At 34.0% G+C, this 72,089-nt stretch overlaps 2 protein-coding genes across 2 annotated transcripts; one reads left to right on the top strand and one right to left on the bottom strand.

Moving 5' to 3' along the window:
* Nucleotides 1-19,344: 19,344 nt before the first annotated feature.
* Nucleotides 19,345-47,830, bottom strand: LOC149579848 (cullin-1-like). The gene is given in 7 exon segments (XM_089802624.1): nt 19,345-19,434; nt 19,542-19,775; nt 20,140-20,192; nt 20,195-20,267; nt 20,354-20,515; nt 20,615-20,734; nt 47,729-47,830. Coding segments are annotated over 7 exon segments (834 nt in total).
* A 117-nt stretch (nt 47,831-47,947) lies between these two features.
* On the top strand, nt 47,948-48,619 carry LOC149579847 (6-phosphogluconate dehydrogenase, decarboxylating 1-like). The gene has a single exon (XM_089802614.1). The coding sequence runs from the start codon at nt 47,948-47,950 to the stop codon at nt 48,617-48,619; it is 672 nt and encodes a 223-aa protein (XP_089658740.1).
* The last annotated feature ends 23,470 nt before the right edge of the window (nt 48,620-72,089 follow it).

Here is a 72,089-nt window from a genome sequence, read left to right as displayed (position 1 = left end):
CTAAACCTATCCTAGAAAAGTATGTGACAAGAAATCATTCACCTCAATAAATTGTTGTAGATAAAAGTGTTGGAGTGATGACAAGAAGTAAGTTAAAAGATAGAACTTGTTTGTTTGTTAAATTTGAGCCAAGAACAATGAAGACTACACTAGATAATGAGGACTAGATATATGATATGAATGAAGAGATTGATCATATTGAGAAAAATAATACCTGTACACTAGTTTCCAAACCTGCTGATAAGAATTTAGTTGGAACTAATGTAGTGCCTACCCCTAGTTTATAGTTATTATTGTCAAACTCTTTTAGGCCATCTTTATGATTATGTTTGATGTTTAGTGGTATTTGATTTTTAGATTGTTAAAGATTGTTTCATACTTAGTTGATTATATGATGAGATTATTTTGATACTAGTTATTTCATGTATGCATGATTATGCTTTGATGATGATTGTATATAGTAATTCCAGTTATTTCATGATGATAGTTAGATGGATTATTGGTATGTGTTTACTATGGATACTTACCCCATGCTTGCATGTGTATGGTGTACATGTATGTTTACTTTATGTGTGACATTTCCAATATGGTTGAGGGAGGAAGTCGTAGTCACCTACTAGTTGGAAGCTACATGATGCACCACTTCCTTCCATTGCCTATTTATTTTAGAATATATATGTGTATGTACATGCATAGATTTTATGTAGATTGTAGGTACCAAGTATCAACTTCCCTAAATTTTCAGAATGAGTGTACCCTATAGCAATATCCCAATAGTAAGAGAGGGGAGCTAACTCTTGAGTCTAAATCCTATCCTTAAGCTAATTATTCTAGAAAGTAGGACAAGTACTTGAGTTGTTTACCTTCCAAATTTGTCAAGTGATGTAAATTTGTGATTATAACCCTTGAGTTTGATCTAGTTTTCTGTACTTTTTTATGGGTTTTCATTTCAATCTTGTGGGTTTGTGATTATTTTCTATTATCATTAAATCAAATTAAAAGAATAATTAATGATTTAATTTAATGGAAATTTAATATTTAATTAATTGAGAAATTAACTAAATAAAAGAATTAAATTTAAAGATTTAGTTAAAGTATAATTTTGGGTGTAATAATATTTATTTTATTTAATAATAATATATTTATGAGTTCATTTATAAATAAATGCTAAATATTATTATTACTTAAGTTAATAAATATTTTTATCAAAAACGTCTCCAGAATTAATTAAAAAGAGAAAGAAAATTATTTAATAAAGATATTTGAATTAATTTGCAAAAGGTTTCACATGAAAATTAAGATATAATAAATAATAAAGGTAAAGGGCTTTTCACATGATTACACAATCAAAGCCCTAAATATGGGGGAAAACTCTTTATTAACAATTAAGAGTTCATTTCTCCATAATCGGGTTTTGGAGGAGCAATTTTTTGAGAAGGGTTTTAGAAGAAAGAGGATTACTTGCATGCTCTGTGCATTTATTGCATTAGCATTAAATTCAGGTAGAATCTTGTGCATTGTTCGCATAGTAGTTTTCCTTTCTTTGAATTCATGTCTTCTTTTTGTTTGGATAAATCTATTTTCAGAATTTTAAATTTGTTGAAACCCTTGTTGTGAAATTTATTGTTCTCTGTTCTTGAATATCTTTGTGAATGAATTAATTCAATTGAAGCCTTTGTTGTAAATTTTAATTGTTCTTCGTTCTAAGATTATCTATATATAAGAATTGAGAATTTAGAAACCCTCGTTCTATTAATTTAATAGAATGGTATTTTAAATCAGGTAGGGTTTTGGGGAAAAAATTGATTTATAAAAATAAGAAATTTGATTATTTATCTAAGTTTTCCCTATCGAGTTTAATTAACAATTTTTATAAAAATTATATATTAAAAAAATTAATATATGTGTATGTACATGCGTAGATTTTATGCAGATTGTAGGTACTGGGTATCAACTTCCTTGAATTGCTAGGATGAGCGTACCCTATTGCAATATCTCAATGGTAAGAGAGGGGAGATAGCTCTTGAGTTTGAATCCTATCCTTAAGCCAATTTTCCTAGAAAGTAGGACAAGTACCTGAGCTATTTACCTTTCAAATTTGTCAATTGACATAAATTCATGATTACCACAAAGCTCTAGTGATTAATGTAAGAGATACATCATGTTTTTATGATGACTACATTAAGGAAAATCTAATGAGTGAATGTGAGAATATTGCAAATGGATATGTTTTATATTGGAATTTGAAGTTGATAGTTAGACATCCTCCTTTTGAAGATGCTAACATTGACATTGACATTCATGATCATGTACTTAGCCGATTATGAGCATATTTTTTATTTAGTTACCACAGGTCTATATATATATGTATATATGTATATGTACATTAAAAGATCAATTTATATATTTAATTTTGAACTCTTAAAAAAAATGTACCTCTATTTTTATGTACATGTACATGAGATATTTTTGTTATCCAAGTCTTAGCAGATAATGCAGAAAATGTAGACTATTATCTTCTAAGATGTACAAAAGAAAAATAGAAGTTGCTAGAAGGAACTGTAGATGCTGATGGGAAATCATATCCAATTGGTTCAATTATCACTGAAGGCACATATTAGCAACAAATAAGGGAAGCTAAAAGTGGTATCAAATTTCTCGAATAAATGTTTGGAGAGAAAATTTTACATTACAGTAACCATGTTATAGTGACAAAGTTGCAATTTGAAGCAATATGAAGAAGAGGATGTCGTGTAAATCCAAAGTGGAAATTATCTATTGAAGAACATGAAAAAATTCTAGGGATGGTAAAAAATAGAGAGGGTCCTAACAATACAATGTTTGTGGAGCTCTAGAAGCTAAAAAATATAGCTCTCATACTTTCGTATTTAATTTACATTGGTTTTTGGATATACATGTTTTATAAATGTATACACTAAATTATGTTTGTTGTTATTTATGTTTTGATGATTCAAAGGTTAAAAGTTAAATTTATGCTTTGATCTATGTCTTTATGTATGTTCTTACATGTATCCCCAAGTATGATATCCTCTTAGGACCTTCCCTTAAGATAACCCCTTAATTCATGTATTTGGTAGATATGATATTATGATTATATGTTCTTATGTATGATTATATGTTCTTGTACTATATGATTATATGTTCACATACTATAAGATTATATGTTCTTATGTATGTTCTTAACCTATGCTTTGATCTATGTTCTTATGTATGTCTTAGGACCTCTCATTAAGACATCTCCTTAAGGCACCCCCTTAAGACATCCCCTTAGGAGCTCCCTTAAGAAATCCCCTTAGGAACTCTCCCTTAGGACCTCCCCTTAGGACCTCCCTTAAGACATCCCCTTAGGACCTCCCCTTAAGATATCCCATTAAGACATCCTTTTAGGATCTCCCCCCCTTTTTTTTGGCACAATATTTGAAAATCTATCCACAACAACAAAAATATAATCATTACCCCTATGTGTCTTGGTAGTTTTGAACATCACTTTTATGTGACACTAAACAAAAATTTGAGACAAATTTTCTCTCTTGAAAAGTAAGAGCTCCATGAGCCTGTGAATGCAATTGTGACTATTAGGATTGTTAGGTTTGAAGCAACTATCATGAGCCTGTGACTATCACTATAATTGTCATGAGCCTGCAACTGTGACTGGATCTTGACGAGTGTCATGAGTTGAGAGCCATGAAACTGTGGTTCTTCCATTGATGTGGGGCTAGTACCTAGTGCTATGAGGCCAGACTTGTGTTTTTTTTATTTGTTTGCAAGGCCAATCTACTCTTTTTATCAGGAGCTATGACTGTCATAGTCATGCCTACATGGGGCTAGTCCACTCTCACTTACACTCACTCTCTTGACGTGAGTTGTGATTGTTAGAGCCTACCCATCATGCCCTTATTGCCTGTAATACATGGGTGCCATAACACATGGGTCGGGGGATAAGGTAGCATTTGGTTCTTTGCATGAGAACCATTTGACAGAATGTTTGACTGGTGAATTGTGCCTCTATTTATTGTTGTGTGGAGGTATTTGGTGGAGGCATTTGGTGGCATTGTGATATGTGTTTGATAGAATGCTCAATCTATGGTAAAGCTGTGAATTTTTAGGAGCACCCTTCTTTATGAGCTATGGCACCATTATCTGATCTAATTGCACTCCAATAGCTCGCTAATCACTTGACTACAGTGGAGTCCACTAATTTTTTCCTACAAAATATTGTTTCTTAATTAGCTTCACTCTATAGTAAACTCGCAAAATGGTTGGCTTTGTTGGAATCCAAGAACCACACTCTACGAGATATGATACAATATCTAGTTGCTAAAAATAAAGGCCCGAAGGCTAATCTAGACCCCACTACCATGCAGCTTAGGGAGTTAGACACTATCAAAGAAAAATAATCGAAGATCATGGATAGACATTCTTCACTATTAACAAAAACCTAATTAAAGGTGAAGTCTTGGGATTCTTTATACAACTTTGCGGCTGAGGCTCCTCTTTGAGGTGTTGAGAAGTTAGTACAAGGGAAGATAGATGATGAACAGGTTAAGTAGACCCATGAACTAAACCTACAAGTCCATGGTCTCACCTCCATTGATGATCCCTCAACTATCAGATACTCTTTCCTCAAGGATTAGCTAGACATTTTAGACATCACTCTTGATAGGTGTTGGTTAGGCCTAAATGACACTCTCTTCACCTAGTTCCTCTCCCTCTCTGATAGGTTGTGGGCTCTTAAGTCAAAGAGAAAATTATTCTCTCTTTCTCCTAAGATCTACCTAGATTAGAACCTCACCCAATCACAAGTGGCAGAAATCAAGCAAGCTCATGCCCTTGTTATGGTAGCCAAACAAGAGGGTAAATATGTAGTCATCAAAAATCTTAAAGAAATAATCCATGACACCTTTCATATAGGTTGGGTTTTGAGGGTGGCCTCTAAGGCCAAATGATGGACTCAATGGTAGTTGAGCATAGGCTCTTTGTGCCTAAACTACTGGAATGGTAATGGTATCCTCTAGTCTATGCTTGGCTTAGTCAATGATGCTATTGGTTCTACCTACCTTCTTTTTATTACAGAGACACATGAGAGCCCCATGCATCCTCTTCCTATTATTTTTGGCTATCAATGGCTCTCCTCTTTTAGAGGTGAGGTCCGGTGCTCTGGTGGGGTTGCTTGTCTTATTCGAGACCACTTTTTTAGTACTATTTCCTTGGTTCACTCTAACAAGTATGGATTCATGTTGATTCACATTGATTGAGGGACCTTGCTCTATAGAGATACCCATATCATCATCTGCTACTTCCAACCAAAATCTTCGTATGATGCAGTTTATAGCGCTGAGGGTAGAGACCCCTATGAGGACCTTCCTGAGCACATTACCAAATTCTCTACCATGGGGAGCATCATCATTTTGGGAGACTTTAACGTGCAAACTAGAGACCTATAGGCTCTCCTCCATAATCATAGGGTTGATTCCATGTGTAGGACTACTTATGATATTAGTTTTGTGGGTCTACATTGGCTCTTTGAGGATCATTAGGGGCCCTTCACTAGGTATGGTAAAAATTTACTTCAGCTTTGTGAATCTTCTAACTTAGTGATTTTGAATGGGCTCTCTTTCTTTCTTGGCCTGAACTCTTCACTTTTTGGTAACATGGTGGTGGTGTTAGCATTGTGGACTATGTTCTCTCTATGACCTCCTTTATCCCTCTCATTTGTCACTTTACCATCTCTTGCCTTCCTCTAGCTGACTATGCCCTCCTTGGCATCACCCTTCGGGGACCCTTGACACCTCCTCTCCCTTGCTTATCCCTCAATGATCATAGGGTTGATCCCATGTGTACGACTACTTTTGATCCTAGTTTTTTGGGTCTACATCAGCTCTCCGGGGATTGTTAGGGGCCCTTCACTAGGTATGGTCAAGTTTTACTTTAACTTTGTAAATCTTCTAACTTAGTGATTTTGAATGGGCTCTCTTACTTTCTTGGATCTAAACTCTTCCCTTGTTGGCCACATGGTGGTGGTGCTAGCATTGTGGACAATGTTCTCTCTACAACCTCCTTCATCCCTCTTATTTGCTACTTTACCATATCTTGCCTTCCCTCCTTAGCATCAACCTTCAAGGACCCCAAACACCTCCCTTGCTTATTAGCTTCTTCTTGCCCCTCATCTTCTAGTAGCCTCCCCCCCCATGCCCACACTTCTTTTCACTTCACCGATGGTGATGCAGAGCTCTTCATCCATCAGCTCAGATGATTTCTTCCCTAGAACCCCTTCTCCAAATCTGGGGATGTCACCTCCATGTTCGATGCACTTGTGTCCACCTTGTGGGAGTCTGCCCTTCTCTACATTCCCCACTAATCCTCCTGACTCACCCCTTGCCCCACTCGTAGATCTTGCCCCATGAACCAGTGGTTCGATGAGGACTACAAATCCTTTTACTGCATGCTTCACTTTCTTCCACTCACTTCTTCCTCCTCTTCCTCTTAGTTGAGGCTCAACTATCACTGCTTTCTTTTCCATAAGAAATAGAAGTTCACTTTGCTATAGTGTAGATCTCTTTGTGCCACATTCTTCTAGTCTCCAAATCTTTTTTGGCACACCATGTTTCCTCACCACCCCCCACCCCACCCCACCCCACCCCACCCCACCCCACTTTGGACCTTCAATCCCTTGCCTCCCACACCTCTACCCTTTATGAAATTCTTTGCCAGCCCCCTCTGCATCTCATTCTTCTACCCACTCTTGTCACCTCTTCTCCTTTTTCCACATTTATGAGGTAGTTAGAATTATGAACAGTAGAAAAACTCCAGAGGAGGAAGGATTCCAAGCTAAATTCCTCAAGTTGGGTATCTCTATCCTGGGTCCCTTTCTTACAGTGCTCTTTAATCAAGTGGTTTATGTCAGCTTTCTCGACTCTTGGTCACAACATATTATCTATCCAATCCATAAATCTAGGCTAACTTCTAACCCTAGGAACTAGAGATTACTTTACCAATGAATCTTCACCATTTGACAATCCCGTCTCATGGGTCAATCGTCATTTGGTGAATTGCACATGTAACATAGGTCAACCATGTCACCAAATATTTATTAGATTTGGGTCCAACACCCATGGTAGTTGCCCATTAGTTATCACATGATTGGTCAAAAACATCAATCCTATCACCAATGTAATATACATTTTGGATACATCTATTTTAAACATTTTTCTATCCTTTGCATGTTCTTTCTTATTGGCCTTCATTATTTTGCCAATACTACAACCAAATAATTTTCCCTTGGGTTGGGTGTCACCTACCATTTTCTTGACGTGTGTCAACCACCAGCCCCATTTAGCCAATCGTTTCCTATTGTGGGCTTGCATAGGAAGGTTCATTTTTCCTACATTTTACATTTTCACTTGCTAATCCTACATAATTAGACAACCTAGATTGGACTATAAGATATTATTATTTTACACAATTCACTCTTTTCTAGTCTGGAGATTGGTATTTCTTATTGTTACCAAAGTTTCAGAGTGTTGAGTGCATTGCCCATTGACTCGTGGACAGTGGTTTTTGTAAAAGGCAAGTGATTTTTAATTTTTTTTAATGTGGGTAGTGGTACTGGTATTGGTTATTTTTTTAGTTTTACTATCTAGTGACCACTAGTGACTGAACATCTCACATGCTAAGATAGCCTATAGGTTTGCAAATTTTATTGGGTAGTATTGTAGACTATAGTACTATAGCAGTAGTAACTTTTTTATGAGAATGAATCATATTATTGTTATTATATGCAGCCTAAGTAGTCTACTGTCACTATTTACAGTCTTTGACTCATCACGATTTGAGTCTTTTGTTCAACAACTAAGCTAATTTATTTTTTTGTAGCCTTTATCAGTTTGAATGTCAAACAAGATGAGTTTCAATAGGATCCTTGAAAGCTAAGAGAGGCCACCATTACCAAAATGTAGAACTATATAGGCATATTTTGGTGGTGGAAATGTTGGCAACCTACAAAATTCACAAGTTATATCTCTAGTGCTTATTGAAAAAGGAGATTCGTCACAAGTTGGAGACCATATTGAAGAAGTTCAAGTTGGTGAACCTAATATCTCAATCAAGGATGAACTTGAACATGATTTGGAGGCACTTTCCCTAAGTAGGGAGTCACAAACTAATATTATAGAGTTGGAGTTAGTTAATGACCAATAGAGTGAGAAAACCAAAAGTGATTCCATAAATTATGTTCATGCATAAAAGGGCAAAAGAAAAATTGAATAAAAAAAGATTGATCTCACCGTGATCTTTCCAAAAGGAATTTTCAATTAGAATGGATGGAAAAGTACTATTTCATTGAACCAATGGCCAATCCAATTGATGGTGAGCCTCCTGTAGAATGCACATATAAGATTTGCACAAAGATAACAAAGAAGGAGAAGAGGTTGTAGCTTAAACTTGATACCATAAACAAAACATGTTGGTAAAGTCTACAAAAAGGAAACTATAGATGGAGTTGAAAAATCTATGCTAACTTGGAAAATAAAGGGCAATTGTTTGCATATCAAAAATGCCGAAATATACGAGTTACACAAGAAATTACAGGAGAAGCATTCTAGAGTAAAAGGTTCCATTGAAGATTTCATTAAGAAAGTAATGGAAGTGCAAAATATGAGAAAAGTAGTTCAATTAAGTGTGGTCTTTTATATTTTGAGTAGAGGACATCCTATGATAGACTACCCTTCAATTACTACCTTATTATGCTTTTTTAAAGTTTGAAACTATCTGAACAATCATTGCTCAATAAACAATAGGTGGGAATGGGCTAGATGTCTTGCATAGGTTGAAAAAAAAGATACAAAGGAAAAAATAAAACACTCAAATTTCATTGCATTGTCTCTAGATGAGGTTACAACAATTAATAATACTTCTTGGGTGTGCATGCATGTTTATACTATAAATGATCTTTTCCATAAACTCTTTCTACTATCTCTTGCTAAATTGAATTGTAGTGTGATAGCTGAAAATTTATATGATTTATTAAAGAGTTCTCTAATTGAAGGTGGAGGTTTGCATAACATGGAGATTGCCAAAAAGTTTGTGTGTGTTGGAGTAGATGGAGCTTCGGTTATGCAAGGTCATAAAGGCAGTCTTTGCAAAAAGATCAAGAATGATTTAGCACCCTACACTATTCCCATTCATTGCATGGACCATCGAATGAATATAGCTTTTGGAATTGTCAGTGATTTTGGTTGTGTAACTAAAGTGGAATCTCTAATAAAAAATATTTACCAATACTTTTTTTAAAGTCCAAAATGAGTCTAGGAATTTCAACACTTTTGTCAAGGACTCACTAATGGGAGGAAGCTTCTTAAAGACAATGATACTAGATGGATCTCTTTGGATGGACTAGTCCATCAAGTATTCTCTAAATATCTATCATTGCTTGGACTAATTCACTCTATGCAAGATAGATTCCCTCGACTATAATCAAGTCTAACTAATGTTAAGATACTCTCAGCTTTAGCAGCTATTCTCCCCATGCTACAGGACATGAGAAATATTATAAAAAAGGTTCAACAAAGAGCTATGTACATTACAGAATATAATAAACTACGTAAAATGACATGCAATAGCCTGGATACTCTATATCGATTACTACCATTAGATGAATCAAAGTTTGCAAAGTGGATAGAAATCATAGATTTGAATAATCCTGGAAACTTTTTATAAATTGGTGCCAATGATGAGGTATGTGTTAGGGTACATGGAGTTGACATACCAATATAGTACTATGTCTGGGTCAACCTTGAATCTAACCCTAATGAAACAGGAAGCGAAATAGAATCAGAACCAGAGAAGGTACTTTCATGTGTTACAAGTGAAGACTTCAAGAAGATCAAAGACTTTGTTCTTGACTCTATCAAGAGAGTTTGCTACAATATTTCATCAAAAATTAGATGCAAATTCCCTCCAGAGGAACTACTCAAAGAAATGTCTATTGTTTTTCCTCAATATCGGTCTCTAAATTGTCCGACTAATTTTTGAAGAAGGATGACGACTTTGATTCAACATTTTGCATACCTAAAGTAATTAATGAAGTAACTATAAATTGAATTTTAGATGAATCTCGACTGAGAGATCAATCATATTCTTTTGCAAACATAATGAGGGAATAATATGATCTTATGGAGAATCTAAATGAAGAGGGAGTAGTAACAAAGCTTTGGAAAAACCTTGGTGAGAGAAATCAGTTGAGAAATTCAATACTAGAATATTTCAAGCTTATAGATTTATGTTTGACAATGATATTGGCTTCAATGAAGGCTGAGAGAGTTTTCAGTACATTGGCCTTCCTAAAGTCAAAGGTTAGAAATTTTTTGAGGCTCTATAATTCTAGGTATGAGGTAGATAGTTTCCCTTATGATAGGGCTCTCAACATTTGGAAAAACAAATGTCAAAGAAGAGGAATGGCCAACATTTCAAACCCAAGTGGCAGTGGTAGTGGCAGTGGTTCATGTCTTGATATTGGAAGCAATAAAGATGATGTTGACTTTGGCATGCATACTAACACTGATAGTGAATCTGAAGAAAACACAATGAACAATGAAATGTTATATGCAATAAATGAGGAGAATTCTAATGATAGTGATGCTGAGCCAGTCTAGGTGAAGTGACATTTATAGCAGCTTCTCAACTTCAAGTTCTAAATTTTGTGTGAGTCTAGTAGTAGGCTAGTAGCTCTAATCTAAGACTCTATCTACTAATTAATTATGTTTGTAGAAGTTAATTTATAGCCTTCATTCACTATCCTTTTATAGATGCTTATTTTTTTTTTTTACATGTTGATGTTACAAACTTACATGTTGAGATTTTATTGAAACTAGTTTTTACTTTTAGAGTCTACAAATGTTGAGATTTTCATTGATTGTATTTTTTAAACATGTTGATATTTTCATTGATTCTAGTTTCTTTAAGAAATTGTAACATAAGTGTTGGTGTAAATAAGTATTTACTTATTACACTTACTCAAGTTTACTTAGGTTAGTGCATTATTTATTTATTTTGCATTAATTTATTTGTGAGACACTTAAAAGTTTGTGCACTCTTGTGTGTTGTCATGATGACATCATAGGGGTCCACACCTCTTTTAAACACATGTTGTCTATAACATAAGAATCTTCTACACACATATGACACTTTGTCATTCTTATCCATTCATCTAGAATGTTGGATAAGGTGATTAGTTGTCTTATCTTCTAGTTGTTTCTAGAGACATTCTAGGTGCTTCCTAAGAGGCCTTTATATACAGGCACTCCTAGTGTACTCTTAATTATGGCATATTGAATGCATTGTCATTCTAATCATACTCTCTCTCTTTTTCTGGTCTACTATGTGCTTGTGTTTGAGTTCTTAGTTCCTGGGTGAATTTTTCCCTTAGGCAAATTCTTACAATAATGCATTTAATAGAATTTGGAGTATGACTTGTCTGAGCTATTGCTAAAGTAGTTAAACAAAAAATTGGATAGTATCAGATCATCAAAGAATAATCCCTATAAATTTGGCTTCTTATTAACTTGTTTATTTTTCTATGTTCAAAAATTCTTTCCATCCAAAGGAACTATTGTGTGGAGAAAAGATATTCCAATTCTATATTAGATTAATGAGTTTATTGCTGACATGGGTGAAAACTTTGAGAAGGTTATGGATAATTATTTTGAAGATTTCAAGGAAAGAATGAATAACAGGTTCTAAATTCTACCAAAATTGGTTGAAGGCTACAAAGATGATGTATGCTTCATGGTTGATTGTGATAGAGTATACATTCAAGCAATTAGACCCCAAGTTAGATGGGTGAAACCTCTTCCTTATGAGGTCAATATTGACGAAACCAGGGACACTATTGAAGCACTAGTGAATGAGCTTGTAGATCCTAAGCTTCCTACATTTGGCACTTATGATGAAGCAAAGGCTAGAATTGAGCTTGAAATCAAGCTACCCCAAGCTATAAGCAAAGGCAAGAGGAATATAGCAAAATTGAAAATTGTAATTGGCCATCTAATGCTCACTGAAGGTAAAGGAGAGGATGGAGAAGAAGAAGAAGAAGAAGAAGAAGAAGAAGAAGGTGAAGAAAGAGAAGAACATGAATCTAGGAAAGAAGAGGAACCACCAAAGAAGAAAGGAAAGGTGTTTATCACCAAACCTCAGAAGAAGCCAATTGCAGTATTCTCAAGGAGAACCAGGAAAGACAAGAAGGAAACTATACTTTTCAAGCCTCCACTCACATTTGAAGAAAGGCTAAATCACTTAAGGATTGGAGTAGGTATCAGAAATTTTAAAGCTCTCAAATATGAAACTTGGACTCATACAGAACAAAAGGAGATTGAAGACTTGGTAATGGAAAAGTTAGGAAATTGGAAATTCTTTCCTGATCAATTTGCATCTCAAATTCCAGCAATACTTCTTGACAAAATAAAATTCAGATGGGAGAACACGGTACAAACTATGAAAGATATATTTGAGCAAAAATTGAAGGAATTAGTACCCAGTCTGACAGATGTAGAAGTCAAAAAGGCATTGAAAGACCATGACGGAAGAATGAATAAGATATTCAATACTTGCCTCATATTATTAAAAGACATTGAATCAGTTGTCAAAAATGCTACAAATGTTTGGAATGATGCATATAATCTCAGGAAGCCATCAGATGATCTTGTTGAAATTAAGGATGATGATAGCAGTGACAATGATGATTTTGATAACACTCCATCTATCATGGTTACACTAGGAGAGCTACATGCACTAATGGAAGAAAAAGAGGAAGAAGACAAGGAGGAAGAAGAACTTGAGGAAGAAAAAGATGAAGAAGATCTAGTAAAAATTGTAGTAGAAGTTATTGCATCCCTTCCTCATTCTCCACCAAAGACTGTTACATCTACTATGGAGATAGCTTCTGCAAGTGAGACTATGAGCACAATTTCCACATCAATTGCTCAATCTTCACCAGCCACCTCCCAACTCTAGGTATCTGAAATAGAAGTGCCAAGCACTTTATCTACTGAGCTTCATGTCACTTCTTCAACTACCGAGTTAGCTTCCTTAGCTCCTTCACCATCAATTTGTCCAATAGTAAGTTCTACAATTTTTTCTCCATCTATTCTAGTAAGTTCTACAATATTATTTTCATCAGCATTATCTGTATCCACTTCAACTCCAATCAATTCAAATACTACTATGGCAACTCTACCAAGTGTGACACCATTTTTGGGAAGTGTTTCAATTTTTGATCCAGTTAGCACTTCTATTGGCATTAAATCCTCAAGTCCTATCCCATTTTTCTCTACTAGCCCTTCTATCTCCACTATTGTGTCTATTCCAAAGGTCAAACTAGTAATCATAGAAGTCAAACAAAAGCATCCATTAAAAATTTTGATCATTGGAAAGGAAATTGAAGAAGACATTGACTTAGACCAAAGATTGACTTTAACACTACTACCATTGAAGAGATGAGGTTAGCTAGTCAACTCATAGAGATGAAAGCTATGTAAAAGCAGTTAAGGTCTGAAAGGGATAAGGAATACAAAATAATTGAGAATGGAAAAGATATAATTATAGAAGCTATAGGTGTTGAAGTAGATTCCACTCAACACATTTTGATTCAGTTAGAAGAGGTAGTACAAAAATTTAATGAAGATCCTTCCAGACAAGAGAAACTGATTGAAAAGGTTGAAAGAAAATTTGATGACAAGGTGCTAGAGCATATTGCTCAATAGATAGCAATCAAGCAAGTTAAATTGTCCACACTTTTGGGTAATTTTGAAAATTCTTTTAATAATGTAACATCACTTTTTGCCAAACTTTGTGATGTTTCTGGTTTTACTAAAGAAATAAAGGATAAGCTATATAAGATTGACTTTGATATGCAATCAAGTGCATCTAAGCTAAAAGTGGACTCCTCCTCCATAATCTCTCATCACACCAAAATTAGATATCTGGCAGACGTGCAAGCAGAACTATTGAGAGAGGAAGCAAGGATCTGGTCTACAGTAATAGACATCCAGAACATGATCCTTCCTATCATGGATACAATGCAAAAACATATTGCTCATTGCAAAACATTGATCCAAGATTAGAACTTCTCAATGGTTGATCACATGATTCAATTATCAGCAAAAGTTCAAATTGCTCTCTCCACCTATCAAATTTTGCAGCAGCCTTGGGATAGTACTTTTGCCACCCTCCTTAAGGTACATCAAGATTTTTTATCTCACTTTGGTGTAGCCATATAAACTATATATGTAGTCCTTTAGCATTATTGTCAAAAAGTGGGAGAGATTCAGCATAATAAATGAGGAGAGTTTTTAGTATAAGTGAAAGGTGGAGTTAGTACTCAATAGAATTAGCATGTGTACATAAGTATCTTTGTATATATGTCATCAAGAAGATATATAGAAATGTATATGCAGCAGTTCTACAAAGATCAATTTTGAAAAATCAAAATTCAGTGAGTCAGGTTATGTACATATGTTTTGGCTTATAAGTGTTTTGTCACTAATGCCAAAGGGGGAGATTGTTGGCATTAAGTTACTATTTCCATTAGTGACAACCCTTATCTATATCAGTATAGCTACCGAGCTCAGCACTCAGTTTCCTACACTCACCGAGCTTAGAAGTGTTCAATAGTTTACATCGAGCATCTCAGTATCCACCGAGTATCTGAGTGTCTACTGAATAGTCAGACTATGTCATGAGAATTTAGTGTAAACCAAGCATGGAAGTTATAATGTTTACCGATTAAAGCAAGGTAAACTAAACATAGAGTATCTACCAAGTAACACTATATCTATTGAGTAACACTACATCTACCGAGTCACCAGTGGTCACCAAGTTTAGAACTACGTCGAGTAATTAGTATGGATCGAGCCTTCACTTCTACTGATACTAGTACATTTGGGCTCATTTTTTGACCTTTATTAGTCAAAATTTTTACCCAATTTTTGACCAAACTTTGACCAAATTTGACCAACACATTGGTTGAAAATTTTTTGGTTGAAAATTTGACCAACCTACTAGTTGGTCAAAATTTCAACCAATATATTGGTCAAAAACTATTGAAATTGCCAACACATTTCCTGTCATTCATTGGTCAAACTTTCAACCAATGGTTGGTAGAAAACTGCAGGGCATTGGTCAAAATTTTGACCAATTCTTGGAAGGAAACTGCAGGGCATTGGTAGAAATTTTGACCAATGCTTGGTAGAAAACTATGGGGCATTGGTCAAAATTTTGACCAATGCTTGGTAGAAAATCGTAGGGTATTGGTCAAAATTTTGACCAATGCTTAGTAGAAAACTTCTAGGCATTTGTCAAAATCTCGACCAATGCTTGGTAGAAAACTGTTAGGCATTGGTCAAAATTTCAACCAATGCTTGGTCAAATTTTTTTGACGCTCATAGTTGTTGATGTCCACTTCAGCAATAGCCCTTCCTATGAAATTGCCGTCTAAAACCTTTCTAATGAGATAATGTGTTTTGAGCTCTTCAACAGTGGGATGGAACGTAAATCTAGTTGTGCCAGCTGGATTCATGTTCCATCCCACTAATGAAGAGCTCATAACACATTATCTCATTAAAAAGGTTTTGGACGACAATTTTACAGGAAGGGCCATTGTTGAAGTGGACCTCAACAACTGTGAGCCTTAAGGAGGGTTCAATTCCCTCCTTTATTATTCACTATGCATATAATCCCATACACCCATTTGATCTCAAATGATGATATGTACTGAATGTTGAGTGTTTGTGCTGAGTGCTCCAAAACATCCATTTCATGCCTTCATCTATACATAATGTCTTTCTAGTTTCTTTCTACTCGCACGCCCATTTCATTTCATATGATCATCTGAAAATTGTGTCACTCTAAGCTCTCAACTATTTCCTCTTGATTTATTGGACTCGCTAAGTTGGCTCGCCAACTTGCCTCACCAAGTTGACTATTCAAGTATGCTTTCCAAGTTGACTCTTTGAGTTCGGTCATCAAGTCACCCCACCAAAGTGCCTCATCAAGGTCAATCTTTAGGTCAGCTCATTGAGCTCACTCACCAAGTTAGCTCACCATATCGTGTCTCTAAGTGGCCTTGCTAAGTTGGCTCACCAACTTGCCCCACCAAGTTGCCACTTTAAGCCCACTTACCATGTTAGATCATCAAGCCGGCTCCCCAAGTCAGCTCACCAAGCTAACAATTGAAGTATGCTCACCAAGTCGACTCTCTAAGTTTGCTCACCAAGTCTGCCCCCTAGGCCAACTCTCTAGGTCAGCTAACCAAGTCACCCCCACTTGCCCCACCAACTCACTACTTTAAATCAACTCACCATGTCATCTTGCCAAGCTGACAATTCAAGTATGCTCACCAAGTTGACTCTTTATGTTCGCTCACCAAGTTCACCTCCTAAGTTAGCTCACCAAGTCACCCCCACCCAGTCACCTCAACGATTTGACTCTTTGAGTCGGCTCACCCAGTGGTTTTACCACCTTGCCTCAACAAGTTGGCTCATTATGTGTGGTTTCCATGTTGCCCCACTGAGTTGCTTCTCTAAGCCCACTCACCATGTCAACTCACTTGTTCAGGTCACCAAGTCAATTGTTCAAGTATGCTCACCAAGTGGGCTCACCAAGTCACCCCACCAAGTCATGTCAACAAGTTGATTATTCAAGTATATGCTCACCAAGTTGACTCTAAGTTTTCTCATCAAGTCACCTCGCTGAGTCGCCTCAATGAGTTGACTTCTTAAGTTTGCTCACCAAGTTAGCTCTCCAAGTTTTCTCACCAAGTCAACTCACCATCTCATCTCACCAAGTGGGGCTCTCTACGTAGGCTCACCAATCTACCCCACCAAGTCACCTCTTTAAGCCCACTGACAATGTCGGCTTGCTAGGTCTATTCCCAAAGTTGACTCACCGAGTCAACTGTTCAAGTATGCTCACCAAGTTGCCTCACCAAGTTGACTCTTTAAGTTCGCTCACCAAGTCCACTCACCATGTCAGCTTGCCTAGTCAGCTCACCAAGTCACCCCTCCAAGTCGCTTGAAGCAAAGAAAAATTTGGTGTCATTCAAACTTACCATATTTGAAGGGATATAGTGGCTGAAAGTGCATATTAGATTCATGGCACTGAATATGATGGATGGAAATTGCATATCAAACCTGTGTAGGATAATATCAGTCTTTTTGTTACAAATCATACTTCATATCATACCTTAAAGTGGTCATTTACTAGTCCCAAAGTGGTCTACAAAATCCTGCAATAGTTAGCTAACATCTAGATGTGATACATGTTGATTATATGGCATTAAAACCTATGGATTGAATTATTACAGTTTGATTTGTGACTGATAATAGGTCTATAATCTCTCTTTTCAGTTTTAGCAGTAAACAATAAACTCATATTTTGCCATATCATTTAGCTGTACATGTGTTGATTCATTGCATAGTCATTTCCTTTAATCATTTGTAATGTGTTATCATAAACAAGCATCAGAGTGAGCTCATTCTCATGAAGAGGGAACATGAATACCAGAAATATCATTAGAACCATTTTCATTGGAGCTAATAAACAAGCACATTAAGCTCTAAACTTTGTTTGTGTTCCTCAAGTTAAATGCTTGCAAAACCAACCTTCAATAACACCATTTTTAATGTCCATGGCACTGTCCTCACTATCCTTACCAACATAATCATTTTTCAAGGGTGTAACTTACTTTTCATTTCATCCTCATGTGCACTTGCTTGCAATAGGGTGAATAGTGACACAACATTCCTCAACAGAATAAAAGCCTTGGATTACACATCCAGTAGATGCTAAGTTTTAACTTTTTATTCTTTGATTGAAATTTTGCTTCAGTACCATTATGACCTTTTCACACCTTCATAACCATTGTTTCTTCATGGCACATTCCTCACTTTCCTTACTAGCATAATCATTTTTCATGGGTGGAACTTTTCATTTCATCCTCGTGTGCACCTGCTTTCAATAGGGTGAACAATGACACAACATTCCTAAACAGAATAAAAGCCTTTGAGTGCACATCCAGTAGATACTAAGTTTTTACGTTTTATTCTTTGATTGAAATTTTGCTTCAATACCATTGTGACCTTTTCACACCTTCATCCCAATGAAAATGAGGATCCTCTCTTTTGGCTTTCACGGTGTGTACTATGTTAGTTTTAGTTGTAGCTTGGCAACATTTTGAAGTCTCAAGGGCTGTCAGATGGAAATCTTGAGCAAGTCAAGGCCCTAGTGGTAGGTATTCAGTTAAGATCAATTAGTTCAAATTTGATCTCAACTCAAAGGTATTCAATTGAGAATCGAGATCAATTAGTTTAAACTTGATCTCAACTCAAAGGTAATAGTTAGAGCAAGCCCATGAAGTTGTATGAGTATCGATAAGAGTAGAGTAAAACAAATATCACTTTAGGTCTGAAAAAGTTGAGTTTTTTGACACTTAGTCAAGTTTCCACATCTACTATAGATGGAGCCAAAGAAGAGCTTGATTAATGCCCTCCTCTTGAGGCTCCAAACCCAAATTTTTCACAATTTCCTCAGTCTTGATACAACAACCAAACACTTGTAAATTCTAAAAACCGTTATGTGTTCAAGCATCATCATTGTTAGTATTCACTTAGCAAAAGATGTCCCTCTATTCACAAATTCATTTCCTATAAAGAGTGAATAGAGAAAGGAATAGTGGGTGATTGATGAACAAACATAGTGATGCTCTTAAACAATGTTGTATGGTAAATTTCAAAATGATATCTAGGATGTGACCAAGCCTCCTTCATGATGCTCTAGATTTTGCTATTCGAATATTGCCAATTTTTTAAATGCAAGGTAAATACCATTCAATCAACTTTGATTACTATATTATCCATATTAAAAGCTCTGATCATTTGGAGGACAAGAAGCGGAGCTTCAACACCTATTTTTCTGGGACAAAGTACTTTTGTTGCTTCTATCAACAATTTAACACCTTATCAAAAGAACCACAAATGACATAGCCAATACAATATTCCAAGTCTCCTCTAAGATGTTCCTAATTTCTTTAACACTAGGTGACTACCATTGGCATTGATCACCTTTTCTTACCATATTATCCATATTACAACTTTACTACTATAAAATGACATCTAATCAATAAAAATTTAGAGCCAGTACTTTAAATGAAGTTAAATCAGTCTAGGAGTAAATGCCAGTACTTTAAAATGAAGTTAAATCAGTCCAGGAGTTAGAGTAGCAACACCTTGGAAAAAGATTCATGAGAAAACATATTAGCATTGATCTTTAGCTAACTCATAATTTATTGATTAGAATTGCATAACATCTATCTTTATCCACATCTTCAATCACTTTTTTTTTCTCATCCACTAGTGGGAGTGGAATCTGCAATCAGGTAGAAACCAATTCCTATGTGATCTCCACATGCATTAATTTTTGTTAAAAACAAACAGGCAAGATAGTATACAACTTTTGTATATCAGAGTTCATACCTTGATTCTCCTCATCTTATTAGTGAATTTTGAATTGACATCAAAGACATCTATTTGTGCCACCATTTTTGTATTTGGCTCTTTATTGAGAATTTTATGTTTCACAGATGAAAGAGAATGTAGAAATCTAACAATATCTTCATTGGTCAAATTCAATTGAGTCTTCACTTCTGAGTAACTTAGCCTTTCAGATGCATTGAATAACAAGAATGCTAATGCTTGCGTATCATAAACATAGAGTAAGTTACACAAGGAAAAAGAAGTGAATTCCAGATATATCAAGGAAACTGACACTGATAAATGTGATGTATTCACTTTGCATATTTATGGTTTCTTGAACACATCAATTTTAGTTTTCCTTTAAACAGATAGCATAAGTAGAAAATGAATCAAATTATCAATGTATGGTCATTAACAATTAATGACATTAACCATTGCTTTAACTTATCCTACCCAACTAATTCTTAACAGAAACTGGAAGAAGAAATTCCCAATAATGATTAGTAGAAAATGACCTCTAATGTCATTTTATATGAATCAAGGAATCTAACTGTCAGCCAGTAATCAACCAAAAAAGCAATTACTTGGTAAGTAGTAACAACAAGTTCATAGGCTTAGGGTAAAACTTCCCATTAATATTACAAGTACCAGAGATTATATCCATATAAGCTTTCTATGCTTTGTCTTTGTCTGATAGAACTGCTTGAACACCTCTACGCATCTTACCTGCATTAAGTAGAAAAGGTCAAAATGTTAAACTACTTCAGAAATTGGAAAATTTAAAAAGTATACTATATACAAAATGGGCATACCATTTCGGCTGGCAGGTTAAGATCAAACGATTTGTAACTCGGCCAAAACCCAATTGTCAAAACTATCACAGTCAAGTCTATGCCAGGATGTGCTTGAGAATTTTCATTAAGATAATCATCAAAATGCCCTTGGTTCTCCTTTGCTAATGTTAGATCTGTGACCTACATACAAGCACAGAGATTTTTACACAATTTACAATTAGATTAACTTCATTGATAAGAATCAAACTGAGTTTTTTATTTATGTATGATGCAGCATACCATTCCCTCCATTTTAGAAGTAAACTGACCACCACACCGTTGCTTCAGCTTTGTCAATATGCTTCTTTCATGATCATCATTTGCACTTTTATCAAACAAAAGTCTCTGTGCAAGCTTCTTCTTGCAATTTTGACAAATATTAATTATATATCACAACACATAACAAGACAAAGTCCTAAATTTTAAAATAGCATTATATGGATGAAGATTGTCATTCACATCATGAATTCCAGATGTGTAAAGTTGCATAGCTGCACACAAAGACAGCTTGAAAAGACTCTTTGTGTATGGTTTGCATTAATAAATATTCACATATACATAGATATTAATGCATAGATAATAAGCTCAGCTATCCCAAACTATCTATCAGAGTATGACATATGAATTCAGTGTCTTCCATCCATGAAGGACTATCAATAGAGACATGTTACTAAAAGAAAGAAAATAACACACTATTTTGCAAATATTGATTTGTTCAAAAGAGAATAGCAATACACTCATACAACCACAAGCCAACCCACATATTGGCCACACTGTTTGACAAGAACCAATAATTAGCAAAACATTTACCAATTCATTAACAAAAAATAGTAATATACCCATTGGAAAGTTGATAAGTTTCTACACAATATAGTGTGTAATACTAATCAATAAAATGTTTGTATTTTGAAACTTTGCCGGATTAAAATTAAAGATTTTTTTAAAAATTGTTATTTGACCTACCAATTCTCTTATTTGTCAAATTGTTGACCTAAAATAAGCCAGCTTAGCTATGATACAATTACTATCATAATGAGCATAGAATTGAAAACGAATTAGGGCCAATTCCCTATCATAATGCTTCTCTCTGTCTATCCCCTTCTTCATGTGGAATTACAACTTCTTGCTAGTCCATGCTTGAAACAAAAGAATTTCCATTTTGAATTCCCTCAATGTGTTTTCGTTCATCTACTCTATTCTCAACCTAGCTAATTTCTTGTGTGTTAATATGAGACTCGTCTTGAGTTCTTTTTGTTCCTCTCGTAAAATTGGATTCATCACTAGAACCATTAAATGGATGATTTTTGGAGACATTGGTATCATTTATGTCTTGACCCCTTGTGGTAATATTTAATCTATTTCAAAAACCTTCCCTGATGATTAGGCATACATACTCATGAGATTTACTAAGACTTATCGGGATAAGATGCAAGCAAAGAGTGTGATATATGATTCTTTGTTTCTCTATGCACATCAAATTTTTTTTTTTTTAAAACTGGATAATTGGTTTAAATGAAAAAAATGTCACTACAGTCTAAACCTAGCATGTCAATTTGTTTATGAAAACTCAATTTTATAACATCTAGTGTGCCAGAAACAGAGTCTATAGACTATGGAAACTTAGTCACATCATTTTATAAATGAAAAGTGCTAAAAGCCTCTACATCAAAAGGAGAGTTCCTGTATCAAAAAAATAAAAGATAAATTAAACACAAAATCATTGCTTATATCAGTACAGGCACTCACAATAAGCCAATCAACTACGATGGCAATCAACTCAAAATAATAAGGTAAATAATATGTTGGAAAATTAAAGTCAATAGTGGGGCATACCGCAAAGCAGAAATAGTCCCACGGAGCCTTAGCTAGCCTAACTCCCCTACTGCTGTCGAGGACCTCTATTCTTCATTCAAGGCTCTACCATGCAAAGATCTTCCTCTGAGTAAAGACTGCAACAAAGAATTAAAAAATTATCTTATTGTGGTATTGTAAAAGAGTGCTATCAATGAGAGGGAAAAAAAAAATGTTGATTCAATAGAGTGCTATTATGGCCCTACTAAATAATAATCAAAGAGCATTCTACAAAGTGTGAATTTAATACAATGGTTGAAACTAAAGCCTTCAAAAGCATATATCAGCTGCTTCCAATGCCATACAAAATTAGACTCATAAATCCCATTGGATCAGATCTACAAAAAATTTCCCATAGAAAGTGAATGTATCATGATGATAAAGGCATTTGTTCATAGCCATTTAGGATGTCAGTAGCTTTACCCGAGACTGGAAATTGGAAACATGATAGCAGGTACTTAACTACCAAAGAATATAAGCATATCACACCAAGTCAAGCTAGGAAGAATAAAGCAGTCCCCAAACCTTGGGTACAATATATACTGCTTTGCAAGCCACTATATATATCACAAATATTTTCACATCATCTCTATCTTAATTCTATTTCAAAAAATATCCATTTTTGCAAAGCTTTAGTTTCCAATCTAAATTAATATTAAGGTGTGAAAAAATTCATTTGACACAGTCAAATTCTCAAGCAATTAGGTCTCCAATCTATAGCAGAGTCCTGAGTATAGCAGGAACATGGCTAGACTGAGAACATGCCCATACCCTAGCGAACCCACACCCAGTAACTTAAATCAACCGCTAAAAAGCATGAAAGTCACAGGCTTTGCGACAAACATTTTCACACACTAGCAGCTTGTGTGAAGTTTGGTTATGAAAATGCCTTGTTTATGGATATGCTCTAGCACCAGTACCTGTTGATAGAGGTAATTCATTGGATTGCAATTGAACTCTTAATATAATAGTTAATTGTGTCTTCATTGTATGCTATGTTTGTTTCTCAATTCTATTTTGCATAACTGTGGCAGAGAATCTACGGATTTAAACAGATTCATGTTTATGAAAGTGAGCTCAGAAGCTTTTAGATTCCAAGAATTTGCAATAAGATCTTACTCCTTATTGTGACACGGCCACTGTTGATCTACTCTCTGTAACCTTAATTGGAACTAATACGACACCATACATGAGGTTCTTCTCACATTGAGATGTTTTCTTGATGAAAGCTATATATGAGAGAGCACATTTTTTTAGTGTGAAAAAATTTGTGACAAATACAACCACTGAGGTAATGATGGATATCTTATAATTCTTGCTCAAATAAGAGGATGATAATTATAAATTATGAGAATCATTGGTGTTTTTTTCTATCAATTTTTGGAGTGAGGAAAAAGTAATTGCAATTATAAAGGTATTTTTTTTAACCAACGTAATGGAAAAAGCTCATTTTAATGTTCACAATGGTGTTTGTCCTCTCCGTCTAGTTTCACATGGTTACCAAAATATAAAAAAGAGCAATTTATTTTAATGCATATTTTAAATTAAATATAAAGAGGAAAAATTAGAATCTAATCTTGATGTAGTGATGATTCTATGGTGGTGACTTCAACAATTGAGAATGTTGAATATCATCAGCAGCTTGTCTTCCATACACACCAATGATGTCAATCATGGTGTCGTGAAGACTTGGTTTGCTATGAATAGCCACAAGGGAGAAACAACAAAAGTCCAGAATGCAGATGAATTTACTTGGCACAATGCATCATATGCTCTACTATGAAGCAACTACAAGATGTGCAAACACATAGCTATTAGCTATTTCTCTAGATATGATCATAAGAAGTTTTCAAGATGTAGAACATTGTTATGAAAAAAAAGTCAACTATAAGAATTTACAAGGAAAATTTATCAAAAAATATTTCAAGAGACAAGTTGGATGTGAATTCCTCCGATCTTGTGACTTTATGATTTGTCCATTTTTTAGGTATATTATATTATTAATTTTGGAAATGATTGAAATGATCATAAGAAAATTTGTTGGAATAAGATATGGAACTGGTAAAGACTGTCCTCAATCATTATTTTTTCATTGATGTCAAACTTACTACTTGCAGGGATGACAATTGCTTTAGTGATCCAAATACTATCAATTAGTTGATTGTCAAGGTGGAGGCAATCAATAAGATGTAACTAGAAAACCTAGAGAAAGGTTGAAGTTATGATGTTGTAATGAAGTACAAGGATCAGTTAAGCCATTGATGAAACAGTGTATTGGATGACATACTAAAAGATACAAAGAATGAGCACACTGAAACATATCAAAGATCTAAGATTTTAGCTAAGTCTTTTGTAAAGCTCAAACTAAGTTCATTAGAGAGAAGGAGCCAAGCAAGCTAGTAAGAGCCGAGCAAATTCCTAGTGAAAGTGTCACGCAAGTCTAGATGCTGAGCAAAACCAAGTGCTGAGCAGAATCAAGTGCAGAGCAGAATCAAGTGCCTAGCAGAATCAAGTGCCGAGCAAAATCAAGTGCCAAGTAGAATTAAGTGCTAAGTAGAATCAAGTGCCAAGAAAAATCAAGTGCTGAGCAGAATCAAGTGCCAAGCAGAACCAAGTGCTGAGCAAGTATAGGTGCCGAGTAACACAGAGGTGCCGAGCACCAGTAACTCAATAACGCTGAGTTGCTGCATTATTTTGGAAATCGAAGATTCGTCAGATCTAAGCTGACAAAGTTGTTATCTAGAAATTTGTGAATTAAAAGGAAGATAAGAATGATGAGTTGGTGGCACAGAACACCATGTAGAACATTTTTAAGATACAACTGGCGAAGTTTCTAGAAGAGAACAAGATATGGGTTAGATACATTGTATCCTACCTAATCCATTTTGAAACCCTAAGATTGGAAAGGAAAAATTGAGCGGCAAAAGGAAAATCAGACTTCTATATAAGAAGACATAAGTTAATGAAAAAAAGTGGAAAAAAGGGGATAGTGAGAGAGAGAGTCGTGGTCAAGCATAAAAGCATGAAGTGTTGTAGAATGTGCTAAGGAGAAGAAAGCACAGGAACCCTATTTAAATAGATGACCACAAGAATGATTTCATTGGCAGAATGAGTAATAAGACTCAAGGAGATGAAGCTTGAGAGGAAAACATGCAGTCAGAGCTGAAGTGATTGACGCCAAGCATAACGATTGAACTAAAAAAGTGATCTAAAATCTGCAAAGTATGTTGTAAGTTATGTCAGATCAAAAGACCATTATCGTTACTTTCTAGCAATTGTAACAATAAGATAAATCCTATGGACTTAGGTTAGTTTAACAACCATTAGATAAATCCTTTAACAGGGTGACATTCCAAGTGAATGTTCTAAAGACCTTTAACCAGGCCCATTCCTAACAGTTTGGTGAAATCCTCTAACAAGGTCACATTTAATAGTGTGTTGTAAGCCTTTAATAGGGCAGGCTTTTAACAGGGCATCTCTTCAGAAGAGTGAGAATCAAGTAGCATATTACTAGTGGTTTTTTCCAAATTGGGTTTCCACATAAATCATTGTGTCATGTGTTGATCTTGAATGTTTTATCTTTGCATGTTGATTTACAGTAATTTGCTTATATGACCGATTTAAGTTTGAAAAGATGAAAAGGGTATGGATTCATTAAAAAGGTATTAATAGGGCATTTGGACCTTGAATAACTGATTCACCCCCCCCCCCCCCCCCCCCCCCCCCCCCAGTTATTCTAAAAGAATTCTAACAATTGGTATCAGAGCCTAACTACTGATTCAGTTTAAAGGGACTACTAGCAGAAAAAATCAAAATGCCAAAGAGAGAAGTTCCCAAGCTCAACAAAGACAACTTTGTTTCATGGAAAAGTTCAATGAAGCTACATCTTGGATCCATAAGAGATTATGCCCAAAATTCAATTGTCACTGAACATGTAGATCCAAAAAGTGTTCCTAGTGCTAAAGACATGAAAAACAAGCAAGAACACAACCAGACAATGCTAAAAATTGCCTCTGCACTCAACTATGCTGAATTTGATGATATCAAAGGATGTGACATTGCATTCAAAATGTGGAAAGCCCTATCAGACATCTATGGAGGAGATCAAAATGTACAAAGAGCAAAAAGAGAAAGTCTCAGAGGAAAATTTGATGACATGAAAATGGAAGAAAATGAGAATGTTGCTTAGTATGGTGCAAGAATAAAGGAAGTGGTAAGTGCAATAAGATGCTTGAATGGTCAACTGGATGAAGATACTATTAATAGTAAGTTCTTAAGAACCTTGCTCCCTATCTATGCTATTAGAGTATCAACAATACAAGAGCTAAGATGTATACCAAGAAATAATCTAAGCTTTGAAGGTATAATAGGTAGACTCACTGCATTTGAGTTATCTAACTTTGACAACTACAAACCTGAAAATGCTGAATCTGCTTTTAAGGCCAAGTTATCACTAAAAGATGTCGAACAGGTGAAATCAAGGAAAGGAAGAAAAATGAAGTATGTATCTAGTGACAGTAGCATTGATGAGGAAGATGTGGAACAATTGGAAGCATTACTCGCTAGAAGATTTCACAGGGGCAAAGGAAAATTCAAAGGTAAGATGCCTATCATTTGTTTCAATTGCAATGAAGTAGGTCATATTGTTGCAAGATGTCCATAGAAAAAGGATTTCAAGGAAGGAAACAAATACAAGAACAGAAGAGATGATGAGAAGAGAGATTACAAAGAAAAAGGTAAGAAGTGTTATATTGTTGAAGAAAATGTTGATGACAATGATGATGAAGTTGTTTATGTAGCCATGAAGGACCAATCTGATGAAGAACAAGCCACAACACTGGTGACATGTATAAACAAGAATGACAGATGGATCATAGACAGTGGATGCTCACATCACATGACAGGAGACAAAAGTAAGTTTGTTAACTTTACTCAGTATGATGGAAATAGTGTTAGATTTGGTAATGATGCTCCATGTCAAATCAAAGGAAAAGGTTCCATTAAGCTCACAGAACAAATTTCTTGTAACAATACATACTATGTTGAAGGATTAAACTACAATTTACTGAGTGTCTCACAATTAGGCAATGTAGGTTGCAAAGTGGAATTTGAAAACAAAATTGCAAAAATCTATGACAATGATGGTAAATTGATAGGAAAAGGAGAACAAACAAAGAGTAATTTGTTTTACCTTGATATGGATGATGTTTCTTGTCTACTTGCAAAATTTGATGATGAATGGTTATAGCATAGAAGATTATGTCATGTCAACTTTGACAATCTAGTCAACATCAGTAGAATGAAGAAATTTAGAGGTTTACCAAAATTAAAGAAGCCTGATAATATCATGTGCAAACAATGTCAGCTAGGAAAGATGAAAAAATCAAGTTTTAAAAGCAAAAAGTATACATCTAAAGAGATACTTGAGTTAGTTCACACTGACTTATGTGGTCCAATGGAAATAAAAAGCTATAGAGGAGACAAATACATAATGTTATTTGTTGATGACTATTCCAAGATGATGACTGTTATGTTCTTAAAACAAAAATCTGATGCTTTTCAAATGTTTAAGTGGTATGTGGCTAGAGTTGAAAAGGAAACTGGAAAAAGCTTGAAATGCCTAAGATCAGATAGAGGTGGTGAATTTACATCAAATGAATTTGAGATATTCTATAATGACAATTGAATCAAAAGACAAACATCAGCTCCTAGAACTCCCCCACAGAATGGAATTGCTGAAAGAAGAAACGGATCTATAATTGACTGTGTCAAAACATTAATGATGGAAAAGAATGTTGCTCTAAAATACTAGAGAGAAGTTGTAAGCGTAGCTGTTCATAGATTGAACCGAGTACAAGTCAAGAAAGGTACAAATACAACACCTTTTGAATTATGGTATGGTTACTCACCAAATGTAAAAAATTTCAAAGTGTTTGGTTGCACATATTTTATCCTTAAAGATGTTAGAAATGGAAAATTTGATGCAAAAAGTGATGAAGGTATATTTCTTGGTTGCTCCACTAGAAGTAAGGCATATAAGTGTTTGAATATTAACACTAACAAAATTGTGGAAAGTGCAAATATAAATTTTGATGAGCACACAGAAGTCTAAGTTGAAATACCAAAGAAAATGGAAGAATACAGAACCTTTGTATATTTTTATGAAGGAATGACTGCTGATGAGGATGATGTCAATCAAATTGAAAATCAACAAGTGTCGGTTTCAGCCAATTCACAACCAGTGAATGCCAAGTTGCATTCAGAAGTCAAGTCACAGAATGAAGAAAATGCACAATCTGATTCTAAAGACAACATACATGATGAAGAACAACCTGACATTGAAGTGCATAGTGATCCTGAATCTGAAAGACCAAACATGGAAACAAGGACAGAGCCAAGATTATCCAAATATGTGAAAAGAAATCACCCTGCTGAACAAATAATTGGTGACAAAGATGCAAGACCAATGACAAGGAACAGACTAAGTCTTGAATCATGTCTGATTAGCCAATCTGAACTCAAGACAGTACATGGCACATTACAAGATGATGACTGGTGTAAAGCTATGGAAGAAGAAATTGATCAAATAAGAAAAAATAAAACCTGGAGTTTGGTTCCCAGACCAAATAGCAAGAATGTGATTGGAACCAAATGGGTATTCAGAAACAAACTAGATGAGAATGGTGAGATTACCAGAAACAAAGCTAGACTAGTATGTAAGGGTTACGCTCAAGAAGAAGGAATAGACTATGGAGAAACATTCGCTCCTGTTGCTAGAATGGAAGGAGTAAGAACTTTACTTGCATATGCTGCCTACAAAGATTTTAAAGTCTATCAGATGGATGTAAAATCTGCCTTCTTAAATGGTATACTAGAAGAAGAAGTCTACATTGAACAACTAGAAGGATTTGCTGATAAAAACAATAGAGATATGGTGTGTAAGTTACACAAAGAACTCTATGGTTTGAAACAAGCACCTAGAGGATGGTATGAGAGACTTCACAAGTATCTAGTGCAAATTAGATTTGAAAGAATTGATGATAATAGCAACATGTACATCAAAGATGAAGAAAGTAAAGATATTATTGTATCTGAAATTTTTGTGGATGACATAGTATTTGGTGGTAAGGAAGTACTTTGCAAAGGCTTTTCTAACAAAATGAAACATGAATTTGAGATGTCTATGTTTGAAGAAATCAAATTTTTTGTTGGATTGCAAGTACATCAACTCAAACATGGAATATTTATTACACAATCAAAATACATCAAAGAAATTCTTAAAACATTTGGATTGGAGGAATCCAAACCAGTTAGCACACCAATGGCCATAGGAAATAAGCTATCCAAAAATGATGAGTTAGCTAAAGTCAATCAAACAATGTACAGATCCATGATTGGAAAACTACAATATGTTGTACATAGTAGACAAGACATATCATTAGCAGTTGGAATAGTGGCTAGGTTCTCTGCTAATCCTAAAGAAAATCATCTCATAGCAGTAAAAAGAATAATGAGATATCTCAAAGGGACTGATGACTTTGGTCTATACTACAAAAAGAATGGAAAATTTGAACTCAATGCATATAGAGATGCAGACTGGGGAGGAAACATTGATGACAGAAAAAGCACAAGTGGAGGTGCATTATTTTTAGGCAAAAGGCTAGTTACCTGGACTAGCAAGAAACAAACATGTATATCCCAGTCCACTGCAGAATCAGAATATGTGGTAGATATAGTCAATTGTACAAACATTGTATGGCTCACACATCTATTGAATGGAATGAAAGAAGAAGTAATAAAACTGGTGATATTGTATTGTGATAATACAAGTGCTATAAACATATCCAAAAATCCAGTGATGCATGCAAAAGCCAAGCATATTCCAATCAAGTATCATTATGTCGGAGAATTGGTAGAAGACAGACAAGTGAAGTTGGAATACATTCACACAAAGGAACAAACTGCAGATATCTTCACCAAACCATTGCCCAAGGATGCCTATGAATATCTTAGAGGCAATTTGGGGGTTATACCCCTAAGTCAAGAAGTTTAAGGCAACAAGGAAGCTGCCTTGCATCAACAGGAATAAATCATTGAAATATTAACAAGTTGATGCAAAGGATGACAGCAGGAACAAAAACTCCAAATCAGTCACAAGCATGGTGACAGAGGGATAAAAACAACAATAAGCCAAAGCTTATATTTTGCATGATAAAGATGCTACATCTTTGGCATTTATGTCAAAGATGGAGAAATATGCAAAAAATTGATCAATGCAAAGAAAGAGGGAGATATATATGAAAGAGGGAGATATATGTGATCAGTAGTGAAAATGCAGCAAGCCAACGTATACAATCTTGGTTGTAACTGAATTGATTACTTGTTTAGTTTGGTTTTCCATCAATGCCAAAGAGGGAGATTGTTGGAAATGATTGAAATGATCATAAGAAAATTTGTTGGAATAAGATATGGAACTGGTAAAGAATGTCCTCAATCATTGTTTTGTCATTGATGTCAAACTTGCTACTTGCAGGGATGACAATTGCTTTAGTGATCCAAATACTATCAATTAGTTGATTTTCAAGGTGGAGGCAATCAATAAGATGTAACTAGAAAACCTAGAGAAAGGTTGAAGTTATGATTTTGTAATGAAGTATAAGGATCAGTTAAGCCATTGATGAAACAGTGTATTGGATGACATACTAAAAGATACAAAGAATGAGCACACTGAAACATATCAAAGATCTAAAGTTTTAGCTAAGTCTTTTGTAAAGCTCAAACTAAGTTCATTAGAGAGAAGGAGCCGAGCAAGCTAGTAAGAGCCAAGCAAATTCCTAGTTAAAGTGTCGAGCAAGTCCAAATGTCGAGCAAAACCAAGTGCCGAGCAGAATCAAGTGCCGAGCAGAATCAAGTGCCGAGTAGAATCAAGTGCCGAGTAGAATCAAGTGTCGAGCAAAACCAAGTGCCGAGCAGAATAAAGTGCCGAGAAAAATCAAGTACCGAGTAGAATCAAGTGCCAAGAAGAATCAAGTGCCGAGCAGAACCAAGTGCCAAGAAGGTATAGGTGCCGAGCAACACAGAGGTGACGAGCACCAGTAACTCAATAATGCTGAGTTGCTGCATTATTTTGGAAATCGAAGATTCGTCAAATCTAAGCTGACAAAGTTGTTATCTAGAAATCTGTGAATTAAAAAGGAAGATAAGAATGATGAGTTGGTGGCACAGAACACCATGTAGAAAATTTTTAAGATACAACTAGCGAAGTTTCTAGAAGAGAACAAGATATGGGGTAGATACATTGTATCCTACCTAATCCATTTTGAAACCCTAAGATTGGAAAGGAAAAATTGAGTGGCAAAAGGCAAATTAGACTTCTATATAAGAATACATAAGTTAATGAAAAAAAGTGGAAAAAAGGGGATAGTGAGAGAGAGAGTCGTGGTCAAGCATAAAAGCATGAAGTGTTGTAGAATGTGCTAAGGAGAAGAAAGCACAGGAACTCTATTTAAATAGACGACCACAAGAATGATTGCATTGGTAGAATGAGTAATAAGACTCTAGGAGATGAAGCTTGAGAGGAAAACAAGCAGTTAGAGCTGAAGTGATTGAAGCCAAGCATAAGGATTGAACTGAAAAAGTGATCTGAAATCTGCAAAGTATGTTGTAAGTAATGTCAGATCAAAGGACCATTATCGTTACTTTCTAGCAATTGTAACAGTAAGATAAATCCTATGGACTTAGGTTGGTTTAACAGCCATTAGATAAATCCTTTAACAGGGTGACATTCCAAGTGAATGTTCTAAAGACCTTTAACCAGGCCCATTCCTAACAGTTTGGTGAAATCCTCTAACAAGATCACATTTAACAGTGTGTTGTAAGCCTTTAACAGGGCAGACTTTTAACAGGGCATCACTTCAGAAGAGTGAGAATAAAGTAGCATGTTACTGGTGGTTTTTCCCAAATTGGGTTTCCACGTAAATCATTGTGTCATGTGTTGATCTTGAATGTTTTATCTTTGCATGTTGATTTATAGTAATTTGCTTATATGACTGATTTAAGTTTGAATAGACGAAAAGGGTATGGATTCATTAAAAAGGTATTAATAGGGCATTTGGACCTTGAATAACTGATTCACCTCCCCCATCTCAGTTATTCTAAAAGAATTCTAACAATTAAGTATACCTTCATACCAAAAAAGAAAAAGAAAAGGAGAATTTAAGTTCACTATCTTCCAAGAAAGGGGCTATTTACAGACCTCTGTTTGAAGGCCAACCCAACCACCCAAGTCCATTGCTCCACCATTTGAAAGAGGACCTGTTGATGTCATGGGACTCCCATGCTCTAGTCTATCATGGTCTCCATATCCCTAGTTAGTGAATAGGGTATAGAGTCATACAATCTCTATTGCAAACAAAAATAGTAGGGTGTAAGATTGATCTTGTTGTAGTGATATGAAAACCAAAATAAAAAAAGGACAATTGAGTTTTTTTTTTTAAAATATCTAACAATAACCTTGCAGTTTCACAATAACAGAAACATCACTTTGAACTAACTAATAAGTTTGAAAAAATTAAACTCTAACCTAATTTGCAAAAAAAAATAGTAGTAAGAAGATTGATCTTCTTGTAGTGATAACTAATATAAAAACCAGAACCAAAAAAAGAGAATTGAGTTTTTAAACAAATTAAATAGATCAATAACCTTGCAGTTTCACAATATCAGAAACATCACTTTGAAACTTGACATGATGGGACCTTGCCTCCTTGGAGTCATATTTTTTAATATAAATGTTATCATGGATTACTTGTTCAAGATGGATGTTGATTAGGATTTTGTTTCCATGGGTTGGTAGAGTTGGACTTACACTCATAACCTTGTTTTATGTACTACTCATGATGGTTTCACCATATGCATGTGACCTCACCTTTTTTATTGGTGTTCTACAATAGATTTGGGTGGGACTACTATATAGCTTTTTATTGTCAGTAATCTTTCAACTCTAAATTTTAATCTTTATACTATGCAGATGAGGTGGAATTGCAATAAAATGCTCCTTTAGATTAATTATAAAATACTCGTTTCTAGTCAATGACTTCACTTACAAAATAATATCTTTTAAGTATTTGTATAACTCAACTTTTAACCTTAATTATTAACCAACAATGTTATTGTTCAAATACTTCACTATTCTTGATATTGAGTATACAAGATGACATTGATAGATTTCTCAATTGTAAGATACAATATGGTCTTAAACTCCTTACATTCACTTCCTTGACTTGACATTATAATTCTATATTCAACATGTGGTTTGCAGGTGTACATGGTAGATATAATCCAATAATGTTCCCTATCCCAGTTATATGCTATTTGGGATTCACTTCTCTATATGCTTCTCTTGATATAATTAATATCCTCATATTTATCCTCTTTAAGTCACCTTGTTTGATTAAATCACTTTTTCTAAAATATAGGTAATTCACAATTGGTGTTTCCACTGTGAGTAGATATCATTACCTCTTTTTTTTTTTTCAAGTATAGGTTTTCTTTGTAAAGAATGATATATGATTCTTCTTGTAACTGCTTGTTATCTATAAATAATGCTCTGAGTTCATAATACTCCAGTTCCCTATTCTCTATTCTTTGAGAGCATTGTGTCTGATGTTGTTGAAGCCAAGGTCCAAGGAAAAAACTAGTTATCCTCCATCAAGAGCCTATGTTCAAACTTTATGAGCTTCATTATGCCCTATGTCCCCCTCTAACCACCAATGTTCTCTCCATCACCAACCAAAAACCTAAACTTTCTCCCTCAATGTGTTGTCCTTTAGAGTCTAAGATCTAAAACTCTATAGCTACTCCCAATGTGAGCTGTATTTCTTCTAGTGACTCCTATATCCTGGATACATCAAGTGCTAAAAATTGAAGAGAGGCCTTGTAAGCCAAAGAAACATGCCTAGACAAAAAAGCCAAGAAAATGGTCCTTGACCTTGACTATGATAGTGATGAGGACACTCAACAAAAATAAACATGTTGCTTGAGTAGGTTGGCTAAGGAAAGGGGTAGAAAAGATATCGAAGACTTGGCTAAAAAAGAGGAGACATTGTGGAAAGTGAAAGCAAAAATTTTGTTAAGAGTGAATCGGATGACTCTTCCTATAAAGAAAACCAAAGCCCCATGAGGGACCCTTCCCTAAACCCTTCTATTAATCCCCCTCGCCTCACCAGCCCATGTAGAATACCTTCTACTCCAAACCCCCTACAATCCCCCACAATGTCTCCCCTGTTGAACCTAAGCAATGTTGCAGTTGATAGTTTTAGCAAAGGAGAGACTAGTGGTCACTTCATGAAATGTTGCAAACCTTCTTCTTCTCACTTATACAACCCAAGCATCATGCACCAACCTTGGCACAAGGTGATCAAGCAACCCCAACCTTCCTAACATCCAAGGGAACACAAAAAAACATCAACACACCCTAAACAAATCAGGTATATGGCAGACCTACTATTAGCAGTCATAAGGTAAATTGTAGCACTTGACTCTTATACCATACACACAACCAAGAATGCAATTGGATCCTCCAGGACTCCCAAGCACCAAGGATAGTTTGGAAAAACTCCTATATGACCAAAATAAGGTGTAACAAAGGTTAGAAACCCTGCCAACCACTTACCAAGCAAACTGCTACAACCAACCAAACAAGCACTTAGGTTTCTTACCACTATTTTCCACCAATAACTCAAAATGTTTACAAAGGACTAGGAAAAAAAAAGAAAAATTCAAAAACCCTTTTCAAAGTGCCAAAAGACTCCAAAGTTTCAAAACCTAACTCCACTCCAGGATACCCTAACCTTAATCTTGCACACAGGCCTAATTAGAAACTTTAGGCTTGGTCTACAATGAAAAGGTTAAAAATATGGGTGCATGGATCAATTCTTCAACTTTAGTGTGTCCTCCTGGTCAAATTTAAGATGCCTTGCATCCACACCAAGTCCCAAATTCCTTTTATCACTCTAACTCATCAAATTGCAAAAACAAGGTCTAATACATGGGTCTTATTAGACCAAGGGCTTTCTCTTAAAAATTCTTGCTGCAATCTCCTGCCTCCAAGATTTTGGCATTTGATAATACAATGCCCTAGTTTACTCCATACCAAATTGGAGAAAATTCAAAAATTGGGAATTCAAACTAGGGCCATTCCTTTGGCCAAAACCCTTGTTTTGAGGGTTTCACAAGCAGCAAGGAAGAAAAATATATAACTTGCAAATGAAATCAGATCTCTCCTTGAAACCAACGCCAAAACTTCATAAAATTTAACCTCCAACTTTTCAATGCAAAATAGCCACCATACAACCTTCAGGAGTCCATATAGTATGGAAAAATAGTCAACAAGGCCCAAAAATAGCAGATTTTATTAGTTTAAAAGAAAGTACGATGGTTAATAAACCAATACCCTACAACCAAAATTTTGAAGGAACAATAACGTACAATTAGACTTCTTGATGTATAAATTGGATCTTTAAAAAATCAATTTCCTTTGGGGAAAGTACTTATTTGGTTTTGAATACTAATGTCGTGGAGTTCGTTTCAAATCATATAGTGTCTTTTCAAGTGACATACCATGTGTTCCTTTTCTTTTCTAACAAAATTGGGTTTTTAGATCTTCATTTATGGATGTATTTCATATCTATTTGGTGGATATTCCAACTATGATTGGAAACAAGCACTGTCAACATTCTAATCATAATTATCTTTGCAACTAGAGCAAAGATTCCTCAATCTTCAATTTGTTGCTCTTTAGCTACTAATCTTGCTTTGTGCTTGTCAATTAAAACATTATTTTTAAACTTGATCTTAATACTTTTTATAATCAATGGCTTTCTTTCCAATGTCTATCTCTCGACTCAACACATTTTTTCATTTTTCTTTCCTTCTTGCTTCATCATAAATACTTGGTTCACAAGCACTTATGATGTTCTTCTTGCTAGGATTATGAAGTGGACAATGACTTTCAATCTAGATAATCAATTTCTTCTCTTCCTTCTATAGATTCAATGGGACTTTCAGAGTTTGGCTCAACTTTTTTGGGTAAGTGTGATGATATGTAGTGCACTATAAATTTTCTCTTCAATGAAAGGATTAGCACCTCTAATTTTCAAATGGCGATCAACCAGAACTAGTTGACAATCTAACCTTAAAAATACATTTTATGCCAAATTCCAATCACAGTTAAAGACATTTAGCTATTGGAAAATGGCAAGATTATGTCTTATTTCAGATATGCAATAAAATGGGCAAGAAATGTGGAAGAACGTTATGTTTTTATCCACCAAAACATGAGTAAAATTGTATAAACTGAATGTATTTTTAAAAATAATGTCAATTCCCTTCAAAAGAAATATTTTGCATGCAACTTACTTGCTGAAGATGTTTCAAGTTCAGCAACTCTTTAATCACAAGATCCACAATAGTTGGAAGCTTTGACCTATCTGTCAACTGTGGCTTAGCCTGCAATGACAAAAAATTCATTAGTATATGCATCTCAACATTTAAAAAATACATCAAGCAATTTAGGTCAATTCCAATCTGTAAATTAAGTGGCATTTGTTTCTTCTTTAACATATTCAACAATCAAATACAAGGTTTTTTAGTTTGGACTCTACCCTGATGAGCATTCCCTTACAATCAAATTTACTTAATTTGGCATTGTAGTTTGCATCAAGGAGAACATTTGATGATTTCAAATCACAGTGAATGTTAGATGGATCACAGTGCTCATGCAAATGCTTCAGCGCTCTGTAATATTTAGGGCATAATGACTTTAGATTCTGTTGCACTATCTTTATTTTTACAAAAGAGAAACACAGAGAATCTACTCTTGGCTCAAATCATTATCACTATTGGCTCAAACCATTTTCACTAAAACTAAATGAATAGGCATCAGAAAAGAGATAAAACAATGCCAAAAAAAAGGATGCTCTATTTAGAAGTTTTAATAGCCCATAACCACTTTAGGAGGCTTACTGAACCTATTTAGAATTGAAAGTGAATAAAAATGGGATAAGGTTAGGAATTGAAAGAGAATAATAAATGAGTATAGAATCTCACTTGAAAACAAATATAACTAAATATTTAATGTGATGAAGAAGACTAGAAAAGAAAATGCCAATGAATAGAGCAAATCAGGATGTAATGATCATCTGGACAAAAATACAATCAACCCATTACTCTTCCCATCAAAATAAATTCTGAACAAACCCTTGTAACCACTTCTCACTATTTTTGTTAACACCACAATGAACAAGAAAATTGACTGTGTGGAAAACAAGAAAACTCTTTGATAGGAATCTGTCTCGAGACAAAAAAAAAAAAAACCAAAGCTATTATGTATTTTCCACAGCTGCATATATTTGTTATAAGTATTTTTTGTTGCATCAAAAATCACATGAGTAGGACAATTCTAATCAAAGATTTTAAATAGACCTAGCCTATAAACACAATTTCAACAACTGAGCTAACATCAAGAGGAAAAACAAGAGACATATAGCTATAGAACCTAGCATAGCTCACAAGCAAGCATGTGCCCTCATCAACAATCCTGTCAGCATTCTTCCCCAAAGATGGAGATGAATCTTTGATCAACCATTTCTATTAGAATGATATTGTAGTATTTACCCATAATGGTCATTTAAGTCACCTAATGCATAGTTTGGAATATCATTATTGAGAACTATTGTTGAGGGCAAAAAAAAAAAGGGTAAATATATAAAGGGAACAAAATGATCAAATATCAAATATTATAGGTAGCCACACATAAATCCCATATCACATTTTCATTGTATGTTATGGGAAGTAGTATTTGTGGATCATTTTAGACCTATGACATGCAAAGTGTCGATTTTATGTTAGTTTGAGCTTCACTTGGTTTCAAGAATACTATAATATTCTCTACTTATAAAGGCCAACCACGTGAAGGTGGAAGCTCATCTAGCCTCACCCCCTTCCCCTAACATCAATCTAAAGTACCCATTATCATCTAATTACATACTTCATTCATTCATTCATCCATTTATGAACTATAACATTCAATCAATACAATCACATAGCATTCATTAATATGATATAAAATTCATTAATACACAATACTAATCAAAACTTCATTAACACATAACAATATTCATTAACATAAAATAAAAATATGTATTAATACGCATCATTATACATAATTACTTAAAACAAAGTTCTTTCATTATCCAACAAGGTTTATCAAAGAATATTTTAAAAACATCATTTCTTTTTTTTGTTTTTCTGAGCTCTCTTAAGAAAACCGTTCATAGGAGCATCCATATCTACTTCATTCTCCTCCTCTTCTAGCATGTATAATGTCAAATTACAATGGCTCCTTCTCTTTGGAGGAGCAGGAGGTTGCTGCACTAAAGGGTGCTCTATTGCAAGAACAAGTGAATGGGATAAATTGACATACTCTTTTTATTTTTCTAACTATTACAAGTTTGTAATTAAGTACGAGTACAACATAAAATGCATTTTTCTTACATGACAATGCCACATCATGTACATTAACATTTTGATCTGCCACTGTGTCAACATGTTGAACACTTGGAACATGGTCCACTCCTACAGCATAATGTTCAACATGCTCTAAAATATTCAAAAATAGGATACACATCAAATTCCAATTGAAGATGTTAAATTGTATTCATAATTGCATAATTAATTTCCAATAGCAAATTAATACCTCCAACACTATAATGCACATCGTGGCCTTCTTCACAAGCAAATTTTGTGGTAGGATATGAAGGTTGTAGTAAAATGTTATGCACATTGTTATGTAGTCAATTTACGTTTAAAACTAATACCAAAAAAAAATCTTGTCAACTATTTAATTTCATTTACTTTTCATCTGACCAATTTACCTATGAGATATCATTTGGTGCACTAGATTCTTGGGCAAGGCTTACAGATTCTTCACATAGGCGTGCAACCACAACTTTATAGCCTTCCTTCAAGGCAATTTTTTTAGTTTCATCTAACCTCCACATTGAAATTTGTGCCCTATGTTTTTTGCTTGACAACGTCAGTTTTCCATGTATGGTTTCATTAAACAAAACTTGTTGCAACATTATATTTAAATAATAATAAAAATTCATTGCTCTACTTACAAGTCGAGACTGCAGATTCATATAGCCACCAGACCCAAGTTTGTTCTGGCCAACCTTTTCTATTCTTGCTTTTATAGCCACGGATGTGTCCTTCAATCTATGAACAATTTCAAACATCATAGATTATATATCTATAAATATCAATAATTAGTGCATGCTTGCAATGTACTTAATACTATAATGACATACCTCTTTTTGCCCTATGTTGCTTCATTATCTCTATATTCACATATCCTTTTCTCCTTTGCATCTTCTATTATTTCATTCCACTCCATCGGTGGAATCATAGGAGGACGATCATGCTTTGGGTTATCCTTAAGAGCCCTTCTATATTGATTGCTCACAGTCTTTATATGCTTTGCTGCTCTTTTCAGAAGTAGGCCAATGTCAAAAATGTTTTTCCCAAATTTTTCCTCAATAGATGCAATCAGCTGATTTTTTAATTCCACAGCTTGTAAATTCCACCTTTTAAAAAATAAATAGATTGTTAGATCAATAACTTTAATACATTAGAATAAATAGAAGAAAAGAAAAATTATGTAGCAATGATATGAAACTATGTACCTTTTACGTATGGTGGGTCCAAATAGTCTCAATGTCATATGAAAAAGATGTTCAAAGAAAGCATTATTACCTACAAAAACATAAAGGATTTATCAGTCCAAAATGAGTAATGTAAAAGTAAACTAAATTTACACTTTAAATAATATCAATTTTAAAGCACTTGGAAGCTTTCGTTCTTTTAATGGAAACATAGTTTTCTTATTCAACAACAATGTCCCTTCATACGAACCAGTACTAATGACATGAACTACTCCAGAAAATGGATCAGCTTCAGTAGTACTGGTCTCTGTTGGTCTATCAACTGAAACATCATAACAATTAATGTATGGGTATATAATTGAAACATCATAACTGAAACCTCCATGTCTATGTCCATGTCTCTCTATGTATATATATATATATATATATATATATATATATATATATAGATATATATATGTATGTATGTATTTATGCATGGTGTGTGTATGCATGTGTTTGTGTGTATGCAGGCTTCTGTAGACATTATTTAAGCACTAATATGCTACTTCATTGTTCATCAACTTGTAGAAAGACATTACAAAATATAGAAAAACAAGGTTTTACCAGTTCTACTAGGCATAGACGATGATGTTTGCATGGTCTTTGTTGCCAACAATGCAGCAAACAATAGTGGACCGCCAACCAAAGGAGGAGTTCGCACTTCATCATGAGCTGAAGAATAGAATATTGTTAGCAAAGACATTTGCAATGGATAAAGATCAAATGGGATACTAGCGAGAAATGTCCACACAAAAAAAGTTAAGTGTTATAATGTTGATCAAAACAAACAAAGTGTTACTTACATGAAGGTACTACGAAACAACCCTGACTATGTTCAGCATGTGATGTCGCAAGTGGCACATATGTCTATACAAGAACACATAAAATCAGAGATCATGATCCATACGATACTATAAAATATTAATATCTATTGAACTTCTATTACTACTTTAGTTGAATTACTGCTTACCTTCAAAGATTGGATTCTACGGTCCAATTCTATTCTCAATGCCTCTTTCTCCTCACTTCTATCACCCTTGATGATAATGTTAACAAGTTCATCAGTGTATCTTTGCGTAATTTTTTGGGTGATGAATACAGGGTTAGTACTAAGGCCAATGTCATGTAGATATGACGCTCGTATTTCAGATTGCATTTGATCAGCGATCATTGTAGCTTTTTCCTATCATTTGTGACATCAAATATTTGTATACTTTCATCAAAATAACTCCAAAGCCATAAAAAAAAGAACATAATAATATGAAATTTGTTTTTATATTAACATTAAAATTTACAATAATCAATGTTTACCTCTATTGAAGGTGTCAGAGATGGTGCATCCATATCGCCCTGTGAAAAAAATTAGTAAGTCTTACAAATTAGCAGCAAAATTAATGTAATAGACTTACCAAAAAAAAATATTTATAATAAAGTAGATTGTATATGTAAATCAATTGTTTTAAGTTAAAAATTTAGCGTAACTAATGTTTATATCTAAAAAAAATTTGACATGTTCTACTTAACGTTTATATGTGCACATATGGTTTAGAAAGAAATTTTTGGTCATACAAGACCCCATCATAGTTGACATTGATCCTACTTGGACATTTCATTGACCATCATGATCTTCATCCATGTCATCATTATCATCATCACCATCATTGTACTTGTCACTTTGATCATCATCATCACCACCACCATCTTCATCACCATCATCATCCTCTTGATCACTATCATCATCATGACCATCATCGCCATGATCATCACCATCTTCATCACCATGATCATGATCATGATCATGATCATCATCATCATCACCATTATCATTAGCATGACCAAAATCATCACCATCTTCTTCTTCTTCATCACTAAGTAACTATCGTTCTTGATAATCATTTACTTCCTCTTGTGCTTCTTCAATATCTTCTTCTTTTATCACATTATACTTTACCGGCCTTCCTCTTGGGTCATGTTTAACAACAAATGACCAACCTGGTTTGTGTGGAACACCAAAGTAAAACACTTGCTCGCATTGGCTTGGAAGAACATAGGGCTCATCTTCGACTAGCTCAAATGAACTTGTATTAATCATAGTAAATCCACTATCATGTTCAGTAACAGTTTTATCGGTATCATTTCGATTCAGTCATAACCTAAACCATTTGATGAAAAATAGAACTATTTTGAATGAATTAAAGTTGCACTCAATTATATCATCCAAAATGCCATAGTATCAATTTTCAGATTGTTGAGGATGTATGTCAGTTCTAGATGAAATACTGGTGACCACGAAGATAGCACTTATCCTGAAATCACACATTTTCTTGATTTCATCTAACTTTTTTGTGCAAAATTTATAGCCATGGTAGTACATAGCTTTTTGGTGTTTGACCTACAATTATTCAAACATGTCAAGAATCTTATCATTGATCTGTGAGTTGATATTAAACTTATGTCTCATGATTAGTAATCTTATGCATTCCTTTGTATCTGTTAAGCCATATATTAGATCAAGTACCATTGGCGTAACATTGGGATCTCCATTACGATGAGCTTCTTTAACCAACAATGCAACACCATCCCATGTTAATGAGCGACCATTTTCTTGAGACTATTCAATCCATACTGGCATCCAATCAAGATTATTTGCAATATACAAGTGTAGTGCATCCCACTCGCGACCAACTATAAAGAAAACAATTACACTAGTTAGAAACAACTTATATATATTGATGATGGATAAGAATTGTTAAATTATAAAAAAAACTTATAATTACCTCTCACCCTCCTCAATCTACCTTTCCCCGTTAGGTACTCCCCTTTGAATTTCTCATTACAGTTGGGATCCCAAATGCAATCTACATGGATACCTGCTGCAAACTTTGAAAGATATTCATTGATATACACCATGGTCTAGTATATCATATATCCCTCTATCATAGAACCCTCAAGACGTGCTCTTTGTCAAACCAATCCCTTCATAAATTTCAAGTCTCTCTCAACCATCCACATTGATCTAGCTTGTACAGGTTTACACAATTCAATCTCTTCAACTTGATGTATGAGGTAGTGTTCTTGAGCATTGAAAAACATTGGAGGTAAACGCTTTTGCATTTCACCCATAAGCTGTGAAATTTTTCTCTTCCTATATTTTATATCTTTTTTATCAATTTTTTAAGATGATAACCACCTAAAAGAGATTCAACATGCAAAAACACATAAAGGAGATTTCAAATAAAATTATACAATAGATTTCAGATAAAAAGCTATAGATCTAAGAAAAAACACTTCTAACCTCATGTATTTTCCAAGATCATGTATAACTTGTTTAATACTGTTGTCAAACTGTTCTGGAAGGGATAGAGGTAGGATAAAATGCAATCATTAAAAAATGATCATTTCAATATATTATTAAATAATACAATTGGTACTACATTCAATCTTACAAATATACTATAAATAGAAAACATGACTTACTTTCAGGAAGGTATGCCAATCATGTGTTTTCAACCCTGGCCCAAAATCACCTTTCTTTGATAGAAGAGTGCTTATATTTGCAAAAAATCTCATTGGAAATTTTGTTTTTTTTATGACGCCTTTTAATGCTTCACTTTGTTGCTCCGTTAATAACCAAGGAAGGGTACTTATATTTATGCGGTCTCCATTCCCATTTGATTCTATGAAAACTTTTAGTGCATGATTGGATTCATGAATATCAGTACAAATTTTAGTAATTTGTCCTCCATCATGCCTTCCATCCAACATTTTCCATAGTGTCTCTGTTACATTCTTTCCAATATGCATAGCATCAAAAAAATGTGTGATTGAGAGATCCTTGTAGTATGGTAACCTACTAAATTGAGTAGGATAACTTTTCATTCCTCTAGGAAGTTGGTCATTGATGCCTTGACAACCTTCACAAGCATCAATTACAACATTAGTAAATATAAGACAATATTAAAATTCAAATTGTAAACTTTGGACGTCAAATTGGACATTACCTTGACAATTTAATCGATCGTATTTCGACTTCCATAAATGAGGTGTCATTCTTTGTGGCCTTGATGATGTCTCATCTTTCCCATTGAAAAGATGTTTTCCAGAAATTTGATACCTATGATTATTGTGGAGAAAGTGTCTAAATTCATCAAACACTTGCTTTCCTAAACTTCTCGAATGATGACATTTCATCTTTGGATCACAAATTGGACATGCAAATTTTCTCTTTGTTTGAAGACCTAAAACATCATGTATAATTTGATCGTGTACAATTATCATGTGCAACTTAAGCATTCGATAGTAATATGTAAGCACTATAACAGACCAAAAATATGTGATCTTAACAATATAACATACCGCAAAAATGAGTTAGCCTAGGGGCATCATGTATTGTCCATACAAGCATTGCATGGAATTGAAATTGTCGATGTCCTATCGATCTAGAGATGTCATGCATAGTGATGCCATTCCATAACTTCAACAACTCGTCAATTAGGGATTCAATATACACGTTCATATCTTTAACTTGGTATTTACCTAGCAATTGAATGAACATAAATATTACGTGATTATTATAACCATTTTCATGCAATATTTATAAATTAAATTTAGATAACTATAAAATAAAAAAATACCTAGCACAATCATTGACAACATTATGTGCTCCCTCTTTATGGACATCCAAGGAGGAATGTTATTGTTAATAACAAAAATAGGCCATACTGAGTAAATAGATCTCATATCTCTTTAAATGCAGAACCATGTTTCTTCTATCTCTTTAAATGCAGAACCATTAGCAGGCATTTGCATAATGTCATCCTGACTTCGATTGCGTGCATGATAATCTAAAAATTAATTCAAGGTAGTGCACCTGAATAACCGTTCAAGACTGGAATAATGAGAATGTACTAAAGAACCTTGTGAGGCAATTTTTTTGTTATTTGATCTGACCGATATCTATTAACATGACAATCAGGGCATTCTGTTGCAAATTTATGTTTTTTATGATATAGAATGTGATCATTGGGACATGCATGTATTGTCTAATACTTCATTACAATTTGATTCATAATGTTAGATAATTCTTGGTACAAACGAGGCAAAATGTTTGATGGTGGTAACAAAAACTCACTAATTAACCTACAACAACAAATATGCATTGTTAATATAATGAATAGTAATTGTATGCTAACATTGAAGATGACAAAAATGACATACCTTAGCATACGTGACATTGCTACATTGGATATACTATTCATAACTTTTAAGTTCACCAACAACACTATAGTCGATAGTAGAGTTGTTTGGGAGCCTTCGTATAAGGGCTCGTGTGCCTTCTCAAGTAAGGGTATATCAAGACCATCTTCATCATTATTATCAAATTCGCTAGTACCATCATTGTGAGCCTCTTCATCACCAGCCCCAATACCATCTTCTTCAATCATGTCCTCTGGCACATTATCATCTTCTTCCATGGGAGTGTTATCCTCAGCTTGGATATTCACACCTCCATGTTCCTCCAGTAGGAAATCCACACTAAGTAATGGACAAAAATTGTGGCCCCCTTCAACATGACCATATTGCCTACAATGACTCTAGGCTGTTGTGATTAGAATTCTTTGATTCTTTAAGCCCTTACACTATTTGCAAGGACAATAACATTTATCAGGTTTTCTTTGAAACTGAGCCCACAATGCAGCCATTGTCTCATTATTTGTGTTCTGGGTTCATATTGTCAGGCATGGTCTTTCTTCATAAGAAAATATACTTGCAAATAAATTGGACATGTTGTAGTTAATGTTTATATCTGCACATGTTGATCTTTATAGTTAGTATATGATCCCTGAGTCTTGTTAGCCCAAAATCATGATTGAATATGAAATTCTAATATTAACCTTATATAGATACAAAGAAAGATTTATAGTTGCTCTACTAGAGTCCCAAAGATCAAGTGCTGATTTTGGTCATCTAGTGTTCACTGTAGTAGCTTTTTACCTATGTGCAAGAAGAAATAAGGTTTGTTTGTACTTGCATATTTCAAGCTTGTTATTAGTCCAATAATAATCCTTTGATTTGTAGTCAATATGAATGAAGGATACAACCTAGGAGCAATTTTTTTCTCTTTTTTCTTTTTCTTTTGGGTGAACAAGTTAAACAAAATTCAAACCCTTACTATTATGTTGCTTTTTATCATGACACATATGACAATGCTATAGTAATGGCCTCAATTTAGTCTTCTCTAAACTTTGGTTTCTTGTTTATCCATATACCCATCCTAGGTTCTGGAACTTGCTATGCAAAAACCTAACTTATTTATCTAGATGCGGTTAAAAGTTGATAGGATGAAACTGATTGAGATATGTGGTACATCAGACTTTGAGTTTTCAAATATGAGTGTTCTTTTTGGGTGCATAGAAATCTTGAAGGTTTTGTAATATTATTCACATTGTCAATTTGCAGATGCTAACTAAATCAAACAAGGAAACCCTCTTGATAATTGTTTGGGCTAGGTTGCAACATCTATGAATGATCTCTATTTTGATGTTGTGGGAATTGCCAAAGAAAAGAAGGATCCAAAATCTATGAAAAACAATAGAGGTGTGTTTTCTTTAGAGACTATTTTTTTTATGTGATGACATTGATTTTTTAAACTTTGCATATTTTTTATATGGCAAGTTCTTTTCATTAATTATGGTCAAGTTTAGACTAGGTTCATTCTTGTTACTTAATAGATACATTCTTATATTTTTGTGGTTGCGTGGTGCTAAAAAGTTTGAAAGATTATTTCAGGCTTGTTTACATTGTAGTGATTGTGGCCTTTACAAATTTCTCCTATATAAAATTTATATGGGTTGGCATATCTCAGATCCTTTTTGTTGATGATTTCAAAGTGCATTTTACTCTTATGTCTTAAATTGGTTTGACAGACCAGCTGCATAATCATTTTTCTATTCTTTACATGGTTCAATTTATTTTCACACCATCTTTAACTATTTCTTAGGTTCACATTGATTTCATATGGAAAAATGGAACAAAAGCTTGGTCTAAATTTTGGTTGTTACGATGTAGGCAACTAAGTGTATTGGGTGTGTATGGACAGAACTTTTGGATGCATTGCCAAGCAAGAGAATACGTGAAGATGAGGCAGAATCTAACAATAGTGTTGAATCAATTAATGATGAATATGAACTTGAGGTAACTTGGTTCATATATTATACCTTAAAGTTTACAAAGTTATTTTTATATATTTGATGTTATCCCAATGTGGATAGACATGCAATACATTTCTCATATAATAATTAATAACTAAGGATGTAAAATCAACTTAGCTGCATTGTTTTATGTGAAAGAATGTGTTTCTTAGTTAAGCATTGGTACTTGAGTGTTTCTTTTATTGAAGATTGGAAGCACAAGCTTATATTTTTGCATGGTTGAAGGATGTTTTAGTTAAACATAATAATATTTTATTGTAACTATAGTAACATTCCATTTACATGGTAGTGAAACAGTGTAGGAAAAGCGTAAGTGGAATTCAAATATTCACATCCAATTAAAACACAAGGCAAAAACTTGGGGGCTAACTAAACAAAACACTAGCTCTTATAAAAAAAACTGCATTATGTTCTAAGAGCTTGAGAGAGCTGATTTGACTGTAGTGTTTGTATCCCTTGCCTAGTTTCCTAGTTTAAATTGCAATCTGGATCACTATGAGATTTTCATATGTTGCCTTTATTGTGAAAACCTTGCTCTTGGACGGTTTAGCCTTTTCGAAGATCACACCAAAATAGTTTGGCTCAATAGTTGATGCTAAAACAGTTAAACTTAGAGCTCTAAACAATGACATTGCCACAAAAATCCAAGGAACTTTGTTTCAAATGTCCTTTGTAAGCTAAAAGTTCTAAGCCTCCCTTGGATGTTAACCTTACTCTTGATTTTGATTATGTGAATACAAGAAAAAGAGATGGCTGAATTGTCGAGAATAGGATTGGCTGGATTGGCCATGATGGGGCAGAATCTAGCTCTCAACATTACAAAAAAAGGCTTCCCCATCTCAGTCTACAATCGAAGCCCAGAAAAAGTAGATGAGATGGTAGATAGAGCCAAGCTAGAAGGAAATCTACCAGTAAAAGGCTTCCATGATGCCAAGGAATTTTTGCTCTCAATCCAGAAGCCCAGAGTCATAATACTTCTAATCAAAGTAGATCCCCCCATGGACAAATCAATTGAGACTCTGGTTGCCCACATGGAAGAAGGGGACTCTATTGTGGACAGTGGGAATGAATGGTATAAAAACATGGAGAGAAGGCAGGAGGAGGCAAAGAAGAGGGGGCTTCTGTATTTGGGCATGGGGGTTTCAGGGGGTGAAGAGGGTACCAGGAAGGGCCCTTCTCTTATGCCTGGAGGGTCATATGAGGCTTACAAGTATATTGAGGATAAAATTGTTAAGGTCACTACGCAGGTGGATAGTGGCCCTTTTGTTACCTATATTGGAAAGGGTGGATCTAGCAATTTCGTCAAGATGGTGCACAATGGGATCGAGTATGGTGACATGCAGCTTATTGCAGAGGCTTATGATGTACTGAAGTTTGTGGGTAAGGAAATTCAAGATTCAATTATTTCTCACTTTCTATGAGTACTTTTTTTTGGTGGGTGATATGATTTGCTGAAGTCTATAGGTAAAAAAAATTAAGAGTCAATTTGGTTTCAATTTTGCAATCCTCTCATCTATGGTCATTATTTCTAACAATTTGGAGTTGTAACTTTCCAACCCATCATCTTGGGTAGAAGATGATTAGGATCATCCTTCATATTTAGATGAATTTATAAAATGTAAATCCCAATTATCAAGGAAATCCTATCTAAACTTTCGTCGAATTGAACTGATGCACACAATTCCTCACAAACAATAAAAAATAGTTACAAAAGCACCCAAGAATCTGAGTAGATCTGGATCAAACTCTGATATAGTTAAATTCAATATTTTGCCTTAACATTCGCCACTTTCTTCCCTTATTATAAGATCCAAAAAGGCATCCTTTATGTGGTTGCAAATTTTTCATACAAGACAAGTGGAACCTGCTTTATGAAAGCAGCTATACAATCTCCATGAAATAAAAACTGTATTGCAATCTTATCAAAACAAAAATGTTATTCCAATCTCAATTATCTCAAAGCATTTTTTACAACTTGAACCCAATTTCTAACTAAATCCACCTTTAGAAACACCATATTATGATCTACAAAACTCTGCATTGGATAACTGCTGCCAACCTTAATTGTGATCGAAAGGAGATCGATGCTTCGATATCAAATCTTCAAAATCTTGAAGTATTGGATTGCTTGGTTTAAGATAAAATTATTTTTTGTTTAAGATGTGCCAACTTGACTGCTTACTATTTCTTGAATCCATGCCAAGATAGCCAAACTTAGACTCTTTTATATTCTAGTATTTTTTCACTTTCTTTATTTTGAATTTTTTTGGACATTCGGGTGGTCCAACTCGAAGGTGGATTAGCTGCCTTGCTGCATGATTGTATCATGCTTTTGTCCTCTTTCTATTCATACATATCAACAGTTTTAAGATGTAGAAGATCTTTTGGCAAATCTAGAGGAAATAAGTATCATTGATCGATTTTTGTGGAATCTTGTATTAACAAGCATTCTTCATTGTAATTTGTTACATTGGCCTTTTTCAAATCAATCATTTTGCACATACACTATAGTAGATCACCAACTATGTTTTGCCTTTTTTAGCATCCTCTTATGAGCCTTCTCTTCACAAGTTTAAATATTTGGTCACTTCTAAATATCCTTTTTCATGGTTTCAAAAAAATTCTTCATCCCTTAAAAAATAGTTCTATTGTGTGAACTCTTGACAAGAGTGGGTATACACCATTTTCAAAGAGACATACTTAGTGAAGGAATTAACTAAATTGTTAAAGTAAATTATGCATACAACCATTGCCACCGTCTTCATTTGTATCTAAGGAAACAGTGCAACAACTTTCCTAGCATTCAATGAATCAGTTTTCATTTCTCTTAAGCTTGAGAATAACATCAACAACTGCATTGTGGTCATGCTCATGGCTTCTTCCATAAATTATACTAAGTATGACTAAGAATTTCATTTCTCCTTATAAGATGCATCTTTCTGGTATTCACAAGCTACAGTGTAAGCAATCTTGGAAAATTGATCCACGACAATGACCAAAATATACCATCAAAACCTCTGTGTATGACTCAATATAAAATTCATGCTAATACATTGCTTATGTTTTTAAATTTTCCAAGATACTAAGTATCAATATTTTGCCTAGTTTTAGTTGCCTAAGCTTGGCAAGTTTTCAAATGTAACATCTATTCACTTAGATCGCAATATCTCAAGTCTTAGAAGACAAATATTTACACTCTTCTAGTTGTTACAAGATTTTATTTCTCCCATATTATTCTGATATCTAACTAGCATGTGCTTCACATAATATGGTCTTCCTCATGGTAGCTTGAGGATAGCACAATTTCTTTTCTCTAGAATAAAATTGATCATGCATCATATGTTAAGCTAGAGATAAAATAATCATGTTGTACTATGATAGCATTTCTGATATAGCACAAGTTTATTAATAAGAAAATGATGCACCAAAATATCAAGTCCTTCATGTCATAACATCACTAATAGTTGTGTCATTAAAATTCTAGATCATACCTGAACCGAAGTGGCAAAGAAAAATTAACAAAATGCACTAATTTATTGATGCACAATCATCTAGCTTTGTCAATGTTAGTATTATCTCTTTCAATGGTTTCAAAAATTTTGAATATCTTTAAGAAAAAGGACCCATGCCAGATCGTGAAACTCTAAGAGTCCCTGTATAATCCCTGTCTCTTACAAGTTTAAGAAACTCAACCTGTATATCATAACTAGTAGTCTAAAAATGTCATGATTGTGAACATAGAAATAATTGACCATCCTTTTATATCAAATATACTAAAAATTATAATCAAAGAGAACATCTCAATACTTTCTTTAGTTGAAATAGAAACACAAGATTTTCCTCAAAGAAGTTTGAATTCCACTGCTTGATATTTTTAACAACCTTAACAAATATGCCTTTATTTACCAGTTCTTGCATCTCCAATACAAATTCAATTTTATCAACATAATTGTAATTCAAAATACCCTAAATAAAAGATCAAAAAGAATTGAGGGTAAGTATCTAAGAAAACATGATCTCCTTAAGGGAAAATTGATCATTTTTGGCTCACATGTACATGATCAAGAGTCTTACTACTAATTCCAGAAAGAAGTTCATTATGATCTCTTTTTTTGGTAGAATCCACCATTAAATTCCCTTGTGATTCACTCTCATTATGTCTCCTTTTCCACCTAGGATGATTTTCTAGATGTACTCCTAATTTATCAGTATGACAAGTCTTGTTGGAGCTGCAAGCTTCACTACCATGAACATGTTTGATTGGAGATCTCGATTCAACATCTTAATCATGCTTATGTGAGAAATTTAATGGGGGTTCATACATCACCATGTCATTTGAAATGGTTTTAATAACTACCTACTCTTATCCACTCCTAATGTTAATAGTAGAAAATTCCTTTGAGCATGTATTATCTGGATTGGTATCATCTGTAATTAGCTTCAATGATCTACTTGTGAGATAGATGTCTAAACCTATCAACAAAAGTCACAGATTATGACAATTTGAAGTAATATCTTGCTAAGGATAAATTATTTATTTCAAAAATTATTGGTGTCTCAAAACTAACAAAAGCCACCCTTTGAAAATGCATCTTGCATTTTCTTGAATCCATAAGTGACCTTATATGAGGGAGAAATTATACTAGAATGTACAAGGCCTCTATATACACAATATTATTGAACTAGGTCATCAAACATTCACATGTTCAGCTTCATTCGGCTAAGTTCATTCTATGAGAAGAAATACACATAAGAAAATAAATTCATTCAAAAAACCTGTGACAACTTATCATGACAGACAAAATGGAGATGATACCTTCTATTTGGAAAATAAGTAAATATCCCCAAGGAAATACCAAATTCAAACTCATGCTCAGGTTGCATGTGTCAACATTCCCCATCGACCTTAGTCGCAAAGCTAACTAACTTATCAAGAGTGTGTATCCCACAAATGAAATTGGAATAAATGTTACAACCTCTCACTATAGCAGAATAAGAGATCAAATTAATTTTTTGCCGACAGCTTTCTGCTTTTACTCATTTTTGATGATTGAAGGATATCCAAAACACCTACTTTTCTCCCCAATCCACAAAGTTCACCTTCCCTTCTCAATAAAATACATCCCCCTAATTTTACTTATTTAATATTAATCACATCATATTATCCATAGTCTAGCCTTTCCAAGGATGCAATCTTGCAACAAATCATTGTTTTGCATTCTTCCTACCTTCATGTTCTATATGGACTAATACTTCCTTGGCCAGACATTTTTAGCAGACTCTTCCTCCTTAGCACCACCAGATCAAAACACCAAAGCTACAGAAGCCACTACCAACATGCTCTATACACTATAAGAAGAATGTCTCTATATGCAACATATATTTTTTTAATGACCTCCCTCCCTTTTTTATTAGAATGTGTCTAATAATCAAGGTAACTAAGAGATTCATGTATGCTTCTTCATCCTTGTCTGATTGATCTTCTATTTGAATAAGTTAAAATCTTTTAGAGTGTCAGTGGATAGCATATGTGTTTTAACCTCTTGTGTTCTATAACTTCGAAATAGTTGATGTTAAAAATAGCATCTTCCTACAAAGTTGTACCTAACTAATCTACATTGCAATAGACTCTGTTGCCCAAGTAAACAAGGCACTAGTCTTCAAATTCATTGATAGATTGTCATTTGTTTTGTATATCCAAAATCAGTACTGACATTCCAATTTGACTAAGGAATTGAATGAGAGGCAAGAAAGTCAAGAAAAACTTAAAAAGGCCTTAAAAGAGAAATTAGATGAATGTCACTAATTTAACACTCACATCGGACAGATACAACTTGATTTAAATGAAACAAAGCACAATGAGCAAGAACTTGAGAATGCGAATGAAGTCTTAAGGGATGACAGAGCCAAAGCAAAGAAATTCAAGCATGAATTCAAACTGAGCATTGAAAAGCTTTATGAGCAGCTAAAAAGGCAAAAACTAGTTAAAGATAAGCAAGGATTGCATTATGAACAAGGAGAATGTTCTAAGACAACAAATTTTAGAGCATATCAGATTGAGAAACCTAATGAGATGCCTGCAAATCAGACCAACAGATAGAAATTCAATGGAAAGTGTTTTACATGCAACAAGCTTGATCATAAGGCAGGCTTAATTGTACTCATTTAGGATCATAAGTAGTTAATAAAACTATAATTTGCCAAAAAAGTTGAATTGCACATGTTGTAAATATGTACAATGAACTGGAAATTTAAAAAACAATTAGCGTTCCTATATAGGAAGACTAAAAACTAAATGAATGGTTCAGTGCATGTTTTTTAGTTGACCTAAAATTATGATATCACTTGAAAACTAAAATGGTTGATTTCATCACTTAGTGAAAAGTATACCTGAACCAAATTTATCAAATAAAATCTAATCTGCTAATAGAAGTGGCTGCAGTATTCTAACAAAATAAATGAGCAGACATAATTTGTTTGCCAATTTCAAAAAGTTTCTTTGATAAGCCCGATATATTTAATCATTAAATATTAGGTTTGAAAAAGACTGTACTAATCTTTCATTCTATTTTTATTTGGTGGAATGTCTACCCCACACATATCTTAATTTTGCAGACTGGTACCTACCTCAAATCTATCTTAGAATTACTTTTTAAATGAGGTTCCCAATGAAATCTTGGACAAATCTTAAAAAGTTGGACTCACTAAACTATATGAGGTAAAATTCTAGGTAAGAAGACACCTTAACAAATAATTGATTTTGGATTCTTTTCTATGAAATTGAGTTAAGCACTGGGCTCCACACTGTAATTCATTCCAAATGGATTTTATTTTGGGAATCCACAAAACCACCCAAGTCCCATCATGATTGATGGCTAGTGCACACTAACCTAGCACTTGTGCTCAAAGCATCCTCTTTTTCTCAATGCGTGGGATCAAAATTGTGCGTTGTCTGGCTATTATATTTGTAAATTCATCAAATGGAAGGGATGAATCATGGGTCACATTGAAGGATAAAGATAAATTCATCACTGATATTCCTTTCTTTTCCCACTTTTATTCTCTCCATCCACCAATGCTACCAATTTGGCCTGATACTCCACACCATTCACATGTTATTCAACACCATTCCCCTGCCATTGGGTCTTTCACTTTTATGGAAGATTTCATAAGTTTATTTTGTTTCCTAATATGCATCATAAGTTTATGTCATACTTCATTTTGCTTTTCAATATGGAATCAAGAGTTTGTGCTGATACTTCTTTGATTAGAATTTAAAACTAAAAGGTACTTATTTCACTAAATTTGTTTATGATAAAATCTCAGCTTCATTTTTTATATCATATATGAAAATTGAATCTTGTTGTTTGTCATAATCAATCATCCACATTTCAATATCATATTCATTCGACTCCAAAATTGATTTGATGGTATATAAAAATTGTGAGAGAGCATTAATTTGGACTCATGTCATGATCAATTCTAGACAAGATTTAGGCAAAAGCGAAGCAAACCATCAATTATTTACCAACTAAGTTCATGCAAAAGTGACAGAAACCAATATTTATGTGACTTCCAGGAATATTTAATTTTATAGTTGCTAGAATTACAATCTGGTTACATAAAGATGATTGATTCAAAAGTGGCTTGAACATCAATTGTGAATCAAACCTTAGATTCAAGGTAGACTATTCCATTACCCATTGGCCTAATGAACAAGACCTATGATTATGTTTCATGTGTAACTCACTTGGGTTCGAAACCTTGTATGATCCATCTATCAATTACTTGTGTAATATCAAAAGATTTGAATACAATAGAATCAAACTAAAAAAAACAAGTTCTTGTGCAAGCTAAAACAAAACCTCCAAATAGAGCTCAACAAAAGAGTGTGAGAACAACATTACCATCAAAAACTTGACTCAAATGTTACCAAAGCCTCCATTGTTTAATGATATTCTCCTTGACTAATTGATATGTAGATGCTCATTTTCTTAAGGATGACTCAATTTGACAGCATATACTTTGCTCAAACTTGATGGATTCTTGGAATGGATGAGGGAGTGGCTCAATTTATAGAATTTTGGAATGGAGAATGGATAGTAAAGATCTAATGATGAGATCATTGTGAAGGATGGTTGATAGGATCCTCGTAGTTTGAAGGTGAAGATGAAAGGTGGAGATTGAAGGTTTTAAATTGTGAATAGCTCGGATGAGCTTACTAATCACAGTAAGTGGTTGAAACCATGAGGGAAATAAGGGATGTGTGCATCTAGATTGGCTATATTCTTGGGCTTGGTGGAGAGAATAATGGAATTATAATAACAAGTTCCTTTAGATATTTTGATTCTTCGAACATTTTAAGGGGCTTCAGGCATATTTAAATACTAATATTATTAACTATTTTAGCCATGTGTGAGGTGAAAAAATAATTTTTTATTTATTTATTGTGATAGAGTGGAAAGAGGGATTACTTAAATAATAGGAACAAAGCAACACTCTGACTGTTTTAAGAGGAACGAGGGGATATATGGCACCAGATTGGATAAGCGATTTGCACATCAATGTGAAAGTGGATGTGTATAGCTATGGCCAGATGTTGTTGGAGCTCTTCAGGAGAAGGAAAAACTTCAATCCAATGGAAATACCAAGTAACCAATATTATCTAGACTGGTTGTTCAATGAGATGGTGGCTGGAAATTTTGTGGGCATGTCAGATCCAAGGCTGGGTAGTGAGGTCAATCTGGAACAAGTAGAAGTGTTGGTGAGGGTGGCATTTGTGTGCATTCAAGGGAACAGTTTGTCGAGACCTCCCATGGGAGAAGTGGTGGTAATGATGCAACAAAAATACACAATATTGACTCCCAAATCCCAAAAGATCAATACTAGGTTCTATTCCAAAAACTCTATTGCCACGTGCTCAGAGTAAGTTCTTTTCCATGTTCACTTCTAGTCACTGAAAACAAACAAACAATATATCACAAAACAACTTACCAAATTCTCTCTAGCAACCCTCAAAGTTTGGTTTGATTCACTTTGGTCGAAAAATGATGTTAAATGTAGTAGTGCGAGTGCATGATGATGCCAAGTATTGTAGTGGACATCGAGTATCAGAAGGTCACCAAATCAGTTCAGTGAACCCGAGTTATTTACTATTGGGCCGACTTAGTAATGTTTTGTTCACTTGTGTTTTAGCCAACCTTGCAATTATAATTATTGGAATGATATATATGTAATGTATTATATCATTTACAATGTATGCATGAGAGTATCAAGATAGACATGTAATGTTTTGAGAAGTATAAATGTGAATCAGTAGTAGAGTAGAATACTCAATAAGGTCAACAAGGAATAGTAAAGATTCATCAATCACAAAATGTGATCTGTAGTTCAAGGATCTAATCAGCAATCAAGTTGTAAGTCAAATCTACTGTTTCATCCTAACAAGTGAACTAGTTTCTAAATCCTTTAACAAGGTAGACTTAACAATCTTTTGTAAATCTCTTAACTGAGTGCATACTTCATTGTATGTTTATAAATCCTCTAACAAGGTGGATCTAGCAGTCCTTGTGCTCCTAATAGGGTAGATCACCAAAAGTGGTCAATGTAAGCCTTAATAGGCCAACTTTATACTACAGTATTGAAGTTTTGTGGGTATTATCCCCACCTCAGTTTTACTTTCTATTTGGAAGGTTTCGGGGTTACCAAATCACTGTGTACGTGTGTTATGAATGTTTGATCTCTCATATATGCAGTAGATTAGATGAATGAATGGTGAATAGTGTATATGGTTGAAGTGTTGAATTGTTTAAAGTTTTGAAGTTACTAATTCACCCCTCCCCTCTCAATAACCTATCATATCTTGAATATTTCCAACAAATTTTTCACTCTATTAGACCTAGGGCTAGGTTTTAAATGAGAGAGCTTTAACAAGTGCATTGACTTAGATAAATTAGCATAGGCTTATGACAAACTGGAAAAAGTTTTTCAAGATTCATATATTAAGGGTTTAATAAACTCAGAGTCATCTATTAGTGTTACTGTTACACTAGACATAGACCATAAGCCTCCTTATCCGTATGATATTTTTGTGTCATGAGTTCATAATACTATTTCTTTGTTATCATTTTCTCTAGGATTGGATAGTAATAAGGAAGTGGGGGCCAATGTTCTTGAAATAATTAATAATATATATTGTCGAGGTCAGTCAGTTGAGAAGGTAGATGTAACATATAATTTTGTTCAACACATTATTGAATCTATGCAACAATATTTACTAATGATTAAAAAAAGTACAACTACAGGAAAAATGAAGACATTTAGGTTCACAAGTTACTTGTTCTACCTTCTTTTAGGAAAGCATCACCCAATAGATGAGATAGAGAACGACAAGCTTGATATTGAGGTCTATAAGTTTGATGAGAAAACCCAGAAGAAATTAGAGACTTCAAGTCCAGTATATGAGTGGAGACATAAGATGAGTATGAATAATAAAAATAATAACTACAACCATTTCTTAGACTTCTTTTTGGTACCTATTTACCAAAAACTCGCAAGCACTTCAATGCCTAGATTGTCTGTGTCTTGTAAAGATTGCATTCAACTAGGAAGTAAAATTCAATTGGTTGACTAGTTCTTCATGGAAGAGTACACTGTCTTAAGGTTTTACACTTCAGTGGTTGAACCATGCAAATTTTCAATGCATGTTACAGAAAGGGTTTTTGCACTAGAATATGTATGACAGATGGAGAGTGTAGATAAACTTTTCACTAGACAACAAAAGAAAACAATATTTCCTTCCTTTCCTTTTGCAATTGGAGGCCTCACATTTGAGTGAAAGGCTTTCAAAGTGGCAAATGAATTGGTAACTTTTTTTGGCTTTGATTTTGTCATTCATTGTAATTATGATCCACTAAACATAATAAAAACAAGACTTATTGCTAATGGGAACTCTATGAGAAAATATCAACATCAAGAGATGTCACTGATATAAAAGTTAAAAAATAAGGATTCATGGGATGAGGTTAAGATAGAGATGGAGAAAAATGCAACAAAGAATAATATTTCAACACAAGAGTTGTCATCCCAAATTACAACATTGCACATATTAGAGTCACACAAATCAAAGCCTCTTACATACTTAAATTTTTACAAGAAAACATATCAACCTTTTAAGAGGTCTATGTCGAAAACAATTAAAGAGGCATGCACATTTGAATTATGGTGTCAAACCAAGATAATTGAATTTGGGAAAATGAGGCAAAATTTGGGTGAACCTATGACATCAATAAGTTTTGAGGAAATTGAGGAGGATGAACTTTTTAGCAATTATTGGAATAAAGAGCATCCAACTATACTAAATGATTTTGAAAGTTGTAGTCACAGTGATATTTAAAGACAAAAGGACCTCACACTTGATGGAAATATTCAAGATATTCAGGATTCTGGTTCAACCAAGAGCAGACATATTGTTAATCTTCATATGAGTGATTCTATTAAACAATTATATACTAAAGGGGCAACTATGATACAAAAAATGGGTTATGCAGGTATAGGGCCCATTAGTGCAAGTGGTGAAGGGATTTGGAATCTAGTTCCAATACTAGACCCACCCAAAAGAGGAAGTAAACCAATCATTGGAATCTCTAATGAGATTGAAGATGATTCATCTAGAAAGGGCAAAAAAAATTATATGTCTGCTTCTGAAGGTCATCACAACACATTATTTGTTAAATCTTCAAATCCAATTGTAGTTGATCCCACTGGCACTAGCATGGATGAACCTTGTGCAAAAAAGCAAAAAGTTATGACAATTATAACACAAAAAATGTCAGCAGTTACTTCACCAATGTATGCACCAGTAACTTCTATACAAAACCTTGAAAATAGTTCTAAAATGCCAAGATTTAGAATGGGCCATCTTTAGTATGTTGGCAATCCTCAAAATACAATTGTAGGTGGAGTAAGTTTAACTATAGTTGGAGGAGCATGCAAAAATAAAACTAATAATTCACCTTTCAAACACTCAATTTTGGTAGCAAACCCATATTTTAGTTTGAAGGAGTTCGCATCAAAGTTCGATCAGACAAGAAAAATAAATAGGCAAATTATGAAGACTTTAAAAAGTGATGAAGTTGCTAAATGTCAGGGATCTACTAACAATATATTTCCAACATATGATTCAAATACCAAAATGATGAACTTCATCGCTGTTATGACCCTGGCTATAAATAATAATCCATCGAAATATGTAATAAATCATAATGATGTGCAAGTTACCAATCTTCAAATGGATTTGTCAAAAGTGAAAAATATTGACAAAAACAATATATCAAAAGAGAGTAACAAAATGGTATATTGTCCATCTCCATCCTGAGGAGCAGAAAGAGGAGAAAGCTAGGTATGCAGAAGGGGAAGTGCAGACTAATGACAAGAGGAAAGTGTGGATCAAATTCAATGTCAAGACTTCCAAGATGAGCATCTTCAAGGAGATTGTGAATCTCCAAATCCTCGTGGATAATCAAGAAGATCAACAACTGGAAGAACTCATTGATCCAGCGATTGTGGCTATTTCGGACAGAGCCAGGGAGACAGGGATGAACCTATTGAATAATGCTCATAATAGTATGATTGATAATTTTAGATCAATCAAATGGCTTTTCCACGAGCTCGAGGAGGTCAAAGATCAGGTGAAACATATTGAGGCAACAAGGAAAGGGATGGATGCCAATAGGAGGATGGATTCAGTTGACAGGCTCAGTCTAGCAGAAAAAAGGATACCCAACCTGGAAAAATACAATCACAACCTTGTGAAATAGATGTTCTCCTTGTTAAGCTCCATTAACAACAACATCATCTCTCTCATGGGCTAGATCAGAGACAGAGAAATGCACGAAGATGAGGATGGAAAAGATAGGGAGGAGGCCAGAACAGAGGATGACTCTGCAAAGGACAACTCCATTCTTGATCAGGACCAAGGGAATCAAAGGGAGCAACAGATAGAAGTGGAGGAGAATCAACTGGTCTTTGAGGCTACTCAGGTTATGCAAGATCTGGAGCGAAAGAATGAGGAATAACTCTTGCTTGTTCTTTTGTTTATCATTGTCTTTTGGCTTTTTGTTCCGGCTTTAGGCCGAGGCTTTGCTTTTTTTTTTTCCTGGTCTTTTCTCAGAGCTCTTTCCTTTGGCAGGGCTTAATGCTTATTATCAGCCTTTGAACTTAAACTTTTTTGGTTGGGCTTTCACGCTTATTATTAGCCTTTTTTTGTATTAACTATTGGGTTTCAGGTTCACTATAAAATTTTTTTATCTAATCAAAAACAAAATGGTATACTCTACACTTTTGAAAGTAGAGAGGGAAAACAAAAGGCTTATAAATAAAATAGAAAAGTTATAGGCAAACCTTGATAATGTTAAGGCCAAGGAGATAGCAACAGACAATAGGTTCAAAGAATTGCAAAATAGGATAAGGAATTCTTCTCCTACAGAGGCGATTGTCCAGTAAGAAAAGATTAATGAACAACTAAAAAATTTGACTAAAGAATTGGATGAGTGCAAAAAAAGAATTCAGCATGAAAAAGCCTCTACTACATAGTTGTTCAAGTCTGTAGAGAGCAGTGCACAAGTCAACAATAAATTGAAAACTGACTTGGACTTTGATGTCAAGGAAAATAATAATTTGAAGATTGAATTGGAGAATGAAAAGAAAAAAGAGGAGTCTAAGGCAAGGATAATTGATAATTTGTAGAAGGAATTGGGGAATGAGAAGAAGAAAAGGAGTCTAGTGCAAACATAATCCACAATTTGAAAAAGCACTTGGAGAATATGAAGAAAAAAGAGGAGTCAACTACAAAAACAATCCTTGATTTGAAGAAGGAATTGGAGAATGCGAAGAAAACAGAGTCTAGCACTACTGCAAACAATAACACAATCCACCATATGAAGAAGGAATTGGAGAATGAAAAGAAAAAAGAGGAGTCAACTGCAAAAAAAATCCTAGATTTGAAGAAGGAATTGGAGAATGTGAAGAAAGAGGAGTCTACTTAAACACTACATGATTTGAAGAAGGAATTAGACCATGTTAAAAAGAAAATGAGGAATGCACTATGAAGACAATCCATGATTTGAAAAGGGAACTCAAGGATGAGAAGAAAAAAGAAGTAACTACTACAATCCAAGATTTGAAGAAGAAATTGGAGGATGAGCAAGTGAACAACTAATTGGCAAGGGCAACTAGAGGAAGTATAGAAAAATAGTGAAATAGAGATGTCTAAAATGAAGAAAAAGATGGAGAATGTAATTGCACAAAATATAACGATGTCTTCTGAAGACCATCATGTCACGGATACTATAATAAACATGGTTAAGATTATCAAACAAGAAAATTGAGACAAAATAATGAAGAACAATGATAGTTTGTTTGAATGGATTGATTTAAATAGCAATCTCAGACTTTTCTTTGAAAATTTAAAAAAAGATGTTGAGGGTAAAAGAAGTATCTTCACCAATTCCTTAAAATCTTGCTAAACAAATTTTGAATAAAGTATAGAGATCCAGTGATAGGGATTTGGCAAACCAAGGAATACACAACTGCTTGGATGTCTTTGTAATGACCTTTGTTGTCTGTCACAATTGTGAACAAGTAATGGAAATAGATGAAGCTCTCAAATTTGCTTCCAAAGACTTGATGAAGATGAATCACAACATACTGAACTTACTAAATGTTGGACTACCTAATCCATCTTACTCAGATGACAAATTCATTGAAAAAGAAGATTACATGAAAAAGTTGAACACCATGAATTCTGATTTAGGCAGCTTGCATGAGGAAACCACTCTAGAAAGAATTGCAAGTTGCATCAAACCACTATCAACAATGAATAGAGTGATAGATAAATTCCTCGATTCATGTAAAAAATCTCTTTGAAGTATTCATTGTTGACGAGGTTACAACTATTTAGCTATAACCTCAAAAAAATAGACCTTCCAAATGATGCAAAATGGAGCACCCTAAAGAACATCATTGGAGTTGGGTCATCTTCTCAAACTGTTAATGTTGCTGTCAATGACAGTCATAGTTGATAGCATTAAGAAGTAACAACTTAGTAAGTGATAGTACTATAATCATTTTGTTATTTGTTGCTCTTTAATTTCAAATTTTGGATTTAATTTTAACTTTGTTTAATGTTAATTGTTACAAGAATCAAGAGTTAGCATATCAGGATAGTTGGACAACCAAGCACTGGCATACTATTACTACACAGAGTAGATGGAAAAAATTTCCCTACTCTTACTTGAAAAAATTGTATAATTGGTAATGTGGCAAATTAGCAATATGATTGTACACACATAATGTATTATGTAGTAATAATTTGATTATATATACAATTACAAACCGACTTACAATTATTGTTGCTCCCTTGTATCTGTAAAAGGGAATTCAGGGTCATTTGACATTGAGTCATTTGCAAAGGGTTGTAATTGTTTGTAATTGTTAAATGTATTATGTTACAGGCTGATTTATAATCATAAATTATAATACAATTTTTTTAAATAAAGCTTATTCTGTTAAATGCATTATGTTACAATTTCTTAAAGAAACTAGAATCAATGAAAATCTAAAAGTAAAAATGTCTAAAAACTAGAATGAATAAAAATCTCAATGTAACGCCCCGCCAAGAGATCCAAAAGAACTAACCTAAATTTTTACTAAGTTTGCCAAACAATTTTTTTTTTAAAATCATGAAAGATAAACCATTCACATCAAACACATAGTTGTGGAAGCAATAACATATAAACAACTAAAAACATACATAAGCATACATAACAAGTTACATTTCTTAAGGATCCCAAGATGTTGAGTCACATTTAAACTAATTAACACTAAGTCTAACAACTACCACATCCACATGAAAGAATAATAGAAAGTCCAATGTCCATTTTATACATTTGTTCCAAATGCCTCTTGGCAATTAAATTCAAAATGCTCTATCATCCACTGTACATGTCATAGGGTATGAAAAGCTTACATGATTAAACATATGTAAAAATAAAGATACATCATCCTCATTGAATCTATGATTCAAGTGCAATAAAGTAAATGAAACCAATAACATACATGATACATCCAACCATCAATAAAGGTATAACAACCATCATAAAAGATAACTAAGTGTGTGGTTCCTCCCAACCATCAATAGCATCATTAGACCATCGTGGGCCCTAGCCATCCCTCTGCACGTAACATCCAAAGTCACCGAAGAGATCATCAGTATTATCATAGTAGGAATGTCACTCCTAAGACATACTACAACTTATGTAGAAAGAAATCTAACATGCAAAAATTAAGCATAAGATGATCCTACATATTAGATGACATCATCTATCACATGTTAATCACCAATATAAAGAAGCATGTCAGTAAATACATCCATCATAAGATATAACATCCAATAACATAATGAAAGTAAATGCCAGCAAAGAAAGTGCTAGAGGAGATAGTCTCAAGTCTCAAACAGGATATCTAATCACATAACACAAATACTCTTTTAAATCTAGGAATCTTAAAAGTATACTAACTCAAAGGTTTCAACATAGGCTAACATCTAATTCCTAGAGGCACACAATGACATGTAGGAAACCTACTCTTTAAGCAGGAAAGTGTCATCACACAAATCACACTAGAGTTACCCTAGTAGTCTCTCAATAGACCTCGGCCCCCTAGTGATCCCTATGCGGCCACTAGTATCCTCTCGTACTGACGATGCATACTACAGAATGCAAGGTCGCAACCAAGCACTCTCTCTACTCCCATCCTAGTCTGTACTAGTACTCGAGGCGTGGGCGAGAACATACAATTATCTTATTAGGTTCATTTTAATCCTCATTTAGTGTAAATGTTTTCACTTATTAAATAACTTACAATGAGTTACCCTAGCAGCCACTTAGGGCCCCGACCCCCATTGTAAGCCACTTCTCGACACTACAAGTAGATAACCTACTCTAGGCTCACAGAATAAAAAATTAAAAAATCACCTCAGTCCTATACAAGCGACTGAAAAAATACCAAAAGATAATTCACAATAAGAACATCAAATCTCCATGAGCAACTGAAAATCATCCATTGATAATCATGACCACAACAGTTCTCTATTGGCAACTGAAGGTATCAATGATAATCACAATAACCAATGGTTCTCAATGAACAACCACAATAAATCACAATGTCCATCTGTTCTCAATGAGAAATCAAAAAGACATCTCAAAGCAAATAATATTGAGCAAAGACTCCAAAATGGTCGAGTCAAAACATGTCACAACATGACAACATCGAGAATAAATCAACACTTCAGTCCCATCATGGCGACTAGAAAGTAATCCACGTATGATTGATCGATGACTCAAAAATGGTTAAGTCGAGTGTCTCATACACATATAACTCAGCTTCACACAAGAAGACTGATGAGCATCAACGCACAGTAAATACAAACATCTCATAGAGCATACCATCACTTAACCATGGTTGAGTTTAAAAAGATCGAGATCAAATAACATCAGCATGACATCACATCTCATAGCCCCCGAGCCTATGGTAACAACGTAAGACTGGTCAACAATCTAGTCATCCCCAAACCCCAGAACAAAAACACACACACATGCAGTATGGGTAAGTATCCATAAGAAAACACATATGATATTAAGCCATCGAACTAATCATCATCAATATCTAAAAACACTAAATAATCATCATGAAATATAGAGTACCTCATCATCTCATCATATAATAAATTGAATTTAACTCCACTGTATAACTTAATGATCAATTTAATTAACATAACTATATTAATAACTCAATGATTATCAGATTCACTAAGGTTCTCATTTTCAAACAGAGATCAACATGTGTCTAAATAGAGTATAATGATTATTAGGGTTTGTTATCAAGTGAGAAAACTCTCCTTTACCCTATAACTACATAAATTAAGGTTGAACCCCTGAAATATTTGAAGTCCACATTCCTAAAATCAACTAAGGTTATATGTTGAATAACTCAAATCATTAAGATTAATAATTTCTCAATGATTCAATTCCAATTTTTATTACAAATCATCAACATCATGATAAATTGAATTCATTTCCTTTTCAATCTCAATTAAATTCCATCTATTTACGTTGACTAATAATTCAATAGATTACTCTCCTTCAATCATTAACTAATCTTAATTAAATTAAATTTAATTAGACTAGTTAATAAGTCATATAAAATAATTAAAAGTTAACTACACTTAGAAGTGTTAATATTAACAAATAATAATAAACTTGTTATTAAATATTATTAAATAATAACAAGGTATATTAAAAACTTATTAATAATCATTATTATAAAACAATATTAATACAATATCAACAAATTATAAAACATTAACATTAATATATATAAATAACATAACATATATTAATATTAATTAGTAAGCATATATAATTAATTAAATACCTATTATTAAAACTTAATAATATTAAAATTTTACAATATATTAAAAGAAAGGCATTAAAGTCTTAAGTGATATTAATCACTCGAGTATTATTAAACTTTTTAACAGCCACAAGCTCATCCCAAGAAAAAGGTAGAAACTATCCTTAATGCTCTTTCAACCAAAAGTTTAATCAAATAGTGATATGACACTAAATTGGGTGTATCTTTAAACCTCGATAGCGCTATGGGGAAGTAAATTGTAAAAGACATTCAGAGCAATCTTTTTTTGATTGTGGTGTCAGGCATGGCTGAGTAGCTTGAAATGGATAGAGTGCAAATATGATAGCCGGCCCTCGCGAGTGAGGTATCTCATTACACATTAAGCTATTGGAATGTATTCTGTTGGTAGTGATAGCCTCTTTGTGCTATGTTAAGCTGTTGCAAGAGAAGGAACAATGCAATAAATATATATATATATATATATATATATATATATATATATATAAAAAGTGAAAGTGTGGTAAGATATATTTTGAAACTTGTGAATGGTTGTATATGGGTCAATTAGTAAATAATATTGTCATTTCTAAGAATATATCCAAGAGGAATATGTTCCTATTGTGACACTCTTAATATTGGTGATTGTTATGAAATTGAATGTTCAGATGGCTCTATCAAGATCGTAAGGTTCTAGCTACAGTTGCTTTCGTTATAAAAGCCCAAAACTGATCTACATATAAAATTTATACACAACATACATTTAATTCAAAAGTTTGACATATCTTCGTATATCATATATTTAAAATATAACTCTCGGATATACTACAGAATAGATAGATACAGATCACTGCTGAAAATATTCATTTAATCCTAATTAGGACTGAAACAATGATTGGGTCAAAATTGAAGCTTGAGATGGCTCAGGTCTGTAATGTTTACGAAGGCAGGACGATTGTAATAAAGATGATACTCTAAAATGTTGAGTGGTAGGTTTCACATGCTCATCATGTCGTTGATACAAACTTTTGAGAATAGCAAAGAGATTTAGAGAAACCAAGTCAAATCAATAAATTGCATTTCCAACATGTCACCAGGAATTATATATCCAATGTAGAGAACAAATATTAATTGAATTTCTAGAATGTTGCTCTTCCAAAATATGATGATACTAGTCAAATAGCCTTCTAAAAATGACTGCCATACCTATTCTCGCCCCACTAGAACCACATCTTTTGGTGATGACTGTGCTCACCCTACTGGCCACATCTTTCAGTGACAACTGTGCTCACCCCACTAGAATTGAATCTACTAAGGATCATGTATTCAATATAAAGAAGTCTTTGCTTCTCATCTCTTAACCTGTTAAAGACAACTACCACTACCATTTTCTTAGTGTTGTATCTTAGTTGGAAGGACTATTTCCCTATCATTGTGGATCAGATTTCAATTCCCCCCCCCCTTCATGAGTTCAACACATGATACAGTCAAATCCTAAGATAGCCTCTCAATCCTGAACAACTTGTAATTTCCTCCTTGCTGACTCTGGATAGACCTGTACCAAAATAAGTGTAACTTTTGAATAAGATACAAACTTCTCAATCGATCCAGTGAGTATGAGCGTAATTAGCTTCTGTCAAACATATCCAAATCTTAATACGATCCAACAGTGGAGTTGGGAGATACAGCCCCCGCACTGGGACTGGTTAATTCTGAGACAAACTTTCATTCACACATGCTTGATTAGAGATCACCTTCTTATCAATTTGATCTTCCCTCCATATAAAACTTCATTAAAAGAAATCGATGCATAAATATATCTTTATAGTATTCAAGTTCTATGTCTTTTATTTGTCGTCTATCACCATGGGCAGCTATTAATATGAAATGAAGGCTTGATAGTATTTTCTGGTAAAACTTAAAGTAAGCCGACTCGAAGAACAATTAGCCAAGGGTCCTTCGTGTGATATTAGATAATCAAACTTGCTATCCTATTGGTAATAATCTCAAATACTGATTCTCTACCAAAACATCCAGAGGGCAACCAAACTGTGTTAATAATGAATTAATAGGAGAAGAATAGTCGATTTTGGCTAGAATGTATAAAGCTCTGTATACGATTAAAAAACCCTAGCCCCACAAATGTTTTTCTATAGCTAAACATACATTCAATCAGTCTTTTAAGAAAAGGCGTCTTTGCTAAGCTCTTACATGACTTAGAAAGGCCTAGTGGCCAAGTCCTATAACTTAAAGGTGGGTAATTCCTTGATCGAATTCAATTAGTAGTGCAGACTAATTAATTAGTGGATCTACCGTATAAACAGTCACCAGCAATGCATACCATAAGGACATCGTATATGTCGCTATGTCTTCTTACTAGCCTGATACTTTGTTCTTTTTTAAAATCCCACTTAAGATATACATATCTGTGGCTTAATATGTAGCCATCTTTATTTTCAATCCTATATTATTTGATTTGTCAATTGTAGATATTATTGACCATTAATACTTCCAGTTTCCAGAATTTGAAGAGCACACAATTGTGACTATAAACATTGTGACAAAATACCACTATCACTTTTTGTGAACACAATGTAGATCGATTATGATCTGTGCATACATTCTAAATATATATATATTCTAATAGGCATTTGGTAGACACGATTAAGATAGGAAGAGAGAGAGCATAACAAAATTTACAAAATAATCATGAGTGCCTACCTGAACATTGATGATAATTCGGTACGTGTCAGAAAATTGTAGAGAAACTCCTCTTAGAACCTTCTCCAACATTCGCAGTTCCACCAAAAAACTAAACCCCAAGCCACTAGGAGTACCTGTAGAAGCCTATGAACATGTAGAAGCATATGAGCCTGTCGAAGCATATGAGCTTCTAAAAGCCTATGAGCCTCCTCACACACACTAGGAGAGCCTATATATAAAGGCATCTAAGATGCATCTAGAATGTGTCTAGAAGGAACTAGGAGATAAGCATGACAACTAAGCACATAACTTCCATGATAAGAAGATAAAGATGATGAGGTGTCTAGAATGTTGTAGACACCATGTGCTCAAATAATATGCTAACTCCTAAGTGTAGACAACATGTGCATAATTATAGTGCAAACTCCTATGTTGTCAGCATGACAACTCCTAAGAGCCCACATACACCTATGTGAATAAATATTAAAATAATGCACATTAATTTATTTAATAGTCACTTTTATTTATTTTTTATTTATTTATTAATTTTAAATCTCATGTAATTGTCATGTGGTTATGAAATTTTAATAAATTAATTTTTTTTTCATTTTTAAATTTATTTTCAAAACTTAATTGATAAAATATTTATTAACTTAAATAATAATATTATTTAACATTTATTTAAAAATGAAATCTAAATTTATTATTATTAAATTAAATAAATATTATCACATTCTAAATTTAAACTTATAACTTTCATCTCCAAATTTAATTCTTTTATTTAATTAAGTTTCCAATTAATAAAATAAAATAAAATATTAAAATATCATATTAATTTTTCATTAAATTAAACCATTAATTAAATCTTTTAATTAGGCTTAATAGAAAATTCACTGAGAAAGAGTTCGGCAATAATAGCAAAATGCAAACTAGGGCAGGCACTACACTCAAGTTCAACATGTACTATTGTCATTAAGTGCACCAAGTTGTGGTGCCAAAAAGATGACACCTCTTTTTCTCATTCTAGTTTTGCAAAGCGCCCACGTGCTATAGTGTGTATGCATTATAGTGTGCACGCACTATGGCTTGGGTGTTCCAAGCCATAGCGCGTACGTGCTATAGTGTGTACGCATTAAAGTGCGTGCACACTTTTCAAAAAAAAATTATAAAGCGCGTACGCGCTATTTAAAAGTAAATTTAAAAGGCTTTAAATAGTGCCTGCGCACTATAGCGCGTACGCACTATAGGGCGCATGCGCTATTTAAAGCTTTACATTCTACCAAGCCTAATGTTTGGCTTTGCCTTGGGGATCCAACCCAAAGCTTTGGAGTCTATAAACTAGTCTAAGAAGTATTTTTCTGCAAACATACAAAAAATGATTGATTTTTCTTGTGTGCTTTCCTTCTGGTTTCCTCGTGGTTGAGCATCGATAAAATCAGGTTACATGACATTGTAGGTCTCTGTCTTAGCTACACAACCATATAATTTATTTTTTATTTGAACTATTTCAAGCCTTTCATCTATAATTTCTTTTGAATGTATGTCCATTTTTTGTCAAAAACCAACGTGTACTAATTGGGCTGAAGATTTTAGATCGTTCATCGAATTTTGCAACAACTTAGTTTTTTAGAAACTAGACTCCATTATACACACTTTGAAAAAAAAAAGTTTTGATTTTAGATCAGTTTTCAATCATTTCTAGGGGGAGCACACAGATATTTCACATTTTTGGCATGTGTCTCATTAAAAAATTCATTAAAAAAAAAATACAGATTATAAAATTACCCAAAAAATCTGGGATAAACTAAATAGTGTTAGGTAACTTTTGACTAGAGCGATTAAAGATTTTCAAAAAAAAAGTTAAAATTTTAGGGGGGCCACACTTTGTACTATGTTATGTTTTTCTAGAATAAACAGTACCACTTTTTGTGGCCCTCTTTTTTGAGGACCTAAAACTAAACCATTTTGAAAAAAAATTAGTAGTTTAGAAACTAGATTCAGAGGACTATGACTTTTATTTTTGTCATATCTTAAAATTTTGAGCGTAACTATCTTCAAATTCTTTTTGAAGTCCAGAAATTGCTGATTTCAGGAAAAAGGTAATATGTCTCACACAGAGTGGATTAGTCTAAGAAATGACGGATATTTAGAGTATACTTGATGCACTGGTCCATCGAAAGAGATCCATCTAGTATCATTATTTTTAAGAAGCTTCCTCCCATCAGTAAGTCCTTGAGCAAAGTGGTGAAATTCTCGGACTTGTTTTGGACTTCGATAAAAGTATTGGTAAATCTCTTTGGTTAGAGATTCCACTTTACTTACACAACCAAAATAGTTGACAATTCCAAAAGCTAGATTCATTTGATGGGCCATGCAATGAAGGGGAATAACATAGGGTGTCAAATTATTCTTGATCTTTTGCAAAGACTACCTTTATGACCTTGCATAACCGAAGCTCCATCTGCTCCAACACACAACAACTTTTTGGCAATCTACATGTTATCCAAACCTCCACATTCAATTAGATAACTCTTTAATAAATCATATAAATTTTTAGCCATCGCACTACAATTCAATTTAGCAACAAATAGTAGAAAGAGTTGACAACAAAGATCGTTTATAGTATAAACATGCATGCACACCCAGGAAGTATTATCAATTGTTGTAACTTCATCTAGAAACAATACAATGAAATTTGATTGTTTTATTTTTTTCCTTCATATTTTCTTTTTCAACATGTGCATGACATCTATCCCATTCCCACCTGTTGTTTACTGACCAGTAATTGTTGAGATAGTTTCGAACTTTAAAAAAGTGCAATAAGGTAGTTCTTGAAGGGTTGTCCGTCATAGGACGTCCTCTACTCAAAATATAAAAGACCAACTTAATTGAACTACTTTTCCCATATTGTGCACTTCCATTGCTTTCCCAATGAAATCTTCAATGAAACCTTTTACTTCAGAACTCTTCTCTCGCAATTACTTGTGTAACTCGTATATTTTGGCATTCATGATATGCAGATAGTTATCCTTTGTTTTCTAAGTTAGCATGGACTTTTCAACTCTATCTATAGTTTCCTTTTTGTAAACTTTACCAACATACTTTTCTACGGTATCAAGTTTAAGCTGCAACCTCTTCTCCTTCTTTGTTATCTCTATGCAAATCTTACATCTGCATTCTACAAGAGGCTCATCATCAATTGGATTGGCCACTAGTTCAATGAACTAGTGCTTTTCCACCCATTCTAATTGAAAATTTATTTTGGATAGATCCCAACGAGATCGATTTTTTTTTTATTCCAATTTTCTTTTCCCCTTTTGTGCATGAACATGATTTCTGGAATCACTTTTGGTTTTCTCACTTGACTAGTCATTAACTGACTCCAACTCTATAATATCAGTTTGTGACTCCCTACTTAGGGGAAGTATCTCCAAATTGTGTTCAAATTTGTCCTCGACTGAGATATCAAGTTCAACAACTTGAACTTCTTCAATATGGTCTCCAACTTGTGATGAATCTCCTTTTTCAATAAGCACTGGATAAAAGTACAAAGTTGTGTCACCTTTCAGTCTGACGTATCAAAATGATTGAATTTGAATATTTCTATCCAAAAATCAATTTTTTTCAAACATGTGATCTAGATAAATTCATTCTAGCTAATTTATATATGGCCTCACACTTTTCCAATTGGAAATGTCAATTAAATGCATGTTTCATAGT

This window comes from Cupressus sempervirens, chromosome 1, assembly GCF_028749045.1.
Source record: "Cupressus sempervirens isolate cs-2001-9-10 chromosome 1, ASM2874904v1, whole genome shotgun sequence".
Classification (NCBI taxonomy): domain Eukaryota; kingdom Viridiplantae; phylum Streptophyta; class Pinopsida; order Cupressales; family Cupressaceae; genus Cupressus; species Cupressus sempervirens.
Note: the sequence above shows the minus strand (reverse complement) of the source record. Positions and strands in the feature narration are given on the sequence as shown.

Bases quoted from the DNA above. Each gene is read 5' to 3' on its own strand.
- LOC149579847 (XM_089802614.1), top strand. From the start codon at position 47,948: ATGGCTGAATTGTCGAGAATAGGATTGGCTGGATTGGCCATGATGGGG.